This window comes from Taudactylus pleione, unplaced genomic scaffold (genome assembly GCF_031769625.1).
Source record: "Taudactylus pleione unplaced genomic scaffold, aTauple2 ptg001115l, whole genome shotgun sequence".
Taxonomy (NCBI): Eukaryota; Metazoa; Chordata; class Amphibia; order Anura; family Myobatrachidae; genus Taudactylus; species Taudactylus pleione.
In genome coordinates, this window is record NW_028285516.1 from 480,012 (window position 1) to 552,100 (window position 72,089).

The following is a 72,089-nucleotide window of genomic DNA, read 5'->3' on the forward strand; positions in this document are numbered from 1 at the left end:
GCGTCATTAACCGAGGACCCGATGGATAAGACAGATGCTGGATCAGCCAAAATTTTCCTGGAGTTTTCTTAGGCACCACCCCCACCGGGGAAAGAATCAGATTCCCCATTGGAGAATGCGCAAAGGGACCCGCCATACGTCCTAATTGAACCTCTTTCTCGACTTTTAACTGAAGAATGTCAGGAAAAAGTTTAGCTGATTGTAAATTTCTCGGGGAACCGACTCGAACTTCCCCTATAACGGGTAAATGAAAACTCAACTTGAACCCGAAAAACAATCTCAGCGTCCTGTCTATTAGGGTAGCACCCTAGCCACCTGGACATAGCATCCAAACGGATAGGGGTTGGTGCCCTATTTAGAGCCTGCGCTACCTCCCGCTTTGGGAATAGCTCCTCCTCCCGACTTGGATCCCTGTTGGGCTAACAACCTGAAGCAATTAGAGGCGGGGTGTGATCCGTTGCAACGCAAGCAAAGGTGTTGAAAACGACACCGTTGGCCCTGGGAACAGGAGGCATTATTAAAGGCAAAACATTTACCTTTAAAAGGTGTCTGCGCAGAAAGCTGACCGGGGCTCGTCTGGCGACGCCCCAGGGAGGGATCAGAACTTGGGCGTCACGCACCAGATCCCCCCTTATGAGTATCCCCGCCTACCCGAGAATCCTAGGCTCCACCTTTTGGTGGTTGCGTGACGTCAAGCCACACTTCCACATCCTTGCACCCAAAATCTAAGCGTTTGGATCCATGCCTGCTTGCGCCTAAACTCCTCATCATAGGTTCTCCAGGCACTGCCCCTGGATTTACGCTGCATCCCATGAATCAGGTGGATATACCTTATTATGTTCAGGTGCTCCCCTGGGCGATCTTTCAGGTAGCATGCTGCGAATACGCAAAACCCAGCAAGCCAGTTATCATAAGAACGAAAAGCTTCCAACCCCACCCCGCCTTTAAGCTTAGCTGCTTTGAAATCTTTTTTGGCTTGCTCAGTTAAAATAAACATGTCCACATAATCGCCCTTCCTGATTTTTTTCTTGCAACAATCGCGCAGACCCCGCAATACTGCTGTATTGTCGCAATGCACCACACCTGGTTGATGCTGACGCTTCTTGGACTTCCGCGCGCTACTACTCTGACGTTGCCACTTAGCCCGCTTATCGCGCCTATCAGCCTCCTTGCGTGCATATTTAGCAGCCCTCTTCCGCGCCTTTTTCGCGCTGCTGACAGAAGAAGCCAGAGAAGAAGAGGTCGACGACAAGTCCGAGACAGAGGAAGAGGAGGAGGCAGAGTCAGCAACATCATCATCTTCTGAGATCTCACCTGACGATCCGGACTGCTCCCTCCCGGACACGACCGATGATGAAGCCTCCTCGACGCTGAAATCCTGTTCCATAGCCTCGCCCTCAGCAGTATCTGAAAAAGACGATGAAGCCGCCCCCTTGGCCGAAACCCTGGGCACGGCCGACACAGCAGGAGAAGACACAGCAACACTAGCCCCAGACGCCTCTGGTCTTGCCAACTGAGCTGCAGCGGAGCCCATAGCCCTGCAAGCCTGCATGAACTGATCTACCGCTGGCCCAAGAGTAGCAGAAATTGAACGCTGCCTCTGATCCACCCTTTCGCTATCTGCTTGGCTAGGAGCCAATGGCACAACCACTCTGAGCAAAAGCAGATGTCAGTGACGACATCGTGGCCACAAAAACTGCAGGGTCAAAGGACTGACTAGGAAGCCCACTACTGGACTGCATATCCACAGAGCCGGAATCTGCAACCGCAGGAATGCTTCTCCCACCCCTATGCGATGAGCGCTGACCAGCAGCAGTGGATTCGGGCTGTACAACAGGACCTGACAGGTTGCTGCTATCAGAGTGTACAGCCTGCCAATCATCCTCCATATTGACTCATAACCCCTCCCCTCCTATGCCTGTTCCTACTGCCCTGTAAAGGCCGCCAGCCTCCCTGCCTGACCTGGCCCTTACACTACTGACAGGGCCAGGTCTCTCTCCTCCCTCACTACATGAACTGCCCCTCCGGGCACTACTACTCCCTACTCCCCCTCTAGCATTGCGTGCGCGCCCCTGTGGGCCCTGCACCCGCGGGGGGCGAGCATCCGCTGACCTCCCAGCGGCAGCTCCGCTCACCCGCGGGCTCATTAAATGCTGCTCGCAGCAGCTCTAAGCCGCCGCACCTGACCTCTGGGGGCGAGCAGTCGCTGGCCTCATCGCGGCGGCTCTGCCCGCCCACAGGGTCCCTTCAGCCTGCTCGCGGCGGCTAATAGCCGCCGCGCCTGACCCTGCTCGCGGCTGCGCAGCGCAGCGGCGCCTATACTTTGTTGCCGCTGTGGCACATGATTCCCCACTCCAGTCCACCCCCAGCCTAGGAGGTTTAACCCTCCACTCCTATACAGTCATTTCATTTATCATATGTGACTCTTGTATATCTGTGTGCGACTGAGTCTCTGAGTCAGCATGCGAAGTGATACGATGCAGCGGCCGCAGCGTTTTTCCGTGCCACGTTATGTTTACAGACTCAGTTGCACACAGATATACAAGTGTCACATATCATATTACTCAGCACAGTCTCCCATATACAAACTGAGGTGCACACAGATATACAGGTGTCACATATCATATTACTCAGCGCAGTCTCCTATATACAAACTCAGGAGCACACAGATATACAGGTGTCACATATCACATTACTCAGCACAGTCTCCATATACAGACTCAGGAGCACACAGATATGCAGGTGTCACATATCACATTACTCAGCACAGTCTCCATATACAGACTCAGGAGCACACAGATATACAGGTGTCACATATCACATTACTAAGCACAGTCTCCCATATACAGACTCAGGAGCACACAGATATACAGGTGTCACATATCACATTACTCAGCACAGTCTCCCATATACAGACTCAGGAGCACACAGATATACAGGTGTCACATATCATATTACTCAGCACAGTCTCCCATATACAGACTCAGGAGCACACAGATATACAGGTGTCGCATATCACATTACTCAGCACAGTCTCCCATATACAGACTCAGGTGCACACCATACATGCCTACCCTTCCGGTTTTCGCGGGAGGCTTCCGATTTTTCGGGTAACCCCCCGCACCCCCGGAAGGGTAGGCATTTCTCCCGCATTCTGCCCACTTCCTAGTGAAGTGGGCAGAATTAGGAGAATACCCGCGGCGATCGCGGGTCTCCGTGAAGGGGGCGGGGCTTAAGCTGTGATTCTGCATGAATCACAGCATTTGGCCCTGCCCCCTATGTAAATTGTGCCCAATCGCGGCAATTTTACCGCGAGGGGGCGGGGCTTAATGACGCGAATCATCAAGCCCCGCCCCCGTCAGCCCCCTGCTGCATCTCTTGCCGGGCTTCTCCCGGGAAGAGAATATTAAAGGTAGGCAACCCTGGTGCACACAGATATACAGATGTCAGATATCACATTACTCAGCACAGTCTCCCATATACAGACTCAGGAGCACACAGATATACAGGTGTCACATATCACATCACTCACCGCAGTCTCCCATATACAGACTCAGGAGCACACAGATATACAGGTGTCACATATCACATCACTCACCGCAGTCTCCCATATACAGACTCAGGAGCACACAGATATACAGGTGTCACATATCACATTACTCAGCACAGTCTCCCATATACAGACTCAGGAGCACACAGATATACAAGTGTCACATATCACATTACTAAGCACAGTCTCCTATATACAGACTCAGGAGCACACAGATATACAGGTGTCACATATCACATTACTCAGCACAGTCTCCCATATACAGACTCAGGAGCACACAGATATACAGGTGTCACATATCACATTACTCAGCACAGTCTCCCATATACAGACTCAGGAGCACACAGATATACAGGTGTCGCATATCACATTACTCAGCACAGTCTCCCATATACAGACTCAGGTGCACACCATACATGCCTACCCTTCCGGTTTTCGCGGGAGGCTTCCGATTTTTCGGGTAACCCCCCGCACCCCCGGAAGGGTAGGCATTTCTCCCGCATTCTGCCCACTTCCTAGTGAAGTGGGCAGAATTAGGAGAATACCCGCGGCGATCGCGGGTCTCCGTGAAGGGGGCGGGGCTTAAGCTGTGATTCTGCATGAATCACAGCATTTGGCCCTGCCCCCTATGTAAATTGTGCCCAATCGCGGCAATTTTACCGCGAGGGGGCGGGGCTTAATGACGCGAATCATCAAGCCCCGCCCCCGTCAGCCCCCTGCTGCATCTCTTGCCGGGCTTCTCCCGGGAAGAGAATATTAAAGGTAGGCAACCCTGGTGCACACAGATATACAGATGTCAGATATCACATTACTCAGCACAGTCTCCCATATACAGACTCAGGAGCACACAGATATACAGGTGTCACATATCACATCACTCACCGCAGTCTCCCATATACAGACTCAGGAGCACACAGATATACAGGTGTCGCATATCACATCACTCACCGCAGTCTCCCATATACAGACTCAGGAGCACACAGATATACAGGTGTCACATATCACATTACTCAGCACAGTCTCCCATATACAGACTCAGGAGCACACAGATATACAAGTGTCACATATCACATTACTAAGCACAGTCTCCTATATACAGACTCAGGAGCACACAGATATACAGGTGTCACATATCACATTACTCAGCACAGTCTCCCATATACAGACTCAGGAGCACACAGATATACAGGTGTCACATATCACATTACTCAGCACAGTCTCCCATATACAGACTCAGGAGCACACAGATATACAGGTGTCGCAAGTCATATTAAACAGCACAGTCTCTTGGTGAAAAAATACGCCCAATGTAACCAGAGTTGGCTCTCTCACGCCAGTATATCGCGCTGCATGTCGTATTGAGGCTAGATGAGTAAGGTCATATCTCTAGGTCTTTGAGGTGTCCATCATTTTTCAAGGCAAGTGCAGCTTCAGATAATCGCTGAAATTATGTGAGTACATCGGCATTGTGATTGACTTGCGTGCATGTGTGAATCAGACCCAGTGACTGAAAATAATACCCAGTATGCTGAAATCTAGATCTATCATTAAAGTACCTGCCTGTGGCATATTATTAGGGGATGTAGTTATGAGACTGGTGGGCGATGTTAAACCAGACACCGGAATGCCAAGGACGCCGGACCGATCGTCCTCCCTGCCGGGTAAGTATTCACTGAGACCGGAGATGGTGGGGGTTACGTTTAGGGACCACTGGGGGGGACATAGGGTTAGGCACCCCCCCGGGGAAGGTAAGGGTTAGGCTAGGGGAAGAGGGGGTTAGGGTTAGGCACTAGGGGGGAGGTTAGTGTTAGGCACCCCCCTGGGAGGGTTTGCTTTAGGGTGCAGGGAGGGGTTTAGGTTGAGGCACCCATGGGGGGGATTAGGGTTAGGCACTAGGGCAATGATTTTCAACCTTTCTCAACTCGAGGCACACTACGTAAAATTTTTTAATTGCCAAGGCACACTAAACGGCGTTGCAGCGTACGCGGCCTATAAAAACACATACACATTGGCTGCCACATAAAAACACATTCATTGCCCTAAACAGGAATAAAACACACTACATTGGCCCCCAAACAAAAAAAATAACATTGGCCCCCATAGAAAAAAAAATAACATTGGCCCCCATAGAAAAAAAAAATAACATTGGCCCCCATAGAAAAAAAAAATAACATTGGCCCCCAAAGAATAAAAATAACATTGGCCCCCACAGAGACAAAAAACAACAACACATTGCTGGAGAACAGAAAAAAATATAAACCACATTGCTTCCCCCAAAGTTAAATCATACCTGTCAATCATTGGCTGTGGGTTCCCACAGTGCAGAGATGTCCGCAGTGGCTGACTGGCCGTGGGCTGGCTTGGCGACTGGCCACGGACAGGAGGGAAGCGGTGGCTGGCCGCGGGCGGGCGGGTGGGATAGAAGGGCTTGCTGGGTGACTGGCTGCCAGCGGGAGGGATGCACTGGCTGGTCGCCGGCTGGTGCGAGAGAAGGGCTGGCACCACGGGCTGCGGGCAGGAGCCGGCAAGGGCTGGTTGAGTCTCTGTTGGGGTGGGCGGGCAGGCCAGGTAACACGGCGTGCGTGACCTGTGATGTCACGCCGCCGCATTTAGGCAGGTCACAGTCCGGGTGCGCCTGAGCCTCCCAAGGGAGCTCAGCAGCAGTGCTGCCCGGTCCGCACTTCTTTAATGTGACCGGTGGCTCCGCGGCACACTTCACAACCACCTGCTGCACAGTAGTTTGCCCCGGCACAGCGGTTGAAAACCTCTGCACTAGCGTGTGAGGTTAGGGTTAGACACCCTTAAGGGAGGGATAGGGGGGAGGGGAGGGTTAGGGTACTTACCTCCAGCTGTCGGGATTTCTACCCCTACGGCCAGACGCTGTCGGTATTTGATCCGGCGGCTACACAGCTGCCGGCATTACATACCGATTCCATTATTAGAACTACAGGTTTGTCCATTCTGCTGACTGAAAGATTCTAATGATTCTACCTGGAAGATTCTGTTAATTTACCTCAGTGGTTCTCAAATTCAGGACCTGATTCAGCAAGGATCGCTATTCTGCTAGAACGCATGCACCGCAGTTGCTAATATTAGCGGTGAAATGCAAATGTTTGCAATCGCATTGCGATCACAGCTTACCATAAGGACGCCCACTTCCCCTTACACACATCTGTATACTTGGGCAACATAGCAAAATAATCTGTGACATGGAGTAACATCGGACCCATACGCACAGGTAAGGCAGGTCAGACCTCACTCAGGAATTGCTTACTTCAGGTCGCGCTATGAGGCCTCGGGCTGCGTATGGAATTGCAATGGATTATTTATGCATGCCCCTGCAACGCCGTCCCAATGCACTGGCACGCCTGCATTCGCCCGACCTCCCCCCCCCGTCACCACCCACAAGCGGCACTTCCTGCCGATCACTGTGCTCAGGGTCTGTGTAGCCTCTGCAAACGCATTTCCCATCGCAATTGCAAATTAATCGACAGATTGCGTGCGTCTCTGCAACTGCGATTCTTGTTGAATCAGGCCCTCAGTCCTCAGGACCCCACACAGCTCACATTTTACAGGTCACTCAGCAGGAACACAGGTGTATTCATTACTCACTGACACACATTACTAGATCTACAGGTGGAGCTAATTATTTCACTTATGATTCTGTGATGAGAGCTGGAAAACATACACTGTTTGGGGTCCTGAGGACCGAGTTTGAGAACCTGTGATTTACCTGAATGATGCAAGAGCATCATTCAGGTAAATTAACTTCCATGAAAGATAACTCAAAATGCATTACCAGCAATGGTCGTGATTCATTTACATAGGCCTTAGTGCATTTTGTACAAATTTCTTTGTGACAGTTGATCATGTGGTAGACAAATGCGATATAGGTATGGACATTGGTGGGTACCAATCAATGGCTATCATCATTGGTTAACATCGATCGTATGATCCCATCAGAGGGGAACCTTACATGGTTTCACTAAAAGATTTCATCCCTGCTTGGACTCTGGGCCTGATTGAGAGCTGAACGCTCTGACCAGAGCGCTCGCTCTGAATCAGGGCCCTCCTCCATGAAAATGGAGCGGCCTCCTGCCCGCTCGCACAGCTGTGGGGGACCACCCACAGCATATGCGAGCGGCCAAAAAGATTGTCGCGATGGTCTTGACCATCGCGACCATCGGACTTGCAACGGAGACCCTACGGTAGGGTCTCCCTGCCACAAGCCCTGGAGTGATTTTGGCTCTGTCACTAGTGATGTCAGTGGGGCCGGCTTCAGACGGTAGGCGTTCCCATGGGAGAGCCTCCATCTGGCAGGCACGCCCCCGGCACGCCCACCAAAGGGGGCGTGCTGTAAATCAACATCGACAACACGCCCCCTTTGGTGCGAGACCTGGAGCGATGGAAAGCCCGTCGCTCCCCGGGTCTCACTCATGCGCACGACGGAGCTCCCTCCGTCGTGCGCATGCGCAGTGGGGAACATCGACCCACTTGCGAGCGTACTGCCGCTCACGAGCGGGTCTGAATGACCCCCTCTGTGCCATTGATGGTGAAGAACCATTGGATCTCAGCCATCGATTGCAAGACCAACGATGGCAACCATCGGTGGACATCCCTAGTGCGATATGACATAAATAGGTAGTATAAACACAGAACAAAATTGTTGGCAGGTAATTTAGTAAGACAGTAACACAGAACTTGATAGATAGTGGGAGAGACAGCCTCCAAGGAACCCAGCAGCATGAAACATAAAGATTATCATATGCAGAAACACAGTACACAGCAGTCAGGGGAGGCATAGCTTTTAGGATTAAATAAAATATGCCATCATCGGAAATCCTTTGAATGATTACTATTTGATGATGACAAACATCGGAATGCTGTCATCAATTGATAATTCCACTAATATCGTAAAAAAACATTGATGGTTAGCAAACATCGACCATCAATGTCCATTCCTAGTCGAGGCAGTATAATGAAACCTTCTGATATACAAGGTGAAAATGTTTTTACCTGGGAAGAAAGGTGAGATAGGATTTGACAAGTGTACATCCTTGCAATGACATCCTTTAGAATGCAGCCATCGCAATGGTGGGCCAAGGCTTGATTGCAGATTTTCAAATTGAAATTCATTTTCTTAGTACACATTGTTGGTACAGGTGGAGTTTTGTTTGATCAGTCAGTTTAGCATCCAAATTTAAGAAACATGTTAAAATAAAACCAGGATCACAAACTATTTATGCAAACTTTATTTTTGCTAAAAGTGGAGCCCGAGAGAAAACAACCTTTGTTCCATTAAATTACAAATAATGCTGGGCATACACAGCCAGATAAAATATCTGTCAGACCGACAGACATTTTTTCTGGCCGGCTGCCAGCCGCAGATGTCGCCGGCATACACTGTGAGAGAAATCTCACAGTGTATAGCCCGACATCCGCGCTCCGCCCCCGGAGGAGGAGACATTTCCCTGTTCATTCCGTAGGAAGGAACACAGGAAATGTCTGTCTGTCGGCCGCGCTGGGCATACACTGCCCGATGCGGCCGACAGTTACCGGGTAAATATCGTATCGGACGGGCATGCTGGACAATCCTGCATGCCCGACCGAGCAATATTTAACCCTCGGTCGCCCGCACATACGCTACAATTATCGGGGTGATCCGCCGATATCAGGCGGATTGCCCCGATAATTGTAGCGTGTATGGCCAGCATAAGTAACGAAAACATTCGTCTGACGATCTCTGCCTGCTTTCTAAACAACAGTGGCTGCAAAAGGAAACAAAAACCCAGGCGTTTAAATACTTTATTATCACAACAATGAACACACAGAAAATGTTGACTGTAATCCTGAATTTATTACAGACTTGTTCACGTTGTCTAGGAGTACATTTAAACAATTTATAAAGAATAAAAAATAAGACGTCCCACTTGTAAGAAAAAATATATTTATTCAAATCATGCAGAAGTAGGCAGGCACTCTCCGGCTACTTCTGTGACATCACAAGTTGGACAGAAGTTGGGTGGTCAGAGTTGGCAGGTTGCCTGGTTGGATGAAAAGTTGGTTAGATGTGTGGGGAAGCATTTTAGTTGGACAGACAAGTTGGTCAGTTGGCTGGTTGGACAGATAATCTTTAGATGTGTGGCCAGCTTAACTAGGAAACAAAGGCCCTCATTCAGAGCCGCTCGTTAACAGCAGTACGCTCGTTGCGTTCCGATGTTGAATAACCGCGCATGCGTCGGTGTAACACTGCGCATGTGCGTACTGCAGATTGCAAGTTTTTTTGGACTCGTTCCTAAAATAGCGTACAGGAAGTGACATGTCAAATGTGATTGACAGAACAGGGCGTTTTAGGGTGTTGACGAGGGTGGAGATGGAAAAACGCAGGCGTGGCGAGGCGTTTTTGGGGCGTACATACATTAGCAGATGCGAGCGTAAAATGTGTACGGACCGACTCCGACGTCACTGGATGATCCTCTTTCCCTTCCAAATGCTTGCACAGCTTAGGGTCTGGATTACTCGACCACATTGGCGATGGCCTTCTCCTCCGTCCCGGGACTCCACGATGTTGTTGCGATTAATCGCGGGAGGGCAGAAAAGCAATTAGTGTTGGATTGAGAACCGGCTTGGTATGTGTTTTGAAATCAGTTTTTTGGGATAGCACAAAACCGTACGCAGGTGGAACTCAGAGCTGCTAATGTCAGGATGACACAATCAATTTGCGTACATTTGTGGGGGTTTATTTGGGAAGCAATTTGGTGGTTAGGGCCTATTGTAACAATAATGTCATCATGTTTTCAGTTTCGCACCATTTTATTTGTGCCTCTTGAATTTGCCGAATTATATGAATTTTTAAACGTTCCTTAAAGAGCCCTTTTTTTTTTTTTTTTGTTTTGGCCGAGTTTTTGCCTTTTGGCCCAGGATTAAATGTAACCCATTTGTACAATAATTTCACAATCCAATGTCATTGTTTAATTTCCAATTTATTGCTCAAACAAAAAAACTTATTTTTAAAATTTTGGGGACATCTTTTTTGCCCAAAGATATGTTCCCAAATCAAACAAATTGGCCCAACATAACTGTTGATATAAACATACAAAAAAAAAAAAAAAACATTTCACAAGAAAGGAGAGGGAAGTTTTGACCAGAAAGGAATATGAGCCAAGCACAGAAGGATTGTGGGAAAAGTCACCATTGCTGTCACCGTTTTTTCACCCGTTTGGATGGGGGAGGGAGGGCGCCAGACCGGGTCCGGGATATCATCGGGCTGGCCTGTCCAGAGGCAGATGTTGTGGCCTCTGGACTAGGCACAGGGCTAGGCACATTTGGAGGATTGGCTGATGTTGTGCCAGAGGTGGAGGATCCTGATGTTCCGGCAGGAAGGGAGCTCGGCTCCACCATGTGCTGGCGAACGAGCTGCTCCAGGGCATTGGCGATGCGGATGTTGGCCCTGGTATTTTCCGCCAGGGCCTGACCAATGGTCACGTTGGCCGCAGCATTTTGCTCCAGGGCCTCAGCCACCCGTAGCAGACTGGCGTCCATCCTCTGCAGAATCTCCGTATGGGAATCCGATTTGAAATTGAGTTCTGTGAGGAGGGCCACTGCCTGCGAGGGGGATTGTCCTGGACTGGCTTCTGCAGGGTCCTCAGCCGGATGTACTGGTTCCTCCCCTGCAGAGCCAGCAGAAATTCGGCGGCCAAGGCTCCCCTCTGGAGCAGACTCATCCGCCTGTGTCTCTGTTAGGAAAAAAGAGAAAAGCCTCACATTACAATCTACATATTGGCACAATAACATTTCAGAGTTGATGACATCCAAAGATTTACCTGGGACAACATGAGGAGCCGCAAAGTCTGGCATGTCCGTATCCATGTTGGACACGCCAAACACCTCCACAGGCTGCACACACCCCTGTGCCAGCTCTTCTAAATCCGTCAACTCCAATGACACAGGGGTGGGACCCCCACCTGTCCCCCTTGCATGCCTAGCCCTGTCCGCGAGTTTTTGCTTCAGGCGATATTTGAAGTCGCCCCATCTGTGGGGAAAAATGGAAGCCATTATCCTTTGGTTTAAAATGGGGTTTGTTTTTAGGGGGGGCAAGGGTTTACTTACCGCCGTTTGACATCCCGGGCTAGACGGACATAATCACCAACCCTATTGACAGCAACGGCTACCTCTTCCCACATTCTCCACTTCTGGCTTAGACTCATATTCCTGTCTGCCTGTTGCAGGATGTCCACACACTTCTGGATCAAAACCTCCATCTCCTTTCTTGTGAAATGTGGCTGCCTTTTTTTTTTGGCCGCTTTGGCCGGAATACTGGGCCCAGCAGCCTCTTCCATGTCATCCTTCTCACCTATTTGTGTAAATTTACAGAATTCACAAAATCACAACTTGCCTAATCTTATGTTTCAAATTAATCATTGATACAAAATGCATGAAAGACTTACCGCCTGACTTACCGCATTTTTTCCCTGGTCTGTCGCCATGTCTGAGGTTCAAACAAGAAATACACCAGAATTTGAATGTGTTTTCGTGACGTATTTATACATGCGTCCTTATTTTGCGGCCGCATCATTGATTGTGCGGCCCTATGATCCCTCCTTAATTTGTGCGGGAAACGAAACACTATTTATGGCTTGGTGTGTCTCAAGTCGAGGTGGCGTTTTTGTATTGTTGGAGGTTATCTTGGCTGGAGTTTATTGATTGCATAGAAAGGAGTTGGAGGTTGGAGATGCGTTTGTTGGTTAGATTTGCGTTTTTTTTTTCCGTTCTCTTTGTTGGTTTATATTTTTGGGACCTCGTTTCTTGATTTGGTAAGTTTTGTGAAGTCTAACTTTTGTTCAATTGTTGTTTCATTGTGTTTCTTATTTTTTGTAATTTTTGGATCCATAATTTCTTCTTTTTTAGATTTTGTTTATTTTCAACGCAAAAGACCTTTTGATTTTGAGTCTTATATATTTGCTCTTGGTAAGTCCATTTTTTATCTTGTATTTGCAAACTAATTAGCGCATTTTTAGTAGTTACTCTTGTGACTTGCATTAGCGAACTAATTAGCGCAGTTTTAGTAGTTACTCTTGTGACTTGTATTAGCGAACTAATTAGCGCATTTTTAGTAGTTACTCTTGTGACTTGTATTAGCGAACTAATTAGCGCATTTTTAGTAGTTACTCTTGTGACTTGTATTAGCGAACTAATTAGCGCATTTTTAGTAGTTACTCTTGTAACTTGTATTAGCGAACTAATTAGCGCATTTTTAGTAGTTACTCTTGTGACTTGTATTAGCGAACTAATTAGCGCATTTTTAGTAGTTACTCTTGTGACTTGTATTAGCGAACTAATTAGCACATTTTTAGTAGTTACTCTTGTGACTTTTATTAGCGAACTAATTAGCGCATTTTTAACAGCTTAATAATCATTCTAACTTTTTGGTGGTTTCTCTTTCGCTTTTTGTGCCAACATTTCGACCCATTTTGATGTACTGTGTTAAATGTCGTTTTGCTGTTTTGCTAAATGGGTGTTTGGCATATTTTAACTTTGGTCTAGCACAAAATTTATAAACAAAAATGCACAGAGTGAAATGTGTCAAGTAATTTTGGTGTTTATTTTCAGTTTGGACGTATCATGACAATACCCCGGCATGTAAGCAGCAATGGATGGTATCATCAAGCTAAGTTATTTTAATATAGTTTTGGGGTGGGTCAAAAGCCTTACTTTGAAATCTTTGAATTTCAGGTTGATCTGGGGCGGATTGTTCTGGCCATGCTCCCGGAAGCCGACCAACCTCAATCTCGTCCCAGGCGTAGGCATCGTAGGCATGCAAGGCCCCATATATTTCGAACACGTGTCACCCTTTTTGGAATGCCCGATGATGAGGTTTTAAGGCGCTACCGTCTACCTCCCAAAATCATCATAGACACTCTCTCATTAATAGAAAGTGATCTTGAGCGGCAAATTGACAGTCCAACAGCAATACCACCACTTACGCAATTTATGGCGGTGTTACATTTCTGTGCCTCAGGATCGTTTCAAACAACGGTGGGAATAGTGGCGGGCATCTCCCAATCCTTCTTTTCCCGGATCCTGAGGGCAGTGATGGAGGCACTTTTCAAGCACCTCCATCATTTTATTCAAATGCCTTTGGATATGGGTGCCCTTAGTGTGGCCAAGGCCAATTTTTAACAAATAGCTGCCTTCCCACACATCATAGGGGTTGTGGATGGTACTCACATACCACTTCAGCCTCCAGCACGGCTGGAGGCCATATTTCGAAACAGGAAACACTATCACTCCCTGAATGTAATGGTGGTATGTGATGCCTCCCTCCAGATCCTGTCCCTGAATGCTAAATTACCCGGAAGTGCACATGACTCCTTCGTCATCCGGCAATCAGGGATATGGCACAAATGAACCAACCTACAAGCTGGTGATGCGTGGCTTCTGGGTAAGTGGAGAGCTTTAGTACATAACATCCATAGGAGACAGTGGATATCCTTGCATGTCCTGGCTGCTCACTCCTTATTTGGCTCCCACACCAGGCCCACAAAGTGCGTTTAATTCCGCACTTACAGCCACCAGGCAAGTGGTGGAGCGCTGTATCGGCCTTTTAAAAGGCCGATTCAGATGCCTCCACTGCTCTGGTGGCGAGCTCATGTATTTGCCGGATATGGTGTCGAAAATTGTGGTCCTGTGTGGGATATTTCACAACATCGCCATAAGGAGTGGTGTCCCAATGCAGCCAGAGGATGCCTTACCTGAGGATGGCCCCCCCGAGGTTGGTCGGAGGTCAGTATGTGGGGGGGCCATACTCGATGATGTGGTGGCCAGATTTTTTAGGTAAGTTTTAACAAAACAGTGTTTAAACCTAATGTGTTTGTGTTTGTTTGCGAACATCTAATTTTGTTTTCTTTTTTTCACCATCTTCGGTTTGTTCACATAATCTTTGGCACTACAACGCTCACTACTTCATGCTACCCTTACCAAACCTGGATCTGGTCATTTTGGGAATATATTCTGGAACCCATATCGCAACGCCATGTTTGTGGAATCATTTTGGCATGGTCCTTCCTCAACCAGTTCTTGATTTTTTTTTTTTTTTTTTTTATTGGTATGTGTTGTATTTGAGATTATCACTGTGTGTTTTTTTTGTGAGTGACCACTTTGATTTCTCAGTTATGTTGTGAATAAATGTTTGGAGAGTTAAATGTTCTTCCTTTTTTTGGACGTTACCAGCAAGTTTAACCAGGTTAACACACCTTACATTTGACTAAGGGGTAATCCAGTACTGACGCCAGTTGAGCAAAAATGAAATATGTTTTCAGGTTCCCAACCCACACCAAAAGGAAGCCTGTCCAATCATTTGGCTTTGTAAGATTCGCCTAAGCAGCTTGCCCACCAACTAGGAACCTGTAAAATGTAGAAATATCTAATTGACACTACACACAAAAAGGGAAATGACATTGTTACTGTTATGTGTTTCTTGAGGGTGTTTTACATACAAATACAAAACCCAATCTAATTTTTAAAAAATGCAAAACCTTGCAGGACCAGTCTACTTATGTCAGGGTTAACTATCTTTGGTTTTGAAAAAACGAATGAGGCAGAACGTATATCAGAAATAAACAATTTATTTTGAAAAAGATAAAAACAAAAAAAAACTACTGCCGAAGGATGCCAGACAGCCGGTCAAGGGCCACAAGCACCCCAATTACATTTTGGCGCATGTGTGCCACACAATCTTCGACCTCTTGCCGACGCCTCTGTTCCTCTGTGGGTGAGAAAAGTGTGTGGATTAATCAAACAATAGGGAATCCACATTAAAAAAACAAAAACACAACGAAATCACTCCAAAACCAAAATTTTAAAAAAGGGGTGCTGCAAAAATTACAAGGCCTATGTAGAAATACCCACAGGTGTGATATGTGAATGTTGAAATCAGCAGGAAGAGATAAAGGCAAACTGCTAAATCACCAAAAAACAACCCAAAAATCACGAATAAAGGAACGACACATGATTACATACAAACAGTTTGTGGTTAAAAAAAACGCAAAAGAAAAACATACCGGTAGCCAAAACGGCAGATCCCGAAGTCCCTCCATCTTCATCCTCGGAGGAGCCTTCATTCCCCAAAGAACGGGGCGGGGTTATCACGGACTCCGGGGAGGGGGTAATTGGAAGAGGGGTGGTTGGAGGAGAGGGGGAAGGGGGACGGAGGGGAAGGAGGCCCGACAGTTCCGGGAGAGGGTCTTGGAAGGCTTGGGAGGAGGGGGGAATAGGGGAATTATTTGGGGTGGAGTGTTGGCTGGGGGTGGGTGAGAGTGGGCGGGACCGCCGTCTGGCCGGACGGTGACGGCGTAATCTTGCCTGTCCCCCTAAAAGATGTCAAACAAATTGTGGTTAGTTTCTGGCCAAATCCTGGCCAAATAACATTTTAAAATCACCCACCACCAACAAAAAACATGCAAATATGAGTAGAATGAATATATCAGAAATAGAGGGAAAACATGGCCATGCAGATATGAGGAGAATTAATAAATAGGACAGACATAAAAACATGCACACGCAGATATGATGAGAATGAAAAAATAGGACAGACATGAAAACATGCACACGCAGTTTGCCCCACAAAGACAAACATGAAAACCACAATACATAACACTTACTTTCCACTATCTGCATGCGAAAGCATGCCAGCAAGCGGGACGTTCGCCGTTGCAGGTCAGACCACCTGCGCTCCAGCTGGCCGAAGGAGCGCAGGCGGGCCCGTGCCTCCGCATACGCGGAACGCTTCTGCCGGTTGGTGATGGGTGGAGGCTGGCTGGTGATACGCCGATCCATCACCTCCGTTAGCACCAGCAGCTCGCGCCTGGTGAATGCGGAGGCTCTCATGATGGCAATGGTGTTTTTCTTAAAATTCATTTTTGATAAAGTGTGCCAAAAATTTATGATTGGCTAATGTATCTTGGAAATTAACAGGAGCAATTTTATTGGTTAGTGTATGAGTCATGTGTTCGACAGGGCCAGAAATCTCTGGAGAGTTATGATAGGCTTGATGCAGTGACATGCGTAAGCAAATTTAAATAAAGAAATGAACCCCGGGAAATATGCGTGGATCCACAGCAATAGAACAATTGTTTCATTGTGGCTAACATGTTTTTTGAGCAATAAAAGCGAATGTTTAAGCCGTACGTATTCTGCGGGTAAACACAAACACGGACAAGAGTAAAGTTTCTTGCATTGTGTTGAAAAAAAAAACCAATTAAGCTAATTGATACATTGATTGGCATGATACGATTGATGGAGGTAGGCAGAATAAAGGAGCAGGTAATCGACATCTGACATGGCCACTTCCGGTTTATACTTGTGCGTGCGTTCCCTTCAAGCCATTTTGGGGATGTACGCTCGCTATTTCGCACGCTCGTTAGTTAGAGGAGGGGTCGTCTGAGTTTGGGGAGGATTTTTAGATGCGATCGAAAATACGAGCGAGCCCTTGAATTTAAATATTTTTGTACGTACGCCTAACGTATGTGCGCCCGCTTGCGAGTGGGTCTGAATGAGGGCCAAAGAGTTTGACAGGTGCATAACTACTGTAGGTAGCAGTGTCGGATTTTGTGAGTGGTGGGCCCAGGTGCAAAAAATTGCTTTGGGCTCCCCTCCTCCGCCTAACTCCAAGTTCAAAGTGCAGTGGGTGACAGGAGAGGTAGAGGGTAACAGGGAGAGGCAAGAGGTAGACAAAGAGAGGCAAGAAGGTGACGAGGGTGACAGGGAGAGATAACAGGCAGTGGGTGACATGGAGAGGGAAGAGGCAGTGGGTGACAGGGGGCAGGATGTACTAAAGGAAAAATGCAGTAAAAATCCTGTTTTCGGGGGTTTTACCGCATTTCCATATTTACTAAGCCCCGGCTACCCTTTTTTCGGTGTGGAGGGTAACGCCAGAAAAACCTGGCATTACTCTATAGAAGCCTATGGCCTTCTTACCGCACCCCGCACCTGACACTTCGCCGCCGCCTTGCCGCCCGCCGTCGCCCAGCGCTGGCCCCCATTCACCTGCTGTCTATGATCGCCGGCCACCGCTCCTCCTGGGTCCTCCGCCTCCTCCTAATCTTTTGGGCGCAGGGAGGAGGAGGAGGAGCCCGAGGCTTCCTGCACTGGTGACCAGCAGGAAGCTCCCGGGGCTTGGAGGGGACGGGGTCCCATGGAGACCCCGTCACCCAAGTTGGCTGCTTTGCAAAGGGCAGCACTTATTGCAAGAGCTGTCCTTTGCGGTACTAATTGCATATGTTAGTACATATGCAATTAGTAAGGTTGCGGTGACAGGGAGAAGCAGTGGGTGACGAAGAGGGGGAGAGGGTGACAAGGATAGTTGACAGGCAACGGGTGAAAGGGTGAGGAGATAGGCAGTGGGTGACAGGGAGAGAGTGATAGGTAGAGGTGACAGACAGTAGTGACAGGGAAAAGCAGTGGGTGAGAGGCAGAGGGTGACAGGCAGTGGGTGACATGGTGAGGGGAGAGGCAGTGGGTGACAGGCAGTGCGTGACTGAGAGATGCAGTGTGTGCCCGACACATTATACCACACTGTAGTGCCCTACACATGGTGCACTGTAGTACAGTACCTCCCACATAATGCTACACTGTAGTGCCCACAAATTAAATGCCACCTGTAGTGCCCATACATTATGCCAACTGTAGTGCCCACACATGATGCCACCTCTAGTGCCCACACATTATACCACCTCTAGTGCCCACACATTATGCTACACTGTAGTCCCCACACATTATGCCACCTGTAGTGCCCACACATTATGCTACACTGTAGTCCACACACAGTGTACTCACCAGCAGCATCCTCAGGCAGCCGGCAGAGCAGCAGTCACAGCCTCACAATGAGTCACACCCATGAGGCTGCGCTGCTGCTGGGTCAGAGGAGCACGTGATGGGCTCCTCCAATCAGAGCACAGCACATGCTCCTCTGACCCCACTGCAGAGACGACTGGGATTTATTACCCAGTAGTGCACTGCAGTGCCGAGCCTGACAGCTCTGTGCTCCGGCCCCCTGCATGTATGGTAAGGTATATTTCCCCTACAGATTCTGTACCTGGAAGTTGCGTAATTGCAGTTTTCTGCCCATACTGTCCACCAAAAGAAGAAAGAAAGTAGTCCCCTCGCGAGCTCGCTACCCTCGCCACAAGATTATATTCCCCCTCTATGCCCACATGGATGGTAGGGAATGACGTTGGACAGTAACTGATGATGTCAGAAGGGGATCTAGCTGTAACCCTGCGTATAGCTGCCGGCCGAGTCAGTCACAGCCTTGATGCCTGCCCGGCAAGCAGCTGCACTGCACATGCCATACAGGCAGTGTTGACCCCTATATTGCGGCGGGCCCCGGTGCAGTGCACCGGCTGCACCGCCGGTACTTCCACCCCTGGTAGGTAGATAAATGCTTGGAAGCCATTTTTGAAGGAAAGTGTAGAGTAGCTAGTAGGGGTTAATGCATATTAGATAGTGTAATGAGGGCTTAACTTATTAATAAGTATCATTAGGAGAAAAATACAATTTTGTTATATCTGCTGCAAGTCAAAGAGACCATAGAAATATGGTTCAATGCAAAGTATGTTTTCAAAGACCAGTTTGCAATGAGGATGGATGAAAATAGGTAAGGACCGATGTTTGCTTCCGAATTACAGAGAGAGTTACAGAGAGAGTAGCAAGGACTAAAAATGGTGGCGTTAAGGTCAGTAAAGGGAACGCTAAAGGTTTGCAGTGACATACAGGGGTCTATTTACTAATACTTGGATGGATATAAAGTGACCGGAGATAAGATACCAGCCAATCAGCTCCTAACTGTCATTTTTCAAACACAGTTAGGAGCTGATTGGCTGGCACTTTATCTCTCTCCACTTTATCTCCGTCCAAGTCTTAGTAAATAGAGCCCACAGTTAGGTAAAATGCGCAGATTTGTATCACTTACCACTAAAAAACAGGACAGGACAGTTTTCCCTGGGTCCACTGAATGCCAGTAGAGCTCCAGTTTTGTACCACATATATTTTACACATCCAAGCTAACACCGTATTCTATTATTTCTGAAGTGGATGTTATATATCGGTTAAGAAGCCATAAATTAATAATCCAGCAGCTTCTCAGAAACATATTGATTAATGCACAATGAACATTCTATTACAAGTCTGATGTATGTTTCTTAGTTACATTTATTATATACAGTATCAATTGTATTCCATCATGTCTTCTCAGAAAGTGTTATGTTGGTAATTTAAGAATACTATAGGACATTTCTATATAATGAATTTACGAGCTCGTAAACCGCTCATTTAAGCGTCAGCGACTGCTATGATAATGATGTATAGTTGAAGTCATTGAAAATGGTCCTTAACAATCGTCAAATACTGAACTATAATAATTTATCTTAAATAGCCCTGAGGTATGGAACAGGGGGTTACATAGTCTGAAAAAAAATGTATGTTATAAGCTTCTTATAAACCAACTAGCAGCCAGACTTAATCACCAGCACAGAAAAACACATTAGCAGAGTAGGCTTATGTATAAGTTATACATTTAGGCCATTTTAAATGATAATTTTAATATAAATGTTTGAATTTGCAGCAGTGGTTTTGTATTACTTGCTCCGTTGGCTATATTTTGTTGCCTACACTATTTCATTTCTCAGTGAGGCAGAGTGCATCAATAACAGGGATTATTATAACTTTTTATTTATTTTTTTGTTATATTTATATTCAAATATTTTTTATATTATTTATTATATTTAATTTAATTTATTGGTTTACTGCAGAAATAAATTGTATAATACCAGAACTGGTCCTGGGCATAGGCGGTAAAGACGAAATCCTGGCGTGCTATTGCTCCAGGAGGGCACCCAGTAGGCATGGTGTCCCGACCCACAAAGTTGGCTGCAATTTAAGGGGCATCAGCTAAAATCTTCCATGGGCCACCAAATTGGTCAGTGTCTATGCTGCATTATACATTTTAAGGATATCCATGCTTGAGCACATGTGACTTAATTAGTACCTCAGTCAATTTGATTTAACCTTCTGGACTCAAGCATGGATATCCTTAAAACCTGGACTGTAAAGGCGGAGTGTGGGACTCTCTGCTATATGGGAATGCTGAGCTAATACTACTGCACTAGAGGGGGAGGTTAGGTTCAGGGTGCGGGAAGGGAGGGTTAGGGTTAGGCACTAGAGGGGGAGGGTTAGGCACTAGGGGAGGAGGTTAGGTTCAGGGTGTGGGGAGGGAGGGTTAGGCACTTGGGGGGAGGGTTATTCACTAGGGGGGAGGGTTAAGCACTAGAGGGGGAGGATATGTTCAGGGTGCGGGGACGGAGGGTTAGGGGTTAGGGTTAGGCAATAGGGGGCAGGGTTAGGTACTAGAGGGGAGGGTTAGGTTCAGGGTGCGGGGAGGGAGGGTTAGGGTTAGACACTAGGGGGGAGGGTTAGGCACTAGAGTCGGAGGTTAGGTTCAGGGTGCGGGGAGGGAGAAGGTTAAGGTTAGGCACTAGGGGGGAGGGTTAGACACTAGGGGGGAGGGTAAGGCACTAGGGGGGAGGGTAAGGCACTAGAGGGGAGGGTTAGGCACTAGAGTCGGAGGTTAGGTTCAGGGTGCGGGGAGGGAGAAGGTTAAGGTTAGGCACTAGGGGGGAGGGTTAGACACTAGGGGGGAGGGTTAGACACTAGGGGGGAGGGTAAGGCACTAGGGGGGAGGGTAAGGCACTAGAGGGGAGGGTTAGGCACTAGAGTGGGAGGTTAGGTTTAAGGTGCGGGGAGGTGGGGGTTAGGGGTAAGGTTAGGATACTTACCGACAGGTGTCGGTGTCCTAACCCTGTCGGGATGCCAGCGTCTGGATTTTTGACCGCCGGGATCCTGAGCGCTGGCATCCCATACCGAACCCATTTTATATTATCTGTGTAAGGTAATTATTGAAAGATATATAAATGAGAATACTATGTATTATCTTACCTCTTGAACTGTACTGATGTATGAGTACATTATTTAAGTGTTTATATGTGCTGTGAATATTATTTGATATTGTTTTATGATACAGTTAGAGAAAAGACTCTCAACATAGGAGACATTATGGTTAAGTTAATGGCAGGTTACATAGAGACAGACACATGATTGTGGGCTGCTGCTGTTACCTGGTTGGTTTTAGCCCAGTCCCAAAAAAATGCCAGTAGTTCAGCGCTCACAGAGGATTCAGAGGTGTACGCCAACCATACCCCCAACCGTCCTGCAGGGGGGAGGGGTTACGGTTAGCACAGCACTCATCACCTGCAGCCATTTTCCCCAGTGGTTAGTTTCTCAGCCCCACAGATTAAAGCCCGGACCATGTGAAATGTTTTGTAGGGTAGTTTATATAGGAGGACCACTGAGAAGCCACAATCACAGATATTTTATCTTTTCATTGATCCTTTTACTCACATACCCTCATTTAGTAGCCATTTAAAAGTGTTGAACAAAAATATTTGCCACTTTAGTTAGAAGTGCAGTGTTAATGTCTGGAAGATACTGTAGTCGAGTATCAAGGGGTTACTGACTACAGTGCGAGGCCCATAGATCGGGCCATCAGGTGACTGCCGCACATCTAATCACTTTACTCTCTCTCTCCTGCTAAGTATGGATCCTCTTTTGTTCATCTTCTCCAATAATCTCTGTGCACCAAAGTAAGGAGGAATCTGATGTAGGACTATAGGGGAAAGTTAAACCTGGGCCGTCTAATATGGAGCAGTCATGTAGCTCCAACACTCAATGATTTTATGCAGACTGACCATTAGTGGTTCATACAAACAATGAGAGCCCCAGGGAGGGGTCTTCTACCATGGTACTAATATGGGGTATGGAGGAGGCGTATTTGCAAAAAAAAAAAAAAAAGAAACCTTCATAATTAGTGAACCTGGGATGTTTCTAGAGAGGAGTGGGCTCGTGTGCAGTCTCCGACACGGACCCCCTCCTCTCTGTCCGGCGACAGGTAGCCGGCAGTGCTCTGAGCTGTGCGCGGCCAGTGCCGGAGTTATAGACTCTGGGCACTAGAGTGCGCCCAGAGTCTATAGAGTATGCAAAGATCACTGGGAAAATGGCCGCAGCGGCATTTTTCCCTGTACTGCGCATGCACAAACGGCCACTGCAGCCATTTTCCAGTTGTTTTTACAGCGACGGACCTCGGCGCTGACGTGGGACTCTGGAGAGGTAAGTAAAACTATGGGTGCAGGGTGTGCGGTGCAGGGCCCCCCTGGACCTAGGGGCCCATGTGCCCTGCACACCCTGCACCCATTATAGATACTGGCATTTTAAAACTCTATGAATATTTACATAGTGTCTGAACTGGCACAAAGGGATGTATATTCTATTTCCCTTCCCGTATCATGCTTCTTGGCACAGCTAACATTGCAGCTCCAGCGATTTTTTGTCTCTGTTAGACATTACACTTCATGAATCCCCTACAGCAGTTGTGTACTGGTGGGGGCTGGAATGTGTGATGCACAGCGATATGGTACAATCTCCAGGTATAAGTATAGCATCACATCACAATATTATATACACGCACACCTCAATAATTAATCATAGCTTCTGTGAGTGAGAGAGAACAGGAAAAGCTGCTGGGGAACCTGTGAAAAATCGAAACTATTTTTGCATTTGCTTTGTATTTTGTTTCATTTTTATTATATTGATCACTTGGAGCTGAAAGATATGACACATTGCAGGTGGTGTCAGAATAAGTGTCCTGGGATTAACTGGGAGGCAAAGGAGACATTGGCTACCAGTATAGTGGTCACTCATTTTTGCTCCCAAGGTTCCAATCAATGCGGATCCTCAATATATAGATAAGTTTGATTTGCAAAAACAACATAGCACATTTTACATGCAGTGTAAATAATGTCTGCTTTTGCATGTAGCCCACAAATGGTGGACAGTTTTAATTTAGATTTCAGTTTGGACACGCCCCCCCTCCCAACACACACACACAATCTACCGGAATAAAACTGAATTTCTGGGAGCGGGGCCGTATTAACAATGGGGCGGGTGGAGCTGCAACTCCAGACCCTCCATTTAAAATAGACCCAGAGAGTATCAGTGGTTTAAGTAAGGCGGTACGGGCTAGTACGCCATAACACCTTACCTACTGATACTGTATCCAGCTGGTAATGATAGGCAGCGGGCCTTCTGCATGATCTGCTCCTTCCCCTACTACAGTCAGTGCCTCAAGCAGTGCTGCCCAATAGCTGGCACCCAGATGACATGCAACGGCACGGACCTCATTTGATGACGTTGCTGTCGGGACAGATTTTGCAGTGGCAGAGCCTGAAGTGGCAAGGAGCATGGACTTCTGCATGCAAAGGTAAGTTATACACATGGCGGGGGCACAATACAACACATATGGGGTGTTCAGAGGACAATACACAAAACATAGGAGGGGCAGAGGACATTACACAAAACATTGGAAGGGGGGCAGAGGACATTACAAATCATGGGGGGCCGAGGACATTACACAAAACATTGGAAGGGGGGCAGAGGGCTTTACAAATCATAGTGGGGGCATAAGACAATACTGTACACAAAACAAGGGGGACAATGGACAATACAGAAAACGGGCAGGCAGTGGGCAATACACAAAACATGGATGGGGGTAGAGAACAATACACAAAACATATGGATTGGAGGCAGAGAACAATACACAAAACAAGGGAGGTCAATGGACAATACAGAAAACAGGGGTAGGCAGTGGGCAATACACAAAACATACGGATGGGGACAGAGAACAACTAGTGTGATCTCTACTTAGCAGCTGCAGTGGGAGGGTGTCCCGTCGGCTGCCCGGGGACACAGCAGTAGCCGTGGGTACTGCTTTTAGTGAAGGGGGTGATGCTGGCTGCCCGATCACTGTTGGCCACAGTGATCGGGATATAAAGGAGGGGGAGTCAAGGCTGCAGAAGGACCAGCAGGCCATAGATGTTCCGCAATTTGTCGAAGGATCGGTGAAATTCTCCATGTTAAATTTCACCGATTTGCAAATCACGATCATATTTTGATTGGCAAGTCAGTGAAATCCAAGATCTCCAGATCGCAGCAACACGACAATCTTTCGCTAGTGAATGGGGGCCATTAGTTGATATGGTCCCCAGCTGACAGGTCATTGCTGCCTCATTTAATTTGAGAGGAGTGTGTGGGTGCGGGGCTCAAGGGGAAAGGGGGGGGGCGCAGAGATATCAGTATATCGGGCCCCAGGATTTCTGTTGCCAGCCCTGTCTCTCCCTGCTTCCCTTTATGAAATGGACATGGACAACAAAAAAACAGTTGGAAGTTCCTCTTAGTGTATTTCAGTCCTATGATGTCTAAGTCAAGCGGTGTAATAAACTAAATATAAAATGTGCCGTATTTTTTTTCTCCTTTGTGACTTAAGGTAATACCTACGGCATCTCTGCAGCCGATTTCAGAGACTTCAGCATTAATCTCAGGAGACTCAGATGATGTGAATAATATAACCACTGGAATGCTGGATTCTTAATACCTTAATACGTAGTTTTATTCTCTTGACTAACCATTAGGTACTTTAATCATTGATAGTGCCATCCATCCCTCTTATGTCTACTTCCCTATACATTCTCTCTCCTCCTTTCTCTGTCAAGCTTTCATAGCTTTCCTTCTCCTCCTAGACTTTGAGGGAGATATAATAAAGCTTGGAGAGAGATATAATTGTGAGAAATAAAGCACCAACCAATCAGCTCCTGTCATTTTTCAAACACAGCTTGTAGAGTGACAGTTAGGAGTTGATTGGTTGGGCTTTATCTCTCACAATTTTATCTCTCTCCAAGCTTTATTAAATCTCCCCTTTACCTTTCCTTCATGAAAACCAATTCCAAGGGGTATATTCAATTGGCCGCAAGGTTTTGCATGGAAAAAAACCTTGCGCCCCTCGCGGCCAAATTCAAAATCCAGCGGGTATGCGCGCTCCCAATACCCGCGGGATTCAATTAAAAAAACAGTGGGCGCGGGGTTTTTTTCACTGAAAACCACGCGCCGCGTAAATATTAAAAAAAGGAAAAAAAGTCACTTACCTGTCCGGGTCTCCGCGGCTCCCGGCGGCCTCCCCTCTCTCTTCTTACAGGAGAGGGGGCTGCTGGGAGTTCCGGGGGCTGATGGGAGGAGCAAGGGCTACTGGGAGATGTAGTTCTCCCAGCGCCCATTCCGGGGGGGGGGGGCCACACACACCGCACCGGGGGTCACACACACACTCATGCACTCATACACACACACCACACAGTCACTCATACACACTTACACACACAGTCACTCATACACACTTACATACAGCACACACACTGACATACTCACCGCTGCTGCAGAAGAGCCGGCTCCCGATGCTGGATGCAGAAGAAGATGAGAAGACAGCGCTTCGGAAGGTGAGTAATTAAGGACTAATTTAGCTAATTGGATACTTCCAATTGCTTAATTAGTCCTTTGGGGGGCGGGGGTGTCAGAGCAAGCACACGTGATTTTTACTAAGAACATTGATTTCTGGAAAAATCACGCTTGCTCAGGAGGTGCGCAAAAAAAAACCTCCCGGCGCGTGTTTTTTAAAAAAACACGCACCTAATAGAATAGCAAAAAACCCGCACCTGCAGGAAATACCTCGCAGGTGAGGGTTTTTGGCTTTTCTCGCAGCCTATTGAATATGCCCCTAAGAGTACATATTTAAGGTTTCATATCATTCATTTTTATTATACACAACATATCATGGGATGTGGTCAATATACCGATGGAGGGATTGCAGCGGTCAGAATGCCGGCACCGAAATCCCAACACCTGTCAGAATTCTGGCACCACCATCCAGACTGTCAGAATCCCGAAGGTAAGTAGCGGGGTTAGAGGGAGGGTTAGGGTTGGGGTTAGGCACTAGGGGGAGGGTTAGAGTTAGGCACTAAGGGGGGAGGTTAGGTTCAGGCACCAGGGAGGGAGGGTTAATGTAGGGAGAGGATCGGGGTTGGACTGGCCTACAGGGGTACAGGGGAAATCCCCGGTGGGCCTCACTGCCTGTGGGCCCACCCTTCTCTCCTAGGTGTCAGGTTCCAGACCTCAAATTATAGATTGTTACTCTAGACCAGTGGTGTCAAACTCGGGCCCTTCAGTTTTTGTGGGACTACATATCCCAGCATGCCCTGCCACAGTTTTAGCATGCCCTAATAGCAACACTGTGGCACTGCATGCTGAAATGTGTAGTTCTACTGCAGCTGGAGGGCCCTAGTTTGACACCACTGCTCTAGACGGTCAATTACCTGGAGGAGCAGACCCACTGATAAACATGGGGGCTTGGTTTCCTTCTATAGAAATTACTGTACACCAAGATTTGATTAATGGATAGACAAGTGTCTGTGGTGGCTGGCCACACCCCTTAAGCATGGGCCCCTACCAATGCATTTTCCCGGTGGGCCCTTCATGCCCCAGTCCGACACTGGTTAGAATGCCATCAAATAAAGTGTTGGTATTCTAACCCTGTCGGGATGCAGGGGTCCCATTTAACAACGATACATAGGAGCTCATTCAGAGACGGTCGTGAGCGCTGAGCGCTTGCGACCGACTCGATGTTGCCCCACAGCGCATGCGCACGACGGAGTCGGCTCCGTCGTGCGCATACGCGAGACCAGGCTAACGACGGGTGATCTGTCGTTAGGGGTCTCGTAGCAGACGGGGCGAGCTGTCGATGTTGAGTGACAGCTCGCCCCGTTTGCTGGGCGGGCCGGGGCGTGCCTGGCCAAACGGAGGCATTCCTGTCGGAACGCTTGCCATTCGGGGGCGGCCCCACTGACATCATCAGTGATGTCAGTGGGGAGCTTCCTGCTCGATCAGAGCAGGAAGCTCCCTGGGGCTTAAGGGGCTTACCTTAGGGTCTCGTCGTAAGCCCCGATGGTCGCGATGGTCTTGACCATCGCGACCATCACCCTTGTCGGTCGTTAGAGCTGTGGGTGTTAACCCACAGCCTAACGTCCGACATGGAGGCGGCCGCTTAGGATGCAAGCGGCCGCCCTGAGAGCAATGTGGTCCCCATTGCCAGTAATGGGGACCCGGCAACAGCCTTTCTGGCTTCAGCGAAGTCTTCCAGGAACTGCCGGGTCCCTACCTGGTGATACAGTTATGTACATGAGCAGACTGTCACACATGCACATGACATTGAATCCCGTCGCAGGCAGCATTGCTGCCACCAGCTGAGCGGAGGACTGCACCGAGGAGGAGGAGGACGTCACTGGACCTCACCGGCGAATTAAGTAATGATGAATATCAGGGGCATGTTTTTTTGTTTTACTGTGATACTAAACAAAATATGCTGCTGGTATTTAGGGTCGTTGTTAAATGGGGCCCTAAATTTCCTAATGACCTGCAGTTTCTTATGTGAAATCTGTTCCTGCATATAATTTCTTACAGCAACTCTATAATAACAAACTTGCAAGATTAAGCACACCAGTGGGAGGATTGGGCCACCAGGAAAGTGGGAAAGTTCCCCGCTGGGCTGGTCCCATGCTGCCCTCTGCCGGGCCAGACGGGAACCATTGGGGCAAGCTGATAAGGGACACACAGGGGGGACACAAGGACACCTGTTTCCTTGGCTGATGCTATTTTAGATGTGTGAGTGAGGCACATCTCTACCCTCTGTCATTGGGGAGGATAATGATTGTTGTTTTTTTTTACAGTAAGGGTTGGTTTGGAGGCCAATTGCTCTACCGCACAGCCCCTAACTTCCCCCATGCAGTGAGACACTAAAGCCGCATACACACTTAGCGATATGCTCCATGAGCGATATCATTAAGTAAAGAAAGGGGAAAGAGAAAAAACTCTGTTTGGTGAGCACTCTTTGAAGATAAATATGAATGTTAAAACATAACTTTTAATAAATCAAATAATAATGACCAAGTATCATTGGTACATAAGAAAACTGAATACACATGAATGAAAAAAGAACATTAGTCTAATTGACAGATATATGACAAAACAAGGACAAACACAGACGAAAAACATCAAGAGATGGTGATGGAGGTACCTATATAATGTGGTACATCAATCAATAAATCACTTACTGCAGCTCTATCTAAAATAAAGTAGTGCTGGATTAATGTGAGGCGAAATATAGAACGGAATACATATCATATCAAAACACCAATTGGTGTGATAAATAGAGAGTCAGTTGGTATCATAAAATACAAACATACATATGAAAAAGAAATATCAGAAAAGTCAGGAAAAAAGATATAATGTAGGCAGCTCTGGTGTGGATGACCTTCCAAACACCAACTGGGAGGAAGACTTTTCCCAATTGAAATATCAACTACAAAAACAGTTACGAGTTAACTGGGACCTCACTACACTTGAAAACTACCAAAAGCATAAAATTTCACCAAGAGGGTTAAGACCGAAAGTCTTTCCTTCTTTTAACCTGGCCACTCCCAACTTACAAAAAGAATGGGAGTCATGTCTTCTCAAGTGTTCACAGGATCTTATTACGGTTCTTATTAAACACAACCTCTTAATATTAGAGGAATGTGATAAGAATATAGAAAATTTAGGGAAAAAACTCTCCCAGTGGGAACAGGATCAACAATTTCAGGTGTGCTTTGACAAAAACAAAAAAGAACTGGAAAATTTTTAGAAAATTCTCATTGAACGTAAACGCAACAAATTTGCCCGGGATAAAAAAGATTTCTCAGTAGGTAGAATTTTCAAATGGAACCAACCCAATAAAACTGTGTATAATAGACGGGATAAGTACTATTATTCATCATCTGAGGCAGAGTCCTCGGGTACGGAGGACAATTTAGAAATACCAAAAGACTCTAGACCCCCCTCTCACAATTCTTTGTTTCCTTTTTTGGACAGTGTAAAAGATTTGAGAGGAAGGTATTGAACAGGAGGCCAACAAGGAGGGGGAAGCAGAAGAGGAAGAGGGATACGGGATTGGGACCCACCACTACCTCCAAGACAATCCACAAGGATAAACAGAAGGAGGCAATAGATTTTCCATCAAGTGATGAACTTAAGATCATCAATCTTTCTGATCAGATTTTGTCGATGGAACAGATCTCTCTCCTCAAGAAAGGTCTGACATTCTCACCCTCCACCAGTTTCAACCGTTTCTTATGGGAGAAGGATTTAAATCTGTTTGGGAGGAAACTTTTACTTAAAAATTTTTTTGCCCAGCGGGATAGAAATTTGGAATTCCTCAAATTTACAGCCTCGCAGACTAATATTGATTTGTCACAGACCAATTTAGCACAAGATCACCTTAACTTCAATACTGAAGAAGAAATGTTGGCATTGGATATACTTCAAGATTTAACAGAGGAATCTTCTTCCCCACTGACACCCATTATCAGAGAAACTAGACCTACTTGTCAGAAGAAATCCTCTTTCTTTCCCCCGGCAAATACTTGCACTCAGGTACAAGTATTTATGGAATTAGTTTCCAAGGATATGGACAAACTATTGGACATGAGGTTAAATAGCCAGACTTCCACCCATAATTTGACCAAACTAGAAAGACAGGCCCTAAAAGAGATGCAAGAGTGGAATCACATTATTATTAAGCCCTCGGACAAAGGGGGTAATATAGTCCTCTGGCCCAAAGACATGTATGTAAAAGAAGTGTTAAGGCAATTACAAGACACTTCCTGTTACACACTACTTATGTTCAACCCATTAGAGAAATTTCATTCACAATATAATAAAATGATTGAAGAAGCTAATCAACAAGGCATTATCACTAAGAAGGAACTTGAAGTTTTACAGGTCAGACACCCTAAAGTTCCAACATTTTATGCACTCCCCAAAATACATAAGAACACCCAGAACCCACCAGGAAGACCAATAGTCTCCGGAATAGGGGGCCTTACGGAACAAAGTAGTAAATTCGTGGATCTACACCTGAGAGAGCATGTATTGACTCTCCCTTCATATCTAAAAGACACAAGAGACATCTTACAAAAGATACATGATGTCAGATTGGAGGAACATCATCTGCTAATTTCCATTGATGTAGAGTCATTGTATACCTCCATCAGACATCAGGATGGGCTGAAGGCAGTGAGATACTTTTTGGAGATGAAAAGTGTTAGTGATTTCAACAACTTTTTGATTGAATTATTACACTTCATCCTTCACAAGAATTTCTTCACCTTCCAGGACAGATTTTATTGGCAAATTAGGGGCACAGCCATGGGTTCTACCTGTGCCCCTACTTATGCTAATCTGTTTTTGGGTTGGTGGGAGAGGGAAGTGGTCTTCTCCGAATCATATGAAAGATACACACAGCACATCATACAATGGCTACGCTACATCGATGACGTTTTTGTCATCTGGGGAGGAAGTGAACATGACTTTCTGGAGTTTATTGACATCCTGAATCACAACGAACTAAACCTAAGGTTCACTTGGTAGATTAGTTATACCAGTATTCCCTTCCTGGACCTTAAAATCAGTAAAGGAGTGAATGGTGAAATTACTAATAACCTACACAGGAAGGTAACAGCAACCAATAGTTTGTTACATGAAACAAGCTGCCACTTCCCACCAACAAAGTCTAATCTTCCCAAGGGTGAATTTTTACGTCTCAGACGAAACTGCTCAAATGAGGTGGATTTTAAGGAACAGTGTGATGATCTTACCTCCAGACTTAGAGCCAGAGGCTATAGCCATCGTTCCATTAAGAAAGCAAGAGTCCAAGTGTCCAGAACTGACAGGGATACCTTATTATTCCCTAAACCTAAATCCAAGGAGAACAAGGATGAGATCCATTTTGTTGGAGATTTTTGTAGAGAGTGGCAGGAACTGCGAAGGATTATACAACAACATTGGTCAGTCCTTCTCTTGGATCCAGATCTGAGGACCTTACTAAAGGATGAGGTCTCTATGAGTTGGAGAAGAGCGAGAAATTTAGGAGACCTTTTCACCCATAGTCATTATGAACATTGTCCAAAAAAGATACCGAAGGCTAAAGGGACCTTCCCCTGTGGAAGCTGCAGAGCTTGCAGCTTTATCATCAAAGTTGATAGTGTACAAGACAAACATGGAAAAACTTTTCCAGTTCAAGATTTCTTCAACTGCAACACAACTGGTGTTGTATATTGCTTACAATGTGAATGTAACTACAAATATGTAGGAATGACTACACGGGCTCTTAAGTCCCGGATTTTTGAACATACGAGTAACATCAGAAATGCGGTTTCAGACATCAAGAAAATGAAAAAAATCTCGTCTGTGGCAAGACATTTTCTGCTAAGACATAATAGTGATCCCAGATTTCTCAAAATTTTCTGTTTAGACAAAGCCAGGATGGGCATCAGAGGAGGAGATCTGAACATGACATTACTTAGAAAAGAAACAGAATGGATCTTTCGACTGGACACCTTAGCACCTCAGGGACTTAATGAATATAATAGCTATAGTCCCTTTATATAAATTTACTTTGTATAAAAATGTTTCAATTTGGCAATATTTCAGTGGGGTGACCGGGTGAATTTGTTATACCTTTACTATCCTACACACTACAATAACAATTTAACTATCTATTTTTTATTCTATCATTACTTTTATTCAACGTATATTATATTTATATAAAATAATTTATTTGTTCATACACACAGCACTTCATTTTTTGCACCGTTCCTTTTAGATATACAATTTTAATTTTAATTTTCCATAATTTACCAAAATCCCCCCCCCTTTTTCTCCCCCCCCCTCTTTTTATTCTTGCTCTTCCCCTGGGCACGTCTTATGTCTCACATATATCACTTATTTCACACAGACTTCACCATTCTATCACACTATTAACCCAATTGGTTATCTTACATATTTATTTATCACTTATCTCATTAAGCACTATGTTTTTCATCCTTTCCTTTTTCTTTTCTCATTTTCTTATTTCTGGTTACTTCACTTCACCTACTCACATGGGTTCTCAGTCACCTATCATACTTATCTGTATTACTCCGGTGCAACCTTATCCAGGACTAGTATTATATAATTCTTTATACTAAAATACATGGGATTACTGATACTATACCATTATAATGGTTGTATATTTTTTTGACACTTATCAAAAGTAATGTCATTACAGAGTAATTCCAATGGTTTGGAATCTCTATACATGTTTCTCACACCAATACGATACGTAGCAGATATTTTGGAATTTAACATGTCTTATTTTGTTATTTTACTATTTTTTACTGATGATCCATATGGCAGTATCCGTATATTTTTTCTAATTCCGGGGTAAAAGTAATGACATATACTAGATATCCCCTTTTTCATTATATCTGTTAAAATTCTCGCAGGGTGCTCTCTAATGACAATCCTTACCTGCCTAGCTAAAATGCAGGATGGCAGGCATTTCAGCTGAATTTCAATCTCTTTGGGCTTTTTTACTTTATTGTATTTATTTTGAGTAGACTCCATGGTTGGTCACCATGGTAACGTGCATACAATAATTGATCTACTATGATAGGGCTTCTATACTAAATACCCTGGTGGACTCACCTTGTAGAACCGTGCGCCGTGTACTCAGCCTGTCTAGACAATTCAGCTCATTCCAATGTAAGATACAGTTCAAAGGACGTATATTGGTTAGCCCTCATGTCCATCTCAGCACAGCATGAGATGATAGGAGGTTTTTTACACACCTCCTTTTTCATTGGTTCCAATAACGCTGGGTCACGGATAGGCTTACCAACCTGCCGTCAGTGACATGGAGCCGGATGATTGGCCTACTGTAGTACTTTACCTGGGGCGTCACAGGACGTGCCTCTGCAGCTGTTTCCTCCGTGAACAAGCCCTCTCAGGCGAAACGCGCGTCGGCAGGACGGGTGCTCGTGGCTGCGCAGCATGAGACACCCCAGCTACTAGTTGGTATCTTCACCTCTCTGTTACTGACACCTACTTTATCGTTCTATGGGCAATGTTTTCACTGGGTCTTGCACCATATTTTAATTACTTTCCGATCAACGTGCATACATATGTATAGTTGACTTTGCGGTCTATACATGTGCTGCAGCAATCGGGGATCACATCGTGATATATGTTCATTAGTATCAGCATTCTCCAGTTATGAACTTTAATTGATGTTTATATCTGACTTGTGCCAGAAAACATGAATCCCCTCTTATGAATACACGTATAATGTATCATACTATATGCCTTTTCACTAGACTCATAATTTTGTGCTTCTAGTCAGCAAACGGGTGATCAGACAGCACAGATCAGCTGTACTTTATTCTAATTATGGCATAATAACAACATAGACTAGCTGTATCCTATTGAATAAATGATTCTGCCATTATCTGTATATTTTTCGACCAGCACATACACATGCGTATAGTTGACTTTGCGGTCTATACACATGTTGCAGTAATCAGGGACTATACAGTGATAAATATTTATTATCACTATCTAGCCATGAGCTCTAATCAATGTGTATGTTTGACTTGTGCCTGAAATATGCATCCCCATTGTTGAATACACGCACAGTATATCAGACCATATGTTCTAGACTCATTAACGTGTATTTCAAGTCAGTAACAGGTGATTAGACAGCATAAATTAACTGTATTTCATTTTTAGTATGGCATAATAACAGCACAGACTAGCTGTATCCTATTTAAAACATAATATTGCCATTTTTCTTTATTCTTTGGTAGATACTGCACTGTTCAATGCACTGAATTATTGATATTCTGAATGTATAAAATTTATGTGTTTAAAAACTATCTATTTCTTATCAGTGTATCTTTTCCATATTGATTAGTTATAATCTCAGATTAGTACTTCTCTCATCAGGTGTCCTATGCTTTGGTATGACACTTGAAAGCAGAAAGGATCATCTGAGTAACATATCACTCATTTCTTTCTTTCAAGAGGGTTTACCGTCCTTCCATGTCACACTCCTCACCTATGGTTATTTAAAACAAGTGAGTAGTGGTAGATCTGGTAGTAACGGTCCTTTTCCCTCACTATCCTTACACCTTAAACCATATGAAATTCTCTTTAGAAAATTCATTTAAAAGTATATCACAACTATATTTTTCTGTTTGATTGAAAACTAACTCAGAAAACTGGTCTTCCCTCGTGCGTCCTATACGTCAGCAAGACGCCCAGGGGTGAGAATACATATCTGAGCAATGTATCAATTACTCTGTTGTTTCTAAGGATTAATACGTGTAGAAGGCTTAGCAGTTTTCCCATAGACGGCCTTAGGACCAGGTGGGATACAGCAGAGCTGCCTACATTATATCTTTTTTCCTGACTTTTCTGATATTTCTTTTTCATATGTATGTTTGTATTTTATGATACCAACTGACTCTCTATTTATCACACCAATTGGTGTTTTGATATGATATGTATTCCGTTCTATATTTCGCCTCACATTAATCCAGCACTACTTTATTTTAGATAGAGCTGCAGTAAGTGATTTATTGATTGATGTACCACATTATATAGGTACCTCCATCACCATCCCTTGATGTTTTTCGTCTGTGTTTGTCCTTGTTTTGTCATATATCTGTCAATTAGACTAATGTTCTTTTTTCATTCATGTGTATTCAGTTTTCTTATGTACCAATGATACTTGGTCATTATTATTTGATTTATTAAAAGTTATGTTTTAACATTCATATTTATCTTCAAAGAGTGCTCACCAAACAGAGTTTTTTCTCTTTCCCCTTTCTTTACCAATTGCATCAACTCTAGTGAGTACCGCCACCACCTCAGTGCATTCCTTTTCTAAGGATTAGTCACATTATTATAGGAACAGTGGTCGTTTATATGTATATTTATATATATAGGTCATTTTTTCATTTGTCTGTGCGATGATATCCCCCTCCCCCCATTTCCTTTTAGTTTATTCGATATCGTTAAGTGTTTCCCCTTCACTGCCGGGCTCAATGTCGTCACTGACATTGAGCATGCACACTGAATGATATTGTTAACGATATCATTCAATGACGGCACCCTCCCTCATCCCCGAACTTGCAGAACCTGATAATATCATCAGGTTGCCCTGCAAGTATGGGCAATGAAAGACATCGTTAACGATCTGCAGGAGCGTGCATTGTTAACTACTGTATATTTTGCATACACACTGAACGATATTGAACGCGATGAACGATAACGATATCTTTATCATTCATAGTGTCCAATGTATTATCTAGTGTGCACTGTGCAGTGATTGCAAAATATGCACTATAGCGTGTTTTTACGTGCTACAAGAAGTTGGGGACCCAGTTTTTTAAACTGAGTGGGTCCTGCAGGATGCACTATTTGTGCTGTGTGCAGCGCCACAGCATCCAATCACTGCTGGCGGCGTCTTCTCAACCAATCGTCACCGGCAGATTCTCCTCATTACAGATCCCAGAATTCCCCTGGTGCTTGCGGATCCTCCTCCCTCTGTATCCGCTTTCTGCAGTTGCTGTCCGCTCCTTGCACTCATTCAGAGTAGGGATGGCCATCGGAGGGGTGTCCATAGATGATTGCCATCGAAGGGTCCGTCGGTGGTTACCATTGATAGTACACAAACCATCGATAGTGAACCATCGATGGTTTACACCCCTCGATGGCCACCACTGCTGTTGGGAATGGGGCCCGTGGGCAAATCAAAAAAGGGGGCAGGGCTTAGCGTGCGCCAGGAGGATCTCTGTCATCGATGTTAAAACTATTCGACATCGGCCATAAACCACTGATAATTTTAAATCATCGCTGGTTGATGGCCTTCACTAATTCAGAGTCTCAGACAGAGTCAGTCACTTTTCCTGTGCCCCCTGTGCTCCCGGCTCACTCAGCCACACATCGGTCCCTCTCCCTCACACACTGCTCCTGCCTCAGCCGCAGCCACTCTCCGTTCACTGTGTCTTAGTGGGGATGTCGGACCCGGGCAGGGGAGGTGTCGGCTGTGGTAAGGAATATTGCAGACCCATTGTTGCTGCAGAAATACATTCGGAAGCTGGTGCTGCTGCTGCTCAGGTGTACACTGTGCTGGTGGAGAGGAGCGTCCTGAAAAGTGAGGATCCTTGTCCCTGGTGTTACTGGCTGCCTTTGTGATCCCTTTCACTGGCCAACTGTGCACCCCCTCCCCGATCCTGACTGTTACACTGTGCATTCCTTTACTATCCTTGTAATTCCTTACTGTGTAATATCACTGTGCATTCCTTTACTGTGTAATATCCCTGTGCATTCCTTTACTGTGTAATATCCCCATGCATTCCTTTACTGTGTAATATCCCTGTGCATTCCTTTACTGTGTAATATCCCTGTGCATTCCTTTACTGTGTAATATCCCTGTGCATTCCTTTACTGTGTAATATCCCTGTGCATTCCTTTACTGTGTAATATCCCTGTGCATTCCTTTAATGTGTAATATCCCTGTGCATTCCTTTACTGTGTAATACAACCCGAGGTCAGTCCATTTCAAATGGTCTAATTTTGAGTTTTCGGGTTGCTTAACCAGTTTTTAAAAAATGTCATGTTTTATTATACCTATATGCCAATAATCACAAATATTTTTCGTCTGATCACTTCCTTTTAGAGATGGCAGCTGTGTTTAAATCATGGTGGACAGTGCTGTTTTTCATATTTGCAGATGTTTAAACAAATAGTGAGGTGATGGAGCATTGGGACAAAAAACATTGGCCCTCATTCAGAGCCGTACGCTCTGAGCAGAGCGCACGCTCTGAATGAGGGCTGGGCTCCATTTTCATGGAGCGTCCTCCTGGACGCTCGTATAGCTGTGGGTCACCACCCACAGGCTATACGAGCGTGCTTTTTGATGGCCGCGATGGTCGAGACCATCGCGACCATCGAAATTGCGAGCCGGAGCCTGCGGTTGAGGTTTTCAACCGCAAGCTCCGGAGTGATTTTGGCTCTATCAGAGCCAAAATCACTCCCACTGACATCACTAGTGATGTCAGTGGGCCGGCTTCTGACGGGAGGCGTTCCCGTGGGAACGCCCCCGTCAGGGAGGCACGCCCCCGGCACGCCCACCAAAGGGGGCGTGCTGTCAATCAACATTGACAGCACGCCCCCTTTGATCGGACACAACGAGCGAAGGACTTTCCTTCGCTCGTCGAGTCTGGCGCATGCGCACGACGGAGCTCCCTCCGTCCTGCGCATGCTCAGTGCATAACATCGACCCACTTGCGAGCGGACAGCCGCTCGCGAGTGGGTCTGAATCAGGCCCATTGTTCTGAAAGGTCTGGGCTACGTTTTAGTTACACGCGGACCAACTCATCTCACACACACACACATGCCAACCACCGCACACACACATGCCAACCACCGCAGACACACATGCCGATCACCTCCCCTCACCCACACACGCCGACCACCTCACCTCAAATTTCCCATTTACCCTGACTGCTAACTGTGTGCACCCCCACCTTTCCCCTAGCACTGCCTGTCCCTAACCTCCTTCTTGCCCCCAGTACTGCCCCAGCTATCTACCCTTGCCCCCTCCATACCCTTAGTACTGCCTGTCCCTAACCTCTTCCTTGCCCCCCAGTACTTCCGCAGCTGCTGTATACCCTTGCCCCCTTACTTCCCCCAGCACTACCTGCCCCTAGCCCCCTCCTTGCCCCCAGCACTGTCGCAACTACTGTCTGCACTTACCCCTGCCTACCCCAGCTCTGCCAGCCCTAACTCCCCATCTAGTCCCAGCTTTACCCCACCTGCTGCCTGTCCTCACCCCCCATAATATGGGATGGGACCCAGAAACAATGGAGTAGGACCCCAATTTGTTAAAGTAAGGAGTCCCTGGGATCTACAATTTTTTTTCGCTCAGCGTGATCACTGGTCTGTATGCGGCTTAACTCATCTGTCTCCTTCCCCTGCACGCCAGGGCTCCTCCCCTTCCTCTGTGCAGTGATACAGTACATCCCCCTATTACTCTGCAGAGTGGGATGTTGTTGTTTCTCCAACAACTCCCACTTGGCAGTGGGACAGGTGGGCTGTGGGAGGTGCGATTGATATGTCATATGTATATATTATATAACAGAGGGTAAAAAATTTTGAGATGGTCAGGTATGATCATGAGAGTGAGGGGGTTAATCTTAGCAGTTATGTTCATGCATGCCTGGCACTATGGGGGAGATGTACTGAGCCTTGAAAAATGATGATGTGGAGAGTGATAAAGTACCAACCAATCAATCAGCTCCTATCTGTCATTTTTCAAACACATCCTGTAAAAATGACAGCTAGGAGCTGATTGGTTGGCACTCTCCACTTTATCAGTTCTCAAGGGTTAGTACATCTCCCCCTATGTGCATTATATCAATTCCCTAAAATACCCTTATTATAGTACAGTATGCACCAGGTGGGGGCACTGAAGGGGAACCTGTGCCCATTTCGGGTGGCAGTACCACTGCATGTAGAACTTCAAGGTGGCCTTACCCCAGCCAGCACTGCCTGAGTGATATGGCTGGGCATGACTCTGTCTCTTCCCTCTGTCTGTAGCTTTCTTCTGTGTGTCTCTCCTTCTGTTATGCTGGGTACACAGCACAACATCGGCAGGGATGGGACCCAGTGGGGGAGCCGGCATCGGCAAGTGCACTTGCCGTTGCGGTCAGCGATGGAGTGACAGTGGGGGCCATGCTGCATTCGGCAGCGTGGCCCTCGCTAACGTCATCTCCCGTTGGCATGTAGGGCCGACATAGAATGTCGCTGACAACTCGTGGGAGCACGCTTCATCAGTGACATAGGACCTGATTCAGACCCGCTCGCTAAGGCGCGATTGCTCGCTCTGAGCGATTTTCGCCATCTGCGTATGCATATAATTCACAGTGCGCGTGCGCAAGCCATTCATTGCGATCTGATTTTGGTAGCTCGTAAGCCACTATCAGGTCGCTGCTTTGAGTGACAGATTGCGCCGTTTGTGGGTGATAGCAGGGGAAGTTGCTTGTGAACGGGGGAGTGGTGTTGCGAACGCAGGTGTGTCAGTTCCCCAAAACGCCGTTTAAAGAGCGTGCATAATAAGAAAAGTAGCGTCATTGTACACATCACCTGCATATATTTCAGCCCGCACTGATCGCAGTGCTTGCAGCGGGTAAAGGCAACCCCATGGACTGCGAGCAGCTCCGATGGCCCCGATTAATCAAATATTTCCCGGAGATGACGTGTGTTGCGAGAGGCAAGGGGGCGTCTTCAGACACTTGCGAGCGCACTTTGCCGTAGCTTACTAACACACAGTGGGTGTCCTTTTGCGACGCAGTGCGAGCGCTTAATTTACATATCCGGCCCCTTTTTGCCAGCGAGCGATCGCATCTTGTGAGCGGGTATGAATGAGCTCCATAGTGCATACACACTTGACTATTTGAATGATTTGTTGTTCTGATGCATTGGAATTGGCCATTCAAAAAATCTACTAGTGTGTATGGGACTTTAGTATCTTCCCCCTGTCTCTCTCTTTCCTGTCCATCTGTCTCTCCTCCTTTTGTTAGTCTCTTCCATCTGTCTCTCTCTTACCTGTCCATCTGTCTCTCCTTCTTTTGTTAGTCTCTTCCATCTGTCTTTCTATTTCCTGTCCATCTGTCTCTCCTCCTTTTGTTACTTCCATCTGTCTCTTTATTTCCTATCCATCTGTCTCTCCTCCTTTTGTTAGTCTCTTCCATCTGTCTCTCTTTCTTTCCTGTCCATCTGTCTCTCCTCCTTTTGTTAGTCTCTTCCATCTGTCTCTCTTTCTTTCCTGTCCATCTGTCTCTCCTCCTTTTGTTAGTCTATTCCCTCTGTCTCTCTCTTTCCTGTCCATCGGTCTCTTTCCTCTTTCTGTCTCTATCTTCTGCCTGTCTGTCACTTCGCTCTGTGCCTCTCTTCCTACTCTCTTTCTGTTGAATATATGTATGTATTGGAGATTTTAGAGTACACTATTTGTTAGTGGAACATGCATTTATAGAGGAGACTTTATGTAGTGCATACAGAGCCTTACATTGGGCAAGCCTTACTTATTTTCAGAATAGGTAAACTGTCATCTGTCAGTGTCATGCCCATTTAATGCCAGTTGCTGCGGTGTGAGGAAATATAGCTGATGACTATAGATATGAGTAATTGTTTCTTATTTGTGGATTATTGTACAGATGTGTCCACACACATCTTACTTCCTTGCACGTTAAACAGCCCTTCCAGTCGCGCCATGCCATGGCGTGTCTCGGTAATGCCGATCAACAGGGACCATTTTATAAGATAGATATACACTTCCAATAATATCCCTTTAATCCGTGGCACCTATGATCTACACAGGCTCTGTGGCTAATTAAAACCAGGTGAAATCCAGGCTTGAATTTGAGCCAGCCCCAATACCTGTGTAATTCATATGTGTCCCAGATGAAAGAGATATTATGGCACACAGATACCGAGCGTCTTTGTGTCATACGGCATGACTGAGGTGGACTGGTCAGTGGTACTGACCATTCATACATTGCCCAGCATATCGGCACTTCTATCTTGTAGATAGTAGTGCAGATAACGATAGGAGCACATAGCGCCTCTGTAATTTAACACCGAACCCCACTTTAATACATGTGGGAGAAGCGGCATAACGTGTGCTGATACCACTCCTCTCCCATATTGCCAAGTAACACATCTACCCCAGTATGTGTTACGATCTGTAGACTTATAATCCACTGTATATATGTAGCCCCACCAATTCTAAGGATGGTAGCTATATATGTATAAATTTTATCCTTATATTGTGTGCCTCCACCTAGGATATTTTATAAGGGCTATCCTACGGTTGCCCTAATATATAATTTGTATAATGAAATGTTTTGTTTGGATTCAAATATTTACACAGTACTTATAAATCGACATTTATACATTGCACTTAAATCAACACCTGTCTCCTTTCTTCCTTCACAGCTTCCCGATGAAAGACGTCCATCAGATATCTTAAGGTAAGTAGTTCTATACACGGTTATTGTTTTTATACATATATTGTCATCATACATCAGGCCTCACAAAGTGTACGCATAAATATACAGGTAATATCACAATACAATTCCCATGAACATTCCCTCCCCATGCAATAAATCCGCTATACTGTAATGAAACTATACTGATGGATTTCTGTAAATAACATTCACAGTTAAAATATATAATAGTTAATTCCGTGAAGAGAATAAATGAAGATGAGTCTATATCAAGAGTCCTGTCTCTTCAACTAAAATGTCTTAGTCCTAAAGAGTAGAATCCAGGATTATCCTAGGCAAAAGAATAAGTTTATAGGATGAGCCCCAGATTTATCCAAGTTTATGCATCCTTTTAGGGCTTATATATATATACGAAAATCCTCTGACTCTGTAACTTACATAAAGATATACATATAAGTCTCTAGAGTGTAGTAGCCAGTGCTTTATCTACTGCAATACTCCTACTCTGAATTCCAAACTTGAGATCAGAATTCACACTGTACTATAGATGTGTAAAGTCTTGCTACAATTGTATCCTTCTTCTATTTGAAACTTTTCTCCTGCGTTGGCTATACAGGTGCATATAGCAGTATGATATCCCTTAATTCATAGTGCCTTGCTGACAAGAAAGGGATTCTCTCTGATATATCCCCTGCTGTATACTTCTATATTATGCCAGTCTGCTTTACTAATGATGCTTGTAAGTGTGGTGTGAGGTTTTATAGTACTCACAACCACTCTGGATAGCTGTCAGGGACTGAAAGGGTTACACTGTATCAACTGCTGAAGCGCTGGCTACACTCCGTAGCTCTCAGGCTGTCAGCGTATCTCCAGCTCCTGCTCACACATCAGGGTCCGCCTCTCCTCCTCTCGGCCTCCTGCGTGACCTCAGATCAGGGGATGCCCCTTCTGATGATGCGGCTTCCTGTTGCCGCTTACCGCTGGAGCCAAGACAGAACACACAGCTCTGTCTCCGGCAAACACAAAGGTAATGCCTACTCTGGGTTCAGTGCTGGAGCTCCCGGCCGCTGCCGCTACTAGCGCTCCCTCCTAAAGTAGCGCCAGAGAGACTCCCAGCATGAGCACTGTTGGGGGAACTGCAGACTGGACTCTGTGCTGCGCCAGCATCCCTATATCCCCCGCAGCACAAGCATCCCTACTGCACCTAACTGCCACTGGCCACCTAACTGCCACTGGTCAGAGCTCATGCCATTTCTGGCACTTTCTAAACTACCTCGTGCCGCTGCACTGGCTAATACCCCAGACCTATATGTTCACAATACGGAAATGTAATTACATACATTTATATTATTTACATTCATTTCTCTATAATGATTATAGTATAAACCTATTATTAAACATTCAGATAATTTATATATTAACCCTTGTGTGTGTCCTGTGCCACTGGCCTATATTCATGTATTTTTTTAGCCATAAATTCATATGGCTACATTCTCCACCTGGTGATCTCATTATTAAACAGATCACCACAAAATTCCTATTTATGCATAAGGGCATCCACTTCTCCCTTCCTCATGATATCCAAAGTAGGGCCAGGAAAGTACAATATTAGGATTTACAACTCTAGGAGTATTCCTGGGATTCCCTAATTGATCATATGTAAAGATAAGAGGAGGCCTTAATTGTCTCTTAGGCCTTTCTAAAATACTTTCCCTTCAACTATAAAGAATGCTTTCTTCCATATCCTTCTCATTAGTTTCAAAAGAATTGTTATCAGGAGAAATAAATTCTTCTTCCATGGGATCAGGATAACAAAGGTCATGTGAGCTATGTCCTTCAGGTTCAGAAAGTAATAGATTATCATTCACGCTATCTTTGTAGTAACAGCCAGGACCTTTCCCATCCTCCTCATTTCCTTCGCTATCCTCCTCCAGTGGCTGGTCATTACTTTGGACCTCTACTAGTTTCTTTGTTCTATTTGCTGACTTACAGTGGGAGAGTTTGTCTTCCTTAACAAATTTATCCACTCGTACATCTCAGTATGTGCTATCTATGATAGGTAAGTATGATATCAGATCCATCCTCAGGCTTTAGCCGGTAAACTGGTAAACCCGAGAATTTCTCTATTATTACATATGGATTTTCTCTCCATCGATTTGCAATTTTTAATTTCTTTGGTTGTCCTAAATGTCTGATGAGTACTCTATCACCTGGAGATAATTCCGGATCTCTGAACTTCCTGTCATAATAGGTTTTGTTTTTCTCTCCAAGATTTCTAGCTGTCTCATTAGCTAGATCATATGCTTTATTCAACTCCTCTCTTAACTCACGGACATACTGAGTGTGGGAAGTAGAAGTCCTTCCACCAGGAGAGATCCCCATACAGATATCAATTGGTAATTTGGCCTCTCTCCCAAACATCAAAAAGTAAGGTGTCATTCCAGTAGCTTCATTCTTGGTACAGTTGTATGCATGTACGAATTTACTTATAAACTGTTTCCATTTGTACTTATCTAAGGGATTTAGAGTCCCTAACATGTTTAACAAAGTACGATTGAATCTCTCCGGCTGGGGATCACCCTGAGGGTGGTACGGAGTAGTCCTAGATTTGGAAATGCCACAGACATATCACAGTTCCTTTATCAGACGGCTCTCGAAGTCCCTGCCCTGATCCGAATGTATTCTGTTAGGTAGTCCATAGTGTATGAAGAACTTATCCCAAAGGGTTCTTGCTACTGTAAAAGCTTTTTGATTTGGAGTTACATAGGCTTGTGCATACCTGGTAAAGTGATCAGTGACAATCAGTATGTTGCATTTCTTTCCTTTTTCTACTTCTAAAGTCAGATAATCAATGCACACCAGATCCATCGGTCCATTACTCTGAATATTTATGGAAGGAGCTGTACGAGTAGGCAAGGATTTACGTACAACACAATTTCCGCAGTTCTTACAATAGTTCTCAATCTCACCCCTCATTTCAGGCCAATAAAATCTATCCAAAATTAGTCCTAAGGTTTTTTCAAAACCCAGGTGTCCATGATTGTCATGTAATGCCTGTAGGATAACTGGACGTAGTTTCCTTGGTAAGACTATCTGAAGGGATTTGCTTTCCTTTGTGGTTTTAGCATTCCTGCATAACAATCCATTTTTTAAAACTAAGTTTTTCCGTTGCCGCAATAATAATTGCACCTCCTGTGTCCATGGTTGGCAACTTGGAAGGTGAGCATTCTGGGTCATCTGCATCTGTGCTATGACATGTCTAATACTGGGATCATGTTGCTGTTCTTCAATTAATTGCTGATGTTTCATTCTTGGTACTCCCTCCAACTCTACCAGACTAAGCCAGCAATAAGAAAGTGGTATAGCTGCTTCAGTTGCACCTAGACTGCTTATTAGTTCTTGCCCTCCATTTCCCACTTTCATCATCCGACACATTCCTTTTATATCTCCTGCAGGAACTTCTACCCACTCCTCCTCATTGAAACTCGCAGACTGATTAGGAATTCGTGATAGCGAGTCTGCATCTATATTGTTTATACCTGGCCTATATTTCAGTTTAAAATTGTACAAGGCCAATGCTGATAACCACCTGTGTCCAGTTGCATCCAGTCGGGCAGTGGTTTGAATGTATGTTAATGGGTTATTATCAGTCAGTACTTCAAAAAACACTCCGTATAAATAGTCATGGAATTTTCAACTATACACCACTTTAACGCTAGAAACTCTAGTTTGTGAGTGGGATATCTTTTTTCACTTTTTGAAAGTCCCCGACTGACAAAAGAGAGGCCTCATTTCTTCTTGTTGTTTTTGATACAGTACTCCCCCTATCCTCCCTTGAGAGGCATCAGTGTGAAAGGTATATGGCAGATTAGGGTCTGCATATGCTAACACAGGTGCTTGAGTTAAACAACTTTTAAGCTTCAGAAAAGCCCCTTCACATTCCTGTGTCCACCGATCTCCAAATGGTTCATTAGGCCGGTGATATGATTCAGAGCTATTATTTTTCTTTCCCAACTCTCCTAATTTAGTGTTCTTCACAGGGGGGTAACCTTTTGTCAAATCAGTTAATGGTTTGGAAATGGTTGAATACTGTGGCACAAATCTGCGATAGTATCCACAGAAACCTAAAAATGACCGCATTTCCTTTAATTTTGTAGGATAGGGCCAATTATTTACTGCCTCGACCTTGGATGGGTCTGTAGCTATCCCGTTATGACTAACGATGTGTCCAAGGTACTTTACTGAGGATTGACACAGATGACATTTATCCACCGACAATTTTAGTCCTCCTTCTAATAGCCGATCTAGAACTTTGAGTAAACGAGTGTTATGTTCCTCCAAAGTACTGCCAAACACGATGATGTCGTCAAGGTAAACTATTATTTCCCTATAGTTCATATCTCCGACGATTCTGTCCATTGTCCTCTGCACTGTAGCTGGGGCTCCCTTGATTCCTTGCGGCATCATCAAAAACTCAAAGAACCCCAACGGACAAATAAAAGCGGTCTTTTCTCTATCATTGGGACTCATAGGTATCTGATAAAATCCGCTCCTGAGGTCCAAAACGGAGAACCAGTTGCTTCCCTGGAGACAATCCAAAGCCTCATCTATTCGAGGCTCTGTATATTGGTCAGGTATAGTATGCTGATTAAGAGTCCTATAGTCTATACACATCCTTACTTTTCCACTTTTCTTTCTGGCCACCACATTAGGGGATGCATAGGGACTACGAGACTCTATAATCACCTGATTCTCTAGCAATCCTTTCAAATGATGCCGGACATCATCGAAATCAGCAGGCGCTATTCTTCGGGAACGCTCTCTGAACGGGGTTTCATCATTAAGTCTGATACTATGCTCAACCCCTTTGGCTTTACCTAAATCCCAGTCTCCAGCAGAAAAAACCTGGGCCCTCTTCTGTATTTCAGTTATTAATTCTTCTTGTTTAATAATAGGAATAGCACTTCCTTGGAAACAAGTAATAAATTGATTGGACTCTTCCCCCTTTTCTACTTGTAGAGTCAAAACATGGGATCCAGACCCTCTATCCTCATTTTTGCACCACTCTGAGAGGCAATGGTATAGTTTGGTGTTAGTACCCATGATTATGGGTAAATTATCTCTTCTTTCTGAGATTTCAGGGCAAATTAATGCAACAAATGGTACATGCAATTTCCCTTCTACTGGGTCTGTGATTTCCAAGGTCACCTGTACGTATCCTAGATATGGGTACTTCTCTGCACTCAGTCCCCAAATGACTAATCCATTTAATGGCTGAATTTGAACTTCAGACAAGTTTTCATTATACCAAGATTCAAAAATGATAGAGACCTGTGAGCCACTATCCAACAGAATTTCACACGGATGTCCATTTATTCTTGCTGACATCATGGGGGAGGGTCCCATTAAACCATCAGGTAGGATCCCACTCCACCATGTACTCCCCATGGCACTCAAGCTAATTTCTAGGAGGCCTGTGTGGGGGTCACAGACCTCCCCCGACCGTTTCCCGGCCTGCTACAGTCACTATTAGCAAGTGTACCAGAGGTGTTATTGTTGGTTCCAGGGTTCTGACTGCATTGATATGCTCGATGCCCCATCTGTCCACATCTAAAGCATCCTCTAGTTACAGGCCTAACCCCTCTACCCATACCTCTACTAGGCATTAATGAAGATACTCCTCTGGGAGGGGGCATTGAAGTTTGCGAAATTATGAATTGGTCAATTTTTTTATTCTGCTCCTCCATTAGCTTAATTATTTTTTCTTCAAATGACTGTTGTTCAAGAGCAGGTACCACTACCTTAACTTTCTTTATTGTACGTTCCCGCATATCTATGAGCATTTCATCCTGTTTTATCTCCTTCATAAGCTCATTAAAAGAGGGAGGGGTTTTCTTAATTTCGGAGCATCTAATTTTTTGTGCCACTGGGTCAGTGGTCAAAGCACCCCTCAAAAGTTGTTTCATTCGATTTTCATCAATATCCTCTTTTTTTAATCCCTCTTTCTCTACTATTTTATACAGCAATTTATCTAGTCTAAATAGATATACACTTAATTTCTCCCCAGGTTCCTGAAAAGTATGGTGCAACCTGGAAATGAGATCACCCACATCTTCCAGGGTTCCGTAGGCATAGTCCAATGCCTCGAAATAAGTTTCAATAGTGGCGTCTGGATTACTACGCCGGGTGGCTTGTATAACTCCCACTGCAGGTCCCCTATGGCTCTGCACCACTCTTTGTTTCTTAATATAGTCGGGACATTTCCACTCCTCGGTTTGTTGTATGGCCGCCTCCCTCCAGGCTTCAAAAGTTTCCTCCCCTACGGGAACTGGTTGAATGCCTGAAAAGATTCTTAGTCTACGATAGCTGCCTTCATAGTGCCACCTTTCTAGCTGAGTTACAACCCTATCTATTATGGTCTCAAATTGGCTTCCTAATTTTTCATTATTTATGTTACTATCCTTTTCTCCATTATTCCCCTGGTCAACATTATCTCCAACAGAATTGGGGTCAATTAATAAGGGAGATGATTCAGCCTCTTCATCTTCTCCACTACTAGGCCAAATAATATTCCATCTCCTTCCTGACATGCTGTCCGCCACCATCATCATTGGGATTAGATTTGGGTCTAAATCTCTCTCAGTCTCTATCAATATTATGCACACAAATCCCAAATCTCACCTCCATTTATCTATAATATGTGGCTGTATAACCCCATATAATGATTTTACTTGTTTTGTAATATAGTCGTCAGTAAATTCTGAAAAGTTTCCCCCTACTCCAAAACACTGTTTAGGGTTTACTCCTTTCCTATGGCACCATGCCCTTAAATCTGCTCTGCTAAAATACTCCATTTCTCCTGAGTGTAGATCTCAGCAGTGCCTCCAAATGTAGCCCCACCAATTCTAAGGATGGTAGCTATATATTTTATCCTTATATTGTGTGCCTCCACCTAGGATATTTTCTAAGGGCTATCCTAGGGTTGCCCTAATATATAATTTGTATAATGAAATGTTTTGTTTGGATTCAAATATTTACACAGTACTTATAAATCGACATTTATACATTGCACTTAAATCAACACCTGTCTCCTTTCTTCCTTCACAGCTTCCCAATGAAAGACGTCCGTCAGATACCTTAAGATAAGTAGTTCTATACACGGTTATTGTTTTTATACATATATTGTCATCATATATCAGGCCTCACAAAGTATACGCATAAATATACAGGTAATATCACAATACAATTCCCATGAACATTCCCTCCCCATGCAATAAATCCGCTATACTGTAATGAAACTATACTGATGGATTTCTGTAAATAACATTCACAGTTAAAATATATAATAGTTTCTTCCGTGAAGAGAATAAATGAAGAAGAGTCCTGTCTCTATAACTAAAATGTCTTAGTCCTAAAGAGTAGAATCCAGGATTATCCTAGGCAAAAGAATAAGTTTATAGGATGAGCCCCAGATTTATCCAAGTTTATGCATCCTTTTAGGGCTTATATATATGTACGAAAATCCTCTGACTCTGTAACTTACATAAAGATATACATATAAGTCTCTAGAGTGTAGTAGCCAGTGCTTTATCTACTGCAATACTCCTACTCTGAATTCCAAACTTGAGATCAGAATTCACACTGTACTATAGAAGTGTAAAGTATTGCTACAATTGTATTCTTCTTCTATTTGATACTTTTCTCCTGCGTTGGCTATACAGGTGCATATAGCAGTATGATATCCCTTAATTCATAGTGCCTTGCTGACAAGAAAGGGATTCTCTCTGATATATCCCCTGCTGTATTCTTATAAATTATGCCAGTCTGCTTTACTAATGATGCTTGTAAGTGTGGTGTGAGGTTTTATAGTACTCACAACCACTCTGGATAGCTGTCAGGGACTGAAAGGGTTACACTGTATCAACTGCTGAAGCGCTGGCTACACTCCGTAGCTCTCAGGCTGTCAGCGTATCTCCAGCTCCTGCTCACACATCAGGGTCCGCCTCTCCTCCTCTCCGCCTCCTGCGTGACCTCAGATCAGGGGATGCCCCTTCTGATGATGCGGCTTCCTGTTGCCGCTTACCGCTGGAGCCAAGACAGAACACACAGCTCTGTCTCCGGCAAACACAAAGGTAATGCCCACTCTGGGTTCAGTGCTGGAGCTCCCGGCCGCTGCCACTACTAGCGCTCCCTCCTAAAGTAGCGCCAGAGAGACTCCCAGCATGAGCACTGTTGGGGGAACTGCAGACTGGACTCTGTGCTGCGCCAGCATCCCTATATCCCCCGCAGCACGAGCATCCCTACTGCACCTAACTGCCACTGGCCACCTAACTGCCACTGGTCAGAGCTCATGCCATTTCTGGCACTTTCTAAACTACCTCGTGCCGCTGCACTGGCTAATACCCCAGACCTATATGTTCACAATACGGAAATGTAATTACATACATTTATATTATTTACATTCATTTCTCTATAATGATTATAGTATAAACCTATTATTAAACATTCAGATAATTTATATATTAACCCTTGTGTGCATCCTGTACTGTACCACTGGCCTATATTCATGTGTTTTTTTAGCCATAAATTCATATGGCTACATAAATGTTTTAATTGTATCAGCTAACCAAATGATTTGTGTGTTCAGCTATAAAAGACTCCTAGCAGCCCGGAATGTTTACATTTATGCAAGAACTAAATAAGTTTCAGAGGATGTGGCTGATAGACTGTTATTTCCAGCAGAGGAGGACCAAATGTCTTGTGTGCAGTTTCCATGCCACAAGGAATGAGCCGGTGTATTGTGTAAGTTGTGTAATTAGCACCACAAGGGGCCAAATGGGAAATATGAAGTCACACTTGTAGGTTGTATGAAATCTAAGCCTCCTATAATATCGAGAGTCTTCTCACTATACCAGAGCAGGAAAAGAGAAGAAGAAATCTCTTGATCGTGTCCTATTTCACACTGCCCACGGTGTTGTTTCCATTTGCTGGACAGGAACCCTGTTCTGAGAAAAGGGTCAGGCAATCACCCCTGATGCTATGAACAGGAAGAATCCACTTCTGTGAGATAGAAAGCATGACAGAATGGGTATATTAACCCAGCAAACTGGACAGCAAGTGTTCATGCTTTTAAGGTAGCCACATGGCTGGGATGCTCCAACCTCTTTCAGGAGAGACCTTACTCCGGGCATTGTTCAATTCCGATATCTAAACTTTGTTGACCACTTTTTTTTCTTTTCCTTGAAATTGTCTGTAATCTGGGTGTACTTTTAATAATCATAATAATCTTTGAAATTAAAACTCAGGCCCTCATTCAGAGTCGGTCGTAAGCGGCCGCTCGGTCGTACGCCTAACGATCGAGAATCAGAAAAAAAAACAATTGCACGGCCGGGCGATCGCAACCAAAGTGACGCCCATACATGAACAAAGCACCTCCTCTAGCTAAAGAGTGATAGCAGCTAGCAATCCAGTCGATCGTTGTCAGTCGCTGTATGTTAATTTTCTTCTGCTGGTTGCGGCCGCTTGTGTTGTGTGCAAATTACACCAATAATTAACAAAACAAAAGCATAGAATAAGCCATCCCCATGAAATGTATTTATTCTTATTATTCGCTAATGCAAATGCAACTGAATTAATTACGAGCCAATTAGCAGTGTTATTAGCAACAACAAACGATTATTAGCTGCTTGCATTGTGTGGCACAAAATAGAAACATCAGACATAACATCATTCACATTCGATAGTATCGATTGTACTCTGGGGCTTGAGAGAGCACATACCCAACCTCAAGCTGTATGATCAGCCAGGCCTCTAACCTGCTCGCAGAGTGACGTTTTACTACTTCCGGCCTTCTATGTCGGTCGTAGCAGGAAATTTATGTACGCCCCTGAAACGCCCTGAAAACGGCGAGGAACGCCTACGTTTTTAGACCACCACCCCCGTCAACACCCACAATCGGCCTTTCATGTCAATCAACTCTCGGAAGCCACTTCCTGCTCGTAAGCCGTACGATCGACAGCATTTTGGATCGCAAGGTCTCGTACGCACATGCGCACAACTAACAGTAAGCATGCGTGGTTTGGAAACATCGGATGCGTACGACCGAGCGGCCGCTTACGACCGACTCTGAATCAGGCCCACAATTTCTAGCTCTGATATTCTGTGCTCTTATGGTGCATACACACGGTCAGATTGTTCTTCAGATCTGAACGATAACGATTTAAAAAATCATTCAATCGTTCATATCTGAAGGAAAATCTGACATCTGTCAGATGTGTCAGATGAACGATTTGAACGATGCGCGTTCCAGATGGTCAGATAACGATATCTGACATTTGATGTGTTTGCAGTCAGACTTGGATGATTCCATTCATTTTAATGCAGTCAAAAATCGTTCAATCGTTCAAATCTTTAGTAAAATCGTTCATCTGACAGATCTGACCGTGTGTATGCTCCATTAGACCTAAGGCCTTGTGGGGCGCATGCTACTGATTTTTAAAGGATATATAAACACCAATACCCAGTGGCGTCCCTCCCCGCGGTGACACCCGGTGCGGGGAGGGATGCCTTGAGCGCGGCGGAGCAGCGTACTTCGCCGAAATGGGCGTGGCCTCGATGGAGGAGGCGTGGCCTTGGGAACGGGGCGTGGCTTTGCGTCCCGAGACCGCCGGTAGTTAGTTATCAATGGGGGGTGCCGGAGGTGCGGGCAGTGCAGGCTCCTTCTCTGTGACAGGAGCCGAGTACTGCACATGATGTTACAGTGCAGCACCCGCCTCCTGTCACCGAGGGGGAGCCTGCACCTTGGTGTCACCCCTCGGCGGGTGACACCCGGGTGCGGCCCGCACCCCCCGCACCCCCCTTCTGACGCCACTGCCAATACCTCATTGTCACCCGACTAGTATAGAGTTCTGAGTGAGAGCCCGATATATCAATACACTCATTTCCAGATTGTTTATAATTATTTTGACTCTATTCAGACTCCTAAATGCTTTGCCATTCACATTTGATTTACCAGCAATAATTGCCATCCTTATAGCCATTATGTTGTCCTAATGGAGCATACACACGGTCAGATTTGTCAGATGAACGATTGAACGATTTGAACGATTTTACCAAAGTTTTGAACGATTTTTGACAGCATTAAAATGAATGGAATCGTCCAAGTCTGACTGCAAACACATCAGATGTCAGATATCGTTATCTGACCATCGGGAACGCGCATCGTTCATCGTCCATCGTTCAGACATGTCAGATATGTCAGATTTTCCTTCAGATATGAACGACTGAACGATTTTTAAATCGTTATCGTTCAGATCTGAAGGAAAAATCTGACCAAGTTTCCCCTAAACAATCACATTTTTAAATAATCCCAACTCAACCTTCAGAAAATATTTCTGTATAATTATCTTTCTCTTTGTTTTAGATTATCAACAACAAAGAAGAAGACAGAGGGATGAGACCACCCAAAAAAGATTTTCTTCTCAAAGCAACAAACAACATAATACTCTTCAATAAAATGATCAATAAATGACAATAAAGTTTTATTATTTGAGATCCTAATTATTAATAAAGAATTTAAATGATTGCCTTTTTGTTTCTTTTTTTATGATGTAAATCATAACATGTATTTTTGTTCAAGATGTATTCAGATTGACACATTTGTGCAGTCTGAATAGACTTTAAAATACAAAGTATAACATTTTACACACAATACTGTGCAATAATTCACACAACAAGGTATAGGGTAGTAATTGGTTATGTAATTTATGAAAAGTCTATTAACATCACAATCTTTGATATATTAATATAATTAGAGCTGTCTTAAGTAACGTTCTTTGCATGACAGCTTGTTGCATCAGGAGATTGTACATTGGGAACGTCACAGGAATCCTCTGGTATTGCATAGAAGACAGTGTAACAAGTTCAGATGCTTCCTGCAAAAAAAACCAAAAAACAATTTTTTTTAGAGGGTCATTTTGTGACAAGTACGGGCTTTATAACAATAGCGTCTGACAGTGATGGCTAAATTTATTGCCAAGATTAAATGGGACTGGAAACTGCCAGTGCAAGTTGGTGCTTATTGCAATGCCATATTATATGATTTGTAAATATACCCAATAGCAGACAGGCTCATAGGCAAACGCAGGAGGGGTTTCCGGTTACCTGGAAACCCCCCTCCCCAGCCCACACCATGACCACAATAAAAATAGTAATATAATACAATATTACTAATGCTGCATGTTCTTCTAAGTATCACAAATGAAATAACTAGCAACACCTGTGGATCTTTTAACATGTGTCAGCCAGTAATAAATACACATGTGCATCAAATAGGAGATTTAGAAAACATGCACTGTTAGGGGTGCACTGCTATAGACCATCAATAGGTTTAATTATTAATATTATATAATAATACACTATCCAGTGTATTTATGTCCAGGGCAGTGCTAGGTTCTTCTACTGCTCCCCCAGACTTGCTCCCATCCTCTGGAATGGTGCCCACATCTGAAACAAAAACATTATGCTCAGACAGGATGGCACTACTACTGCATCTAATGGCCTATTGTGATCAGTGATCCTGTATATGCTGGAATTATGACACTCAAAAGTTCGAAACACTTTGGCCCTGATTCAGAGCCGGACGCTCTGACCAGAGCGCTCGCTCTGAATCAGGGCCCACCTCCATAAATATGGAGCGTCCTCCTGGACACTCGTATAGCTGTTGGTCACCACCCACAGCATATACGAGCGTGCAGGATGATGGTCGCGATGGTCTTGACCATCGTGACCATCGCCACTGCGAGCTGAAGCCTGCGGTTGAGTTTCTCAACCGCAAGGCCAGGAGTGATTTTGGCTCTATCAGAGCCAAAATCACTCCCACTGACATCACTAGTGATGTCAGTGGGGCCGGCTTCTGACGGTAGGCATTCCCTTGGGAACGCCTCCGTCTGGGAGGCACGCCCCCGGCACGCCCACCAAAGGGGGCGTGCTGTCAATCAACATCGACAGCACGCCCCCTTTGATCAGACACTACGAGCAAAGGAAAGTCCTTCGCTCGTCGCGTCTCGCGCATGCGCACGACGGAGCTCCCTCCGTCGTGCGCATGCGCAGTGCAGACCATCGACCCACTTGCGAGCGGACAGCCGCTCGCGAGTGGGTCTGAATCAGGGCCTTTGTATGATGCATATTAAAGCTGGGTAAGTGCTGATTATGCCTTCTTCATGGCCTGCCCAAACTCATAAAATCATGCATTTGGAAACCCCCCTTTAGAAATCCTGCGTTTGCCACTGAGGCTACAGCAAGTTTTTTTTCCTAGCATATTGGATGCTCCATCGTTTACAAAAGATACAGAAATTAAAAAAATGCAGAACATAATGCAGAACTGTGCACCTCAATGGAAAAGAGTCAATGGCATGATGTTAAGCTCTATATTAATACAGTAGGATAAATTTGCTTGTTTTTAACCAGAACTGACCAAAGACAACCAAGGAATTCCTGTCTTCATATCAAACAGAAATGAACACTATGCATTTAAATTAATACATTTCTAAGTATTGATCCGGTCTTATATCCTGTACTTTTTAAAAACATCCTCCCTCTAACACATCTTCACTAGTCTTAGCACATATTATATATTCCTTTAATTTCCAATCAAATAACTTACTTGAGAATTTGCTTGTTGGTTATTGCCTGGCTCTCCCTCTCACTGGATGTTGGTTATTTGCTGGCTCTCCCTCTCACTGGATGTTGGTTATTTGCTGGCTCTCCCTCTCACTGGATGTTGGTTATTTGCTGGCTCTCCCTCTCACTGGATGTTGGTTATTTGCTGGCTCTCCCTCTCACTGGATGTTGGTTATTTGCTGGCTCTCCCTCTCACTGGATGTTGGTTGGAGGCTGGCCCTCCCTCTCACTGGATGTTGGTTGGAGGCTGGCTCTCCCTCTCACAGGATGTTGGTTACTGGCTGGCTCTCCCTCTCACTGGATGCTGGTTATTTGCTGGCTCTCCCTCTCACTGGATGTTGGTTGGAGGCTGGCCCTCCCTCTCACAGGATGTTGGTTGGAGGCTGGCTCTCCCTCTCACAGGATGTTGGTTACTGGCTGGCTCTCCCTCTCACTGGATGTTGGTTATTTGCTGGCTCTCCCTCTCACAGGATGTTGGTTGGAGGCTGGCCCTCCCTCTCACTGGATGTTGGTTGGAGGCTGGCTCTCCCTCTCACAGGATGTTGGTTACTGGCTGGCTCTCTCTCACGGGATGTTGGATGGAGGCTGGCTCTCCCTCTCACAGGATGTTGGTCAAAGGCTGGCCCTCCCTCTCACTGGATGATGGTTGGAGGCTGGCACTCTTGCAGGATGTTGGCTGGCTGTACTAAACATTTAAAATAGGGTCTTTTTAAATATTGATTTGGTCTTCTATGCAAATTTTTTTAACCATCTTTCCTCTATTTCTTCACCACTAATCCTAGCACATATTATCAGGGCTGGATTAAGGCTTGTGGGGGCCCTGGGGCAAATAACTTGTGGGGACCCCATCAATAAAATTGCCACGGCCCCACGCAGCGACTACTATGCCCCTTACCTTGTCTCCGGACTCTGCACTGACCGCAATATCGCAGCATAGTAACTAATGTCTGCAACGCTACTGGGAACCGACCCGGCAGCATAGTGGACATGATCTAGTACACTGCTAGGAGCAAATGCAGGATTTTGAGTTGGGGAGTTAGAGAGGGGGGGACAGAGAGAGGGGAGGGAGCGAGTGAGAAGGTTGGGATGTACTAAGCATCGCTTCAAAGATCCCGCCTGTCTTTGGGTACATACTGCGGTTGATTACCGCGGTACTGTATGTACCTAGAGTATCGCAAAGGTCTCCTGATAAGAGCTGTCCTTTGCGATGGCTCCGGACAGAGGGACTTCCGGGTTTAACACCTAAAAGTCACTCTGGCGTACTTCTGCAAATGCGCTGAAGGCCGCGGGGGGTGATGGGAGGGTTCTATCGGATCAATGCCAAGTGGGTGCATCCCAATAAGCCCATAAGCTTCTCTGGGTTAACGCCTGAAGATGACATTACCAATCGGGACAAAACGATGCTTTCGGTGCTTTGTACATATGGGGAATGCAGTAAAACCCCCCAAAACTGCATTTTCGGGGGTATTGCCACATTTTCCCCTTTAGTACATGCTGCCCATAAAGAGGGAGAGAGTGAGATAGAGGGAGAGTGAGGGAAGGAGAGAGAGAACTAGATAGATAGATAGATAGAAAGAGAGGAAGATAGAGAAAGAAGTTATGACAGTTAGAGAGAGAGAGAGGGAGGAGAAAAAGGGAGGTAGAGAGGGAGGAAGGGACAGAGGGCCTGATTTAGATCTGGTCGCAGTGGGGATGCAATCGGGAAACCGGCTGACATGATCCCGACAGCTGGCTTCCCGACTGCTTTATCCTGGTGTGGGTTAAATGACAGGCGTCTATATCTAGATGCCTGTCATTTTCCCGACGCCGTACGTAAGACAGGCGCCCGACATCCCGTTTGAAGGGATGCCAGGTGCGGCGAGCAGGCAGCTGTGGGGGGGGGGGGGTTAGGTTTTAGGGCACCCGGGGGGGACTTAGGGTTAGGTACCCCCCGGGAGGGTTAGGGCTAGGCTAGGGAAAGGGGGCGTTAAGGTTAGGCACTCCCGGGGGGAACTAAGGTTAGGCACCCCCCTGGGGGACTTAGGTTTAGGCAGCAGGGAAGGGGGGGTTAGGCACTTACAGGGGGATTAGGGCTAGGCACTTGGGGGAAGTTAGGGTTAGGCACCCCTAAAGAGGGTTAGGGGGGTTAGGTTAGTATATACTTACCTGAGGATGATTGGGATTTCCAGCGCTGTCGGGCTGCCGCTGCCGGGGTCTGTCCATCTGTCGGCCTGACGCTGCCGGGAATCGAACTGATTCCGTCACAGTGGCGTAACTAGGGTAGGGCCGCCGGGGCTGGTGCCATGGGCACCGTGGGACCGGCAGTGCGGGGGGTGGCGCCACCAGCCACGGTACTGGCTCATCCTAGTTAGCCAGTGTAGTGCCGACAGCAGTGAGTGTGGTCAGCACTAAACATTTACTCAAGACTGGCACTAGGCATCCCTGCGCCCAGCGCCGGTCCTGTGCTGCACAGCCGAGCCCCTTCCCTCCCCCTGAGTGTCTACCCAATAGCGCCAGGTGGAGGGTGGGAGGCGGGCTCAGGATGGTGTATTTACATTAATCAGCAGCCAATGAGAGTCAGACAGACTCATTGGCTGCTGCTGCGCCCACTGCAAGAGCCAGGCTGGAGCTCACTCGTGAGCTCCGTCTTCTGGCTCCTGAAGTGGGTAATGAGACAGACGTCATGACGTCTCTCCCATAATGCAGAGCATGCCAGCCTGGGAGTACTGACATGCGGGCAGTAGCGGGAGCAGGAGCCGGATCGTGGATTCAGGTAAGTGTATTTTTTTTCTCTTACTTACTTGCGTGTATTTATCGCAGGGGTGTTGGGGGGACCACTGGGGGGACTACTACTGGGGGCACTGCATCGGGGGAGAGGGGTGGACTACTACTGGGGGGTCCACTACTTGGGGCACTGTATAAGGAGCACTACTGGGGGCCTGCATAAGAGGGACCACTACTGGGGACATTGCATACTGGGGGTACTATGTATGAGGCACTACTGGGGGCACTGCATAGGGGGGACTGTATAAGGGGCACTGCATTAAGGTGCATATGGAAAGGAATGTTGAGAGTGACGAGAAAGGGGTGTGTGTCATGTTGACATGCACCATTTTTAAGTGACCACGCCCCTTGTGACCATGCCCACTTTTCTGCGCACGCGCCTCAGGTGCGTACACATGGGGGCCTCCATTTTTATATTTGCCCTGGGCTCCAAATACCCTAGTTATGCCACTGCCCGGTTGCAAGGCTGCATTCGCACGCAGCCTGCTGATGTTTGCAATCTGCACATTCATACACGACGCAGATTGGGAAACATTCGCAGCCCGTACATAGACGGTCTGCAAGCATGAGTGAAAGGATATGCTGTTTGTGGTTGATTGACGGAGTGGTCGATGGTCACGGGGGTGTGGTGGTGCGAACGCAAGCATATCTGTGCGTCTGAACGCCGTTTCAGGGGCGTGTATAAAATTAACAGGCATCGTCAGCATACACGACACATGGCTGAATTAAACACAGCAGCACTCGCAGTTCGGTAGGGTATGGTCAGCCACAAGTGCTGCGTATGGGTCCGATGTCAGCCGATGTTACTGATTGTTTAATACTCTTCCTGGAGATGACTTATGTTACTAAGGGAAAGTGGGCGTCTTGTATCAGGCTGGTGGACGGGGCAGGACGCTCTCTTCTCAGAAGCAAGAGCTTTGTCAAAAGTGAAACTGCCATTGTTTGTTATATGTACAGTATTATATATTACATATACGAGGGTGAGTCAAAACTTATCCGTACTCCAGTTATATTAAAACTTCTGTTGGCCGCACTGTCTTATCAATGCTTTTCGTACTAGGTTGCTGTCTCCCCCAGGGCCTCCATCAGTGGGGGACTGCTGGAACTGAAGTTAACCTCCGTCAGATCAGGGTTGAGCCGGCGGGCACTAGGACCCACCGCGGCTCTAACAGTCTCGGTCCGGCTCCGGCAACACATGCAGGCATGTCAATGCCCAGGGGCCGGGACTCAGCAGACGAGACAGCCCAGTAGCCAGTAAGTTTAAACGTGCTGTGCCTGAGAAAGCGGGGAAGAGAGGGGAGGCTAGCTGGACACACACAGAAGAGGGGGCTGGCTGGGCACATAAGGGGGGCTGGCTGGACACATAAGGGGGTCTGGCTGGAAACACAGAAAGGGGGCTGATTGGACTCATAAGGGGGCCTGGCTGGACACACAGAAGGGGGGATGGTTGGACACATAAGGGGGCCTGACTGGACACACACAGAAAGGGGGATGGTTGGACACATAAGGGGGGCTGGCTGGAGACATAAGGGGGCTTGGCTGGACACACAGAAAGGGGGCTGATTGGACACATAAGGAGGGTTGGCTGGACACACAGAAGGGGGAATGGTTGGACACATAAGGGGGCCTGGCTGGACACACACAGAAGGGAGGCTGGTTGGACACATAAGGGGGGCTGGCTGGACACATAAAGGTTTATAGCTGGACACACACAGAAGTGGGGCTGGCTGAATGCACATAAGAGGGTCCAGGCTTGATAAGAGGGGCCAGGCACATAAGGGGGGCTGGCTGTTTGCACATAAGAGGGGTCAGGCTTGATAAGAGGGACCAGGCACATAAGGGCGGCTGGCTGTTTGCACATAAGGGGGGTTTTGCTGGATGACCATAAGGGGGGCTGGCTGGACACACAGAACAAGGGATGGTTGGACACATAAGGGGGTCTGGCTGGACACACACAGAAGGGAGGCTGGTTGGATACATAAGGGAGGCTGGCTGGACACAAAGGTTTATGGCTGGACACACACAGAAGTGGGGCTGGCTGAATGCACATAAGAGGGTCCAGGCTTGATAAGAGAGGCCAAGCACATAAGGGGGGCTGGCTGTTTGCACATAAGAGGGGTCAGGCTTGATAAGAGGGACCAGGCACATAAGGGGGGCCTGGCTGGATGCACATAAGGGGGGTTTTGCTGGATGACCATAAGGGGGGCTGGATGGATGCACAGAAAGGGGGGCTGGCTGGACACACAGAACGGGGATGGTTGGACACATAAGGGGGTCTGGCTGGACACACAGAAGGGAGGCTGGTTGGACACATAAGGGGGGCTGGCTGGACACATATAAGGTGGGGTTAGCTGGACACACGTAAGAGGGCAGGCTTGACATTTTTTGTCCACATTTTTTTTTTGTAGGAATAAGGTAGTGGGGAAAAGGGGGCCCTGACGAATTTGTCAGTCCCGTGCCCCACAATTTCTGATGACAGCCATGGTCTCCCCAGTCACTGCTGTGCACGTTTGAACTAGGGGTGTGCACCGGCCACTTTTCGTGTTTTGTGTTTTGGATCTGGATCTTTCTTCGTGTTTTGGATCTGGATTGGTTTTGCCAAAACCACCCTTCCGTGTTTTGGGTTCTGGGTTTTGTGTTTTGGATCTGTATTTTTTTTTTAAAAAGCATAAAAACAGCTAAAATCACAGAATTTGTTGGTTTCTCTGCTCCTATGCTATTATTAACCTCAATAACCTTAATTTCCACTCATTTCCAGTCTATTCTGAACACCTCACACCTCACAATAGTGTTTTCATGTCCAAAAGGTTGCACCGAGGTAGCTGGATGACTATGCTAAGCGACACGAGTGGGCGGCACAAACACGTGACCCATCTAGGAGTGACACTGCAGTGGCAGACAGGATGGCAGTTAGAAAAACTAGGCCCCAAACTGTACATAATGCAAAGAAAAAAAAGAAGTGCAAGATGGAATTGTCCTTGGGCCCTCCCACCCACCCTTATGTTGTATAAACAGGACATGCACACTTTAACAAATCAATCATTTCAGCACCAGGGTCTGCCACACAACTGTGGCTGAAATGATTGGTTCGTTTGGGCCCCCACAAAACAAGCTGGCAATTAATGTGTCCCTGCACAAACTGGCTCTACGGAGGCAAGATGTCATCCTCATCCTCCTCATCCACCGATTCCTCACCCTCTTCAGTGTGTACATCCTCACCCTCACAAAGTATTAACTCGTCCCCACTTGAATCCACCACTACAGGTCCCTCTGTACCTTCTGGAGGCTGGTCTCCCTGGAAGAGCTGATAATTCATTTTGATGAACATCATCTTCTCCACATTCTGTGGAAGCAACCTCCTACGCCTTTCGCTGACAAGGTTCCCGGCTGCACTAAACACTCTTTCGGAGTACACACTGGAGGGGGGGCAACTCAGGTAAAATAGAGCCAGCTTGTACAGGGGCCTCCAAATTGCCTCTTTTTCCTGCCAGTACAGGTATGGACTGTCTGACATGCCTACTTGGATGCTGTCACCGATGTAATCCTCCACCATTCTGTCAATGGTGACAGTATCATATGCAGTGACAGTAGACATGTCAGAAATTGTTGCCAGGTCCTTCAGTCCGGACCAGATGTCCAAACTTGGTCCTGCCTGCCCTGCATCACCTCCAGCGGGTTGCTTAGGATACCTAAGTTTTTTCCTGGCAGCCCCAGTTGCGGGAGAAAATGAAGAAGGAGCCGTTGACGTGTCACGTTCCGCTTCAGCTGACAGTGTGTTCACCAGCAGGTCTTTGCACCTCTGCAGGCTTGTGTCGGCCGGAAAGAGAGACACCACATAGGCTTTAAACCTAGGATCAAGCACGGTGGCCAAAATGTAGTGGTCTGATTTCAACAGATTGACCACCCTGGAATCCTGGCAAAGCGAATGAAGGGCTTCATCCACAAGTCCCACATGCCGAGCGGAATCGCTCCGTCTTAGCTCCTCCTTCACTTTCTCCAGCTGCTTCTGCAAAAGCCTGATGAGGGGAATGACCTGACTCAAGCTGGCTGTGTCTGAACTGACTTCACGTGTGGCAAGTTCGAAGGGCTGGAGAACCTTGCACAACACGGAAATCATTCTCCACTGCGCTTGAGTCAGGTGCATACCCCCTCCTTTGCCTATGTCATAGGTGGATGTATAGGCTTGTATGGCCTTTTGCTGCTCCTCCATCCTCTGAAGCATATAGAGGGTTGAGTTCCACCGCGTCACAACCTCTTGCTTCAGGTGATGGCGGGGCAGGTTCAAGAGTGTTTGCTGGTGCTCCAGTCTTCGGCACGCAGTCGCTGAATGGCGAAAGTGGCCAGAAATTTTTCGGGCCACCCAAAGCGTCTCCTGCACGCCCCTGTCGCTTTTCAGAAAATTCTGCACCACCAAGTTTATTGTGTGAGCAAAACATGGGACATGCTGGAATTTGCCCAGATGTAATGCCCGCACAATATTGGTGGCGTTGTCAGATATCACAAATCCCCAGGAGAGTCTAAGTGGGGTAAGCCACTGGGCGATGATTTCCCTCAGTTTCTCTAAGAGGTTGTCGGCGGTGTGCCTCTTACTGAAACCGGTGATACACAGCGTAGCCTGCCTTGTAACGAGCTGGCGTTTCTGAGATGCTGCTACTGGTGACGCTGCTGCTGTTGCTGCGTAAGGTGATACATCTACCCAGTGGGCTGTCACAGTCATATAGTCCTTAGTCTGCCCTGTTCCACTTGTCCACATGTCCGTGGTTAAGTGGACATTGTGTACAACGGCATTTTTCAGGACACTGAGTACACTTTTTCTGACGTTTCTGTACAGTCTCGGTATCGCCTGCCTAGTGAAGTGGAATCTAGACGGGATTTGGAACCGGGGACACACTACCTCCATCAATTGTCTAAATCCCACTGCACTAATGGCGGATACCGGACGCACGTCTAACACCAACATAGCAGTCAAGGCCTCAGTTATACGTTTTGCTTCAGGATGACTGCTGTCGTACTTCATCCTCCTCGCTAAGGACTGTTGGAGGGTCAATTGTTTAGTAAAAGTAGTGGTGTTCCTACTTCCTCTCTGGGATGATGAACGACTCCCAGCAGCAGCAACAGCAGCAGCGGCAGCAGTAGGCGTAGCAATGCAGGATCCTCCAGAGGAATCCCGGATAGGAGAGTCAGTCATGCCAGTGACATGGCCTGCAGGACTACTTCCGATCCTGACTAAGGAGGAAATTAACGAAGAGGGAGTTGACGGTGTGGTTTGCAGGCGCTTGGATACAACAGGACAACGGGATTTAGGTGTCCCTGGACTGCTTACGGTCTTAGCCAAAGTTTCTGAACTTGACAGTAACTTTTTATGAACGCGCTGCAGGTGCCGTATAAGGGAGGATGTTCCTAGGTGGTTGACGTCCCTACCCCTACTTATTTCACCTTTACATATGGTACATATGGCAAGACAGTTGTTGTCCGGATTTGGATAGAAATATTGCCAGACCAAAGAGGTGGAATGTTTGGTCTTCTGCCCAGGCATGACCGTGATGGGCTTTTTCATCCCACGGACAACAACTGTCTCCCCCGGAGCCTGATTTAAACAAACCACATCACCATCAGAATCCTCCTCGCCAACTTCCTCCTCAGCGCCAGCTACACCAGTATCCTCATCCTGTTGTACTTCAACAGTGACATCTTCAATTTGCATATCAGCAAGTGGACTGTGGGTGCTCCTTTCAGCACTTGCAGGGGGCGTGCAAATGGTGGAAAGAGCCACCTCTTCCCGTCCAGTGCTGGGAAGGTCAGGCATCGCAACCACCACCACACTTGGACTCTCCTTGGGGATTTGTGATATCTTCTTAGAAAGCACAGTTCTTCGCTGTGCTTTTGCCAGCTTAACTCTTTTGATTTTTTTAGTGGGAGGAGGGCTTCCATCGTCATGTGAAGCTGAACCACTAGTCATGAACATACTAGGGATCGACCTTAGCCGTTCCTTGCCACTCCGTGTCGTAAATGGCATATTGGCAAGTTTACGTTTCTCTTCAGCTGATTTAAATGTCTTTTTCAAGGTCATTTTCCTGAACTTTGCCATTTGGGATTGTATGTGCCCTCTACTATGACATTGGGCATCGGCCTTGGCAGACGACGTTGATGGCATGTTATCGTCTATGTCATGACTAGTGGCAGCAGCTTCAGCACTAGGAGGAAGTGGTTCTTGATCTTTCTCTATTTTATTTTTATCGGAGAAAGTTTGGTCCTCCATTTATGTTATATCGATTTGATATATACGTGCGGCTAAACACAGAAAATAATTTTTTTTTTGGTTTGGACTGGAGTGTACTTTGTGGGTTACAGCACCCTTTAACGGTCAAGCCAGCCGGCCCTTTACTTATGACACAGGCGCACTCTTGGCACTACTTTGTTGATGCATGTGCGGCTACTGCGCACACAATTCACAAACACAGAAAATAATTTTTTTTTGGTTTGGACTGGAGTGTACTTTCGGGGGTTACAGCACCCTTAACGGTCAAGCCAGCCGGCCCTTTACTTATGACACAGGCGCACGCTTGGCACTACTTTGTTGATGCACGTGCGGCTACTGCGCACACAATTCACAAACACAGAAAATTATTTTTTTTTGGTTTGGACTGGAGTGTACTTTCGGGGGTTACAGCACCCTTTAACGGTCAAGCCAGCCGGCCCTTTACTTATGACACAGGTGCACGCTTGGCACTAATTTGTTGATGCACGTGCGGCTACTGCGCACACAATTCACAAACACAGAAAATAATTTTTTTTGGTTTGGACTGGAGTGTACTTTCGGGGGTTACAGCACCCTTTAACGGTCAAGCCAGCCGGCCCTTTACTTATGACACAGGCGCACGCTTGGCACTACTTTGTTGATGCACGTGCGGCTACTGCGCACACAATTCACAAACACAGAAAATAATTTTTTTTTTGGTTTGGACTTGAGTGTACTTTGGGGGTTACAGCACCCTTTAACGGTCAAGCCAGCCGGCCCTTTACTTATGACACAGGCGCACGCTTGGCACTACTTTGTTGATGCACGTGCGGCTACTGCGCACACAATTCACAAACACAGAAAATAATTTTTTTTTGGTTTGGACTGGAGTGTACTTTCGGGGGTTACAGCACCCTTTAACGGTCAAGCCAGCCGGCCCTTTACTTATGACACAGGCGCACGCTTGGCACTACTTTGTTGATGCACGTGCGGCTACTGCGCACACAATTCACAAACACAGAAAATAATTTTTTTTTTGGTTTGGACTGGAGTGTACTTTGGGGGTTACAGCACCCTTTAACGGTCAAGCCAGCCGGCCTTTTACTTATGACACAGGCGCACGCTTGGCACTACTTTGTTGATGCACGTGCGGCTACTGCGCACACAATTCACAAACACAGAAAATAATTTTTTTTTTGGTTTGGACTTGAGTGTACTTTGGGGGTTACAGCACCCTTTAACGGTCAAGCCAGCCGGCCCTTTACTTATGACACAGGCGCACGCTTGGCACTACTTTGTTGATGCACGTGCGGCTACTGCGCACACAATTCACAAACACAGAAAATAATTTTTTTTTGGTTTGGACTGGAGTGTACTTTCGGGGGTTACAGCACCCTTTAACGGTCAAGCCAGCCGGCCCTTTACTTATGACACAGGCGCACGCTTGGCACTACTTTGTTGATGCACGTGCGGCTACTGCGCACACAATTCACAAACACAGAAAATAATTTTTTTTTTGGTTTGGACTGGAGTGTACTTTCGGGGGTTACAGCACCCTTAACAGTCAAGCCAGCCGGCCCTTTACTTATGACACAGGCGCACGCTTGGCACTACTTTGTTGATGCACGTGCGGCTACTGCGCACACAATTCACAAACACAGAAAATAATTTTTTTTTTGGTTTGGACTGGAGTGTACTTTGGGGGTTACAGCACCCTTTAACGGTCAAGCCAGCCGGCCCTTTACTTATGACACAGGCGCACGCTTGGCACTACTTTGTTGATGCACGTGCGGCTACTGCGCACACAATTCACAAACACAGAAAATAATATTTTTTTTGGTTTGGACTGGAGTGTACTTTGGGGGTTACAGCACCCTTTAACGGTCAAGCCAGCCGGCCCTTTACTTATGACACAGGCGCACGCTTGGCACTACTTTGTTGATGCACGTGCGGCTACTGCGCACACAATTCACAAACACAGAAAATAATTTTTTTTTTGGTTTGGACTGGAGTGTACTTTGGGGGTTACAGCACCCTTTAACGGTCAAGCCAGCCGGCCCTTTACTTATGACACAGGCGCACGCTTGGCACTACTTTGTTGATGCACGTGCGGCTACTGCGCACACAATTCACAAACACAGAAAATAATTTTTTTTTTGGTTTGGACTTGAGTGTACTTTGGGGGTTACAGCACCCTTTAACGGTCAAGCCAGCCGGCCCTTTACTTATGACACAGGCGCACGCTTGGCACTACTTTGTTGATGCACGTGCGGCTACTGCGCACACAATTCACAAACACAGAAAATAATTTTTTTTTGGTTTGGACTGGAGTGTACTTTCGGGGGTTACAGCACCCTTTAACGGTCAAGCCAGCCGGCCCTTTACTTATGACACAGGCGCACGCTTGGCACTACTTTGTTGATGCACGTGCGGCTACTGCGCACACAATTCACAAACACAGAAAATAATTTTTTTTTTGGTTTGGACTGGAGTGTACTTTGGGGGTTACAGCACCCTTTAACGGTCAAGCCAGCCGGCCCTTTACTTATGACACAGGCGCACGCTTGGCACTACTTTGTTGATGCATGTGCGGCTACTGCGCACACAATTCACAAACACAGAAAATAATTTTTTTTTTGGTTTGGACTGGAGTGTACTTTCGGGGGTTACAGCACCCTTATCGGTCAAGCCAGCCGGCCCTTTACTTATGACACAGGTGCACGCTTGGCACTACTTTGTTGATGCACGTGCGGCTACTGCGCACACAATTCACAAACACAGAAAATAATTTTTTTTTTGGTTTGGACTGGAGTGTACTTTCGGGGGTTACAGCACCCTTAACGGTCAAGCCAGCCGGCCCTTTACTTATGACACAGGTGCACGCTTGGCACTACTTTGTTGATGCACGTGCGGCTACTGCGCACACAATTCACAAACACAGAAAATAATTTTTTTTTGGTTTGGACTGGAGTGTACTTTCGGGGGTTACAGCACCCTTTAACGGTCAAGCCAGCCGGCCCTTTACTTATGACACAGGCGCACGCTTGGCACTACTTTGTTGATGCACGTGCGGCTACTGCGCACACAATTCACAAACACAGAAAATATATTATTTTTTTAGCACTTGGGGGGAGCACCCCTGATGGACAGAGCACCCCCTGGACAACACTACAGCACTCCTTTAGGACTGGGACACTGCACAGGACTTTGGAGTGGACACAGCCCCTATGGAGAACTGACTGCACAACACAGTCCAGCCAGCCCCTATGGACTTTGAAGTAGTGGACACAGCCCCTATTAACAACAGCAGCACAGCACAACACAGCCAGCCCTATGGACTTTGAAGTAGTGGACAACAGCAGCACTACACTACACTACACTACACAGCCCTAACTCCCACCCTCCCTCTTCACTGTCCACAGCCGAGTGAGAAAATGGCGCCGACGCGGGTACCTTATATAGGATCCAAAACCCGCGAGACTCGGAAGGCGGGATGATGACGTTTTGCCTCGATTTCAGATCCGAGTCAGGCGGGAAAAGTCGAGCCTGACTCGGATCGGACTCGGATCGGGGGGGCTCGGGGGGGTTCGGATTTCAGAAATCCGAACCCGCTCACCCCTAGTTTGAACGTGTTACATTAGTTAATTTGTGATTGCAGTGCAAGAAAAAATAGCTGCCCCACTTGCCTGAAAGAAGAGCAGCGCAGTGATTAGTTTTGTGTGGTCTGATGGTGTTTCTTGTGCCAATATTTATTGAAGACTTTGGCCCTCATTCAGACCCGGACGCAAGTGGCCGTTCGTACGTTCGGCGTACGTAAAAAAATATTTAAATTCAAGCACTCGCTCGTATTTTCGCTCGCAGCCAAACATCCTCCCCAAACTCAAGCGACCCCTCTTCTAACTAAGGAGCGTGCCAAATAGCGAGCGTAAATCCCCGAAGTGGCTTGAAGGGAACACACGCACTAGTACTACCCGGAAGTTGGACTGTCAGATTTCGATTAACTGCTCATTTATTCTGCCTACCTCCCTCAATCGTATCATGCCAATCAATATATCAATTCGCTTAATTGTTTTTTTTTTTTTTTTTTAACACAATGCAATAAACTTTATTCATGTCCGTGTTTGCGTTTCCCCGCAGAATACGTACGGCTTAAACATTCGCTTTTAATTGTCAAAATACATGTTAGCCCCAATTAAATAATTGTTCTATTTGTTTTTCTACCCGCATATTTCCCGGAGTTCATTTCTTTATTTAAATTTGCTTACGCATGTCACTGCATCAAGCCTATCATAAGTCTCAAGAGATTTCTGGCCCTGTCGAACACATGACTCATACACTAACCAATAGAATTGGTCCTGTTAATTACCCAAATACATTAGCCAATCAAAAATTTTTTGCCCACTTTACTAAAAATTATTTTTAACAAAAACACCATTGCCATCATGAGAGCCTCCGCATTCACCAGGCGCGAGCTGCTGGTGCTAATGGAGGTCATGGATAGGCGGATCACCAGCCAGCCTCCACCACCAACCGCGAAAAGCATTCCGCATATGCGGAGGTATGGGCCCGCCTGCACTCCTTCGGCTCACGCCGCCAGATCGGGCAGCTGGAGCGCAGGTGGTCGGACCTGCAACGGCGGACGCCCCGCTTGCTGGCATGCTTTCGCATGCAGATTGTCGAAAGTAAGTTTTATGGACTGTGGTTTTCATGTTTGTCTTTGTGGCCCTAACTGCGTGTGCATGTTTTCCCTGTATTTCATATTTATTCATTGTACTCATATCTGCATGGCCATGTTTTCCATGTATTTCATATTTATTCATTGTACTCATATCTGCATGGCCATGTTTTCCATGTATTTCATATTTATTCATTGTACTCATATCTGCATGGCCATGTTTTCCATGTAGTTCATATTCATTGTACTCATATCTGCATGGCCATGTTTTCCATGTATTTCATATTTATTCATTGTACTCATATCTGCATGGCCATGTTTTCATGTAGTTCATATTTATTCATTGTACTCATATCAGCATGGCCATGTTTTCCATGTAGTTCATATTTATTCATTGTACTCATATCTGCATGGCCCTTTTTTTGGGGGGGGGGATTCGAAAATGGTGTTTTTCGCGGATTTGTGTTGAAACTAACCACAATCTGTTTCACATCTTTTAGGGGCCCAGCGAAGAGTACGCCGTCATCGTCCGGCCAGACGGCGCTCACGGCCACTCTCCCCAACCCCCAGCCAACACTCCACAACCACTAATTCCCCTATTCCCCACTCCTCCCCAGCCTTCCAAGACCCTCTGGCTGAAATTTTGGGCCTCCTTCCCCTCCGTCCCAATTCCCCCTCTCCTCCAACCACCCCTCTTCGAATTACCCCCTCCCCGGAGTCAGTAATTACCCCGCCCCGATCTTTGGGGAATGGAGGCACCTCCGAGGAGGACGATGGAGGGCCTTCTGGAGCTGGCGTTTTATCTTCCGGTATGTTTTTCTTTGGGTTTTTGTTTCAACACAAACTGTTTGTATGTAATCATGTGTCGTTCCTTTTTTTTGGGTTTTTTGGGTAGACTTTTGGGGATTTTGCCGATTACCTTTACCTGTTACTGCTGATTTCAACATACACATATCACACCTGTCGGAATTTGTACATTGGCCTTGTATTTTTGGCCTACACCATTTTTGGTTGATGTGTTTTAATGGTGTAATTATGGGTTTTTTTGTTTTTTGTTTTTTTTGTTGGGTTTTGGCTTGTTTTTAAATGTGCTTTCATTTTTGTTGTATTAATCCCCACACTTTTCTCACCCACAGAGGAACAGAGGCGTCGGGCAGAATTAGCCGCCTGTGTGGCCCGGATGCGCCACAATATCATCGGTGTGCTGGTGGTCCTTGACCATATGTCGGTCCTCCTTAGGGACTAGTTTTTTTTGTTTTTTGCCCATTTTATAAATAAAGTGTTATTTTCTAAGTAACGTTCTGGCTCATTCGTTTTTTCAAAATCACAGATTGTTTACCCTGACATAAGTAGACTGTTCCTGCAAGGATTACCAAATTTTTGACAATAAGATTGTGTGTTGTATTTTTATGTAAAACAGCCACAAGAAACACCTAACAGTAACAATCTCATTTCCCTTTTTTGGTGTAGTCACAATTAGATATTACTACATTTTACAGGTTCCTAGTTGGGGTGCAAGCTGCTTAGGCCAATATTACGAAGCCAAATGATTGTACAGGATTCCTTTGGGTGTTGGTTTGGACCCTGAAAACATATTACATTTTAGCTCAACTGGCGTCAGTACTGGATTACCCCTTAGTCAAATGTAACGTGTGTGAACCTGGTTACACTTGCTTGTAACATTCCAAAAAAGGTACAAAATTTCACTCTCAAAACATTTATTCACAACATAACTGAAAAATTAAAGTGGTCACTCACAAACAAAACACACAGTGATAATCACAAATACAACACATACCAACAAAACCAAATAAAAAAACAACAAATCAAGAACTGGTTGACGAAGGACCATGCCAACATGATTCCACAAATATGGCGTTGCAATATGGGTTCCATAATATATCCCCAAAATGTCCACATACAGGTTTTTTAAGGGTAGCAGGAAGTAGTCATCGTTGGAGTGGCCAAGATTATGGGAAAAAACAGAAGATGGAGAAAATAAAAATAAATAATTAGATGTTCTCAAACAAACCCTACCACATTAGGTATAAACACTGTTGTTTTGTCAATAATTACCTAAAAAATCTGGCCACCACATCATCGCGTATGGCCCCCCCACATACTGACCTCCGACCAACCTCGGGGGGGCCATCCTCAGGTAAGGCATCCTCTGGCTGCATTGGGACACCACTCCTTATGGCGATGTTGTGAAATATCCCACACAGGACCACAATTTTCGAAACCATATCCGGCAAATACATGAGCTCGCCACCAGAGCGGTGGAGGCATCTGAATCGGCCTTTTAAAAGGCCGATACAGCGCTCCACCACTTGCCTGGTGGCTGTAAGTGTGGAATTATACTCACTTTGTGGCCCTGGTGTGGTAGCCAAATAAGGAGTGAGCAGCCAGGGCGTGCAAGGGTAGCCACTGTCTCCTGTGAAAAAGAATAGACAACATCAGGATCACTCTGTATGAAGCTTAACATTGTTATGTACTAAAGGTCTCCACTTACCCAGAAGCCACGCATCACCAGCTTGTAGGTTGGTTAATTTGTGCCATATCCCTGATTGCCGGATGACGAAGGAGTCATGTGCACTTCCTGGTAATTTTGCATTCAGGGACAGGATCTGGAGGGAGGCATCACATACCACCATTACATTGAGGGAGTGATAGTGTTTCTGGTTTCTAAATATTGCCTCCAGCCGTGCTGGAGGCTGAAGTGCTATGTGAGTACCATCCACAACCCCTATGATGTGTGGGAAGCCAGCTATTTGGTAAAAATTGGCCTTGGCCACACTAAGGGCACCCATATCCAAAGGCATTTGAATAAAATGATGGAGGTGCTTGAAAAGTGCCTCCATCACTGCCCTCAGGATCCGGGAAAAGGAGAATTGTGATATGCCCGCCACTATTCCCACCATTGTTTGGAACGATCCTGAGGCACAGAAATGTAACACCGCCATAAATTGCGTAAGTGGTGGTATTGCTGTAGGACTGTCAATTTGCCGCTCAAGATCACTCTCTATTAATGAGAGAGTGTCTATGATGATTTTGGGAGGAAGACGGTAGCATCTTAAAACCTCATCATCGGGCATTCCAAAAAGGGTGACACGTGTTCGAAATATCTGGGGCCTTGCACGCCTACGATGCCTACGCTGGGACGAGATTGAGGTTGGTCGGCTTCCGGGAGCATGGCCAGAACAATCCGACCCATATCAACCTGAAATGGCAAGATTTGAATGTCAGGCTTTTTAACCCCCCCAAAATTAAAAT